At 28.9% G+C, this 72,089-nt stretch overlaps 2 protein-coding genes across 2 annotated transcripts; both read left to right on the plus strand.

The window, feature by feature from the left end:
- Positions 1 to 10,968: 10,968 nt before the first annotated feature.
- LOC124938934 (two-component response regulator ARR12-like) lies at positions 10,969 to 29,782 on the plus strand. Its single transcript, XM_047479455.1, has 9 exons — positions 10,969 to 11,080; positions 11,732 to 11,884; positions 11,964 to 12,242; positions 12,316 to 12,392; positions 12,464 to 12,938; positions 13,017 to 13,234; positions 22,787 to 22,855; positions 22,950 to 23,037; positions 29,643 to 29,782. Exons 1-9 carry the CDS (start codon positions 10,969 to 10,971, stop codon positions 29,780 to 29,782), a joined length of 1,611 nt encoding a protein of 536 aa, XP_047335411.1.
- An 11,389-nt stretch (positions 29,783 to 41,171) lies between these two features.
- On the plus strand, positions 41,172 to 43,527 carry LOC124938935 (two-component response regulator ARR12-like). The gene is made up of 7 exons (XM_047479456.1): positions 41,172 to 41,283; positions 41,910 to 42,062; positions 42,142 to 42,420; positions 42,494 to 42,570; positions 42,642 to 43,116; positions 43,195 to 43,412; positions 43,498 to 43,527. Exons 1-7 carry the CDS (start codon positions 41,172 to 41,174, stop codon positions 43,525 to 43,527), a joined length of 1,344 nt encoding a protein of 447 aa, XP_047335412.1.
- Positions 43,528 to 72,089: the final 28,562 nt, after the last annotated feature.

The following is a 72,089-nucleotide window of genomic DNA, read 5'->3' on the forward strand; positions in this document are numbered from 1 at the left end:
CTTCGCAAACTGTCACAGACTCTTGAACCGGGTTCAAGGGCGGAAATGTCTGTTTCAGTCTGAAGCAACGTATGCGACTTAGTTTTGATGAGATTAACAAGGAGTCGGTTAGATGAAGTATATAGACCGGTTTGATTAGGGATTATGTTTAGGTTGGTGATAGTTCGGTTTTTATAGTGAGTGAGCCGAAAAATAAAGGAAATGACACGAGACAAGATTTTTTATGGATGTTCGGAGCAAACCCTCCTACGTCACCCCTTCTTCTCAGGTTATGAGAAGGATCTCCACTAACTTTCAAAGTTACAACACTTATAATGCCGGTCGAGCCTAACTCGCTACTCGCCGGTTACACCAATTCACTCTTGATGTAATACACAACACAAATACAAATAAACAAAGCTTCCGGTAAATGACACAACAGTTTTGGATCGCGCGTAAGATTTCTTTATCTCTCTAAGATTTTTGTAACTTGTGTCGCCATTAATGAGGTCGCTTCGTCTTCCTTTTATAGTGAGGCTGATCCCGACGGTCACTTTCTTCTCTCACCGTGAGATTGGTTAATCCAGCGTCACGCCGATGCAGGGAGGTTGCTTGCACGTTTCACCTTTCTCAACACTTGGCAAGCATGCAGACACTCCTCAGGTAAAGATGACGTTGCCGGTTTACAGATTCGAACACGTGTCAGGCATGCACCTTCCGGCTGTCGAAGTCGGATCAGTAAATCATCATTGTTTTCCTCGCATGCTTCTGATCGAATCTTATCTTCGTTTATCTCTTCGAGACACGTCTACTTCGTCATATTATGTCATCTTCGTAGTTTTTAGTTTCCGGTTGATTCATAGTCCGGCTAGAATATAGACTTGTCTTTGCTAGCCGGTCTCTCTGAGAAAGTTTGAAACCGGTTCCTCTGATCTTGACTTGATCACTTGGAACTGGATTTCTTTGAAGTGTTCTTCAGCCGGTTTGTGAGGCTCCAACCGGTTTGTTCAATTCGATCTGTTCCTGCACATAGAAGTTAATAGTTGTTTAGTTTTTCTGGCCGGTTCCAAAAATTAACTTTACTTAATTTTTCTATCATATTTATTTTAATCCTCTTGATTTTTCTAAAATTAATTTGAGATAAAATAGATACAACATTAATCCCAAATTATTTTATTTATTTCATTTGGCCATTATCCTTAATTAATTTATGATTTAATTATTACAATAATTAATCTAATTAATTGTTTGATTGTGCTTTGGCCTTGGAATAATTATTTTGATTTTATTTATTCAAAAATAATCAAAATAATTATTTTAATTTTATAAATTGGGTATGTAGATTTTTAGATCTTACATAGTGTCCCTCTCGAATCAAGTTTGATTACAACAACCGGTTTTGAAAACGCAAATTCGAGCATTACAACTAATACTAAGTTTTTCTTATCCAATTTATATTATCGAGGGCGATGGAGTGATAGAACCTATAACAAGTTGTCGTTGGAGTGATCTAGTATTGTTGTATATAGCATTCATCGAGGTGCTTCCAAGCATTGATCAAGGGTCTCTCCTTGGTGATTATCCTGATAAGGATAATTCCTAGAATCTTGTTTCACATATCTTAACAAAGTATCCGTAAAATCCATTGGATAATGATATAGAGATAATCATAGGCATTTATTGAAATAACAATTTCTATTATACATGAATCAAGATAATATTCAAGATGGTCATTTATAAACGACTAAGGTTAATGTCACAACAGAGGACATGAAAGGTTTAGAAACTTTTCATGTAGGTTACTAACAAGTAACATCTTTGTGTGATCATATGTATATGATTGTGGGACAATTTATAAGTTTAAGTGAAAGCTAATGAGCATGTCATGGGGCTTACTAATAAATAATGTTTCGTGTGATCATATACAAATGATCATGGTACTCTCAACGGCTAGGTTTATCGTGGGAGTTAACAAATTTATCACAGAGAATACCAACAGGTAATGCTTGGGGCGATAATATATAAATAATCGTGGTACTATCAACATATAGGTTTTTATTTTTCTGAATTAGAAGGAGAACACCTATCAAGAAATAGGATTTTGATGGGGTACCTATCGAAAGATAGAGTTTGAGTATCTATCGAGAGATAGGGTTTTTGGTGGATCATGTACGTATGATCTCGATCATTGTCTATAAACAAGTTTTTGAATACCTATCAACAAATAGGAGCTTGATACCTATCGAGAGATAGGATTTGGATACCTATTGAGGGATAGGGTCTGAATGGATCATGCACGTATAATCGTGGTACTTGTCTATACACAAGGTTTTGAATACATATCAAGAGATATATTTTGGGTACCTATTGAGGGATGGAGTTTGAATGTATCATGCACGTATGATCGCGATACTTGTCTATAAATAATGTTTTAAATACCTATCAAGAGATGGGGTTTTTGGTACCTATCGAGGGATAGGGTTTGAATGGATCATGCACGTATGATCGTGGTACTTGTCTTTAGAAAAAGTTTTGAATACCTATTAAGAGATGGGATTTTGGGTACCTATTGAGGGATAGGGTTTGAATGGATCATGCGCGTATGATCGCGGTACTCGTCTATAGACAAGGTTTTTAAACCTATCGACATATAGGAGTTTCAAAAAAAGTTGTATGCAAATGATGTCTTTTACCTATCAATATATATGGTTTTAGGGGATCATATACGAATTATCTCGGGTACTTATCGACAGATTAAGTTTTTGAACCTATTAACAAATAGGAGTTTAGACAGAATCGTGTACGAACAATGTCTCATACCTATTAACATAGTGTTTTAGTTGATCATTACACATGATCTCGATATTTGTTGATATAAAAAAAAATACCTATCAACATACAGGAATTTGAACGGAATCGTGTATGACTGATGTCTCGTATCTATCGAAATATAAGGTTTTAGTCGATCATGTATAAATGATCTCGGGTACTTATCGACAAATAAGGTTTTTGAACCTAATAATAAATAGGAGTTCGGACGGAATCGTGTATGAACGATGACTCGTACTTATTAACAAATAGGGTTTTAGTGGATCATGTAAGAATGATCTCGGGTACTTATCAACTGATAAGATTTTTAAACATAGTAACAAATAGGAGTTCAGACAGAATTGTTTACGAATGATGTCTCGTACCTATCAACATATTAGGTTTTAGTGGATCATGTTCAAATGATCTCGATATTTGTCAATAGATAAAAAAATTGATATCTATAAAAAAAATAGGAGTTTGAATAGAATTGTATACGAACGATGTCTTGTACCCATCAATAGATAGAGTTTTAGTGGATCATGTACGAATGATCTCGGGTACTTATTAGCAGATAACGTTTTTGAACCTATTAACAAATAGGAGTTCGGACGGAATCATGTTTAAATGATGTCTCGTATCTATCAATAAATAGGGTTTTAGTGGATCATGTACAAATGATCTCGGGTACATATCGACAGATAAGGTTTTTGAACCTATAAACAAATAGAGTTTTTGAATCTATTAACAAATAGGAGTTAGAATGAAATCGTGTACGAACGATGTCTCGTAACTATCGACAGATAGAGTTTTAGTGGATCATGTACAAATGATCTCGATATTTGTCGACAGAAAAAATATTTTATACATATCAACATATAGGAGTTTGAACGAAATCGTGTACGAACGATATCTCATACCTATCGACAGATAGGGTTTTAGTGGATCATGTACAAATGATCTCAGATACTTATTGATAGATAAGTTTTTGAACCTATTAACAAATAGGGTTTTTAAACCTATTAACAAAAAAGAATTATAAAGGAATCATGTATAAACGATGTCTTGTACCTATTGACATGTAGGGTTTTATATGGACCATATATGAATGATCTCGGGAACTTGTCAATAACTAAAGTTTTATACATATCAATAGATAGGGTTTTTGAATGGAATTGTGGGAAAAAAATGTATCGCACCCATCGAAAAATAGGATTTTGAGTGGATCATATACAAATGAACTCGAAACTTGTCAACAAACAAGGATTGGGTACTTATAAACATATAAGGTTTTGGAGACTAAATTTGCTTATTTGCTTTTGTCGTATCGACCTTGGCTCTTTTGACATTTTAACAGAATCATTTTTCCATTTCTTTGTGAAAATGACCTTCGCAGCTAGTTAAAATATGTCATCGGCGGTTTCAAACTTTATGAACAGATGACTCATGTTTTTGGATAAAGTGACACATTTTTTTTTGTTCCCTCAGTTCCTATCCTTGCCTTTTTTAAATTGGAGTGAACATTGATCATTCAAAACGAATCATGATGTTTTCATATTCAGAACGTATTCAGGGATAGGCTTTGAACATCTCTTCCTATCCTTTATGATGATTTTTCTTTCATTTGGAATCAAATTTCTGTTTTCCCAATTTTCGAGATATCGATTATAAATTTGATCTCGTGTATAAATAATTATCCAAAATTATAACCCTCGAAGAAGATAATCAAAACTTTGATGGTTTGACAAGGGTGCAACTATTTTTGGTTGTTTGGCCTGGAACCACATTTCTTTAGAGAGGTTTATCAACTTTCTACTTTGGGCTTTCATTTGCCATTTTTCTATTTTTTTCTTTTGGTGACTTTGGGTATATTTGGTATAAACGGTACATTCTACTCTTACCGTAGCAATCAAGACTAGAGTTTGAGTGAACACGAATGGTAATTTTAATACCTTAATCTGTTTAACCTGTTTTTTAGTTTCCGGGGTGTATCTGGTAGAAGCAGTACAATATGATCTTGTCGTAGAAATCAAGACTAGAGTCTGAGTGAACACGAATGATGATTTCAATACCTCAACCTCTTTGAGCCGTTTTTCAGTTTTTGGGGAGTATCTAGTTGAAGCAGTACATTATGCTCTTGTCATAACAATCAAGACTAGAGTCTGAGTGAGCACGAATGGTGATTTCAATACCTCAACCAACACATAAAAATTTTTCTATTTGTTGTGAAATTTGCGAGGTTTATTATGTTTCTCTTTTTGGCATTTTTTATTTTTTTGATTTTTTTCTTCCCAAAGCATCGAGTTTCAAACCTCTATTTTCTTTAAAGAAAAATGAGGTGTCCTTTCTCAATTTGTGACTCTTGGCCTTGTTTTTTGGGGTTTATTATGGTTATTTTCTTTTTAAAAACCTTCTATGGAGGGTTACTCTTTAGATAATCGCTTAGAAACGAAAAAAAAAACTTATGACCAATATCCATTCAATCGGGATTATATTAAAATCCTTGGTTTTATTTATGAGAATATCACTCGATTGGAAGCAATGATTTTTTCTTTTCCACTACTTGCTTCTTTAAATCTATCACATCTATTTTAGGTTGGGATCAAAGTTTCTTTCTTTCTCAAAAGACTTTCCTTTTCATTTTGAGGAAGGGACTATGGGATTTTATTTATTTAAAACCGAGCCTACAAACATGCTAATTGCCTACGTATCTTCTCTCCTTTATTTTTTGCATGAAAAGAATCAGGTCTATCATAGTTCGGACTTGAGTCATTTGTCCATGGTGCAAGTTTTACTAAACTTGAGATTGAGTTATGCTGAAAAAAACTTCTTTCAAGGTCGAGCTTAAAATTATTCCGCGCATAGCTAGATATTATACAAAATATCTTTTAAAAACATCGAGATTGTTTGGTACACTAAACTCTTTGCCTTCTATAGTAGATAAGCAAACGACTCCTCCAAAGGGGATTTTATTGATTAGGAAGGGTCCTTCCTATTGGGACGATATTTTCCCCTAAGATCTAGGAGTTCCCGGGTTCGTTTAAGAACCAAATCACCTTTTTGAGGTTTCTAAGTTTCACCTTTCTATTAAAAGGTATTTGACATTCGTTTTTGGTAGGCTTCAGTTTTATATAAAGTGTTTAACCTATTGTCCTCCATTAACGTTAGTTGATCATATCGAGATTTGAGCTAGTCTTCTTGGATAACATGGCTGTAAAGAGTATTCTTAGATTTGGGATCTCAATTTCAATAGGTTTTACGACGTCCATGTCGTAAACTAGTGAGTAGAGAGTTTCGTCTATCGAAGTTCGAGCGCTTGTACGATATCCCCATATGGAATATTGCGGTTTCTCATGCCAGTCCTTATACATGTTGTTCCTCTTCTTGATGATCATAATCACATTTTTGTCCGTCGCTTCGACCGCACCTAGGGGTGTAAGAAAAACCGAAAAAACAAAAAAAACAAACTGCGTATAAAACCGACCGAAATAATTATAAACCGACTGAATCATGTTTTGATCGGTTTATAACTTCCTGTACCGACCATGGCCGATTCGGTTGACGGTTTAGATAATAAAAAACTGATGGAGAAACCGACCGACCATATATATACGTGTTTAGATATTTTTTAGTATATGTCTTTTTAGCTTAATGGTAAAGTTAAAGATCTTGTTTATTTTTGGTTAAAGGTTCCAATGATCCAATCTTGGCAGACACAACTTTATTATTTTATATATTTGATGTTATTTTTTTAACTCATTTTGATTCAATTAATATTTCAATATTTTTTTAAGTTAAATAATTGATTTGTTATTTAAATATTTATTCTAAGAATTTTTTAATAAATATTTATTCTTTTAGTTTATTATATTATAAATTTATTAATTTATTTATTTTCTACTTTAATATATTTAATATATATATATATTTATATATTTGTTATTTTTTCAACGATTAATCTGGTAAACCAACCAAACCGATTTTATAATCGACCAAACTGAACCGATATTTAACCATTAACCGACGGATGAAGATTTTTAAAAATCGATACCAACGGTTTGAATGATTTTTTGGTAAAAAAACCGACCGTACCGAACCGCTTACACCTCTAATTGCACCAATGGTTTGGGGTCTATATGACGATGACTTATGATGCTCTATCTTGAACTCGTCGAGCAACTGTAACACTTTTCCTTGGAAGTGTCGACCATTGTATGAAATCAGGGCGTAAGGGACTCCATATCTAACGATGATGCTAGTACGGATGAGCTTTGTCACTTGAAATGATTTCAAGACTTTGTAGTAGTCTTCTTCAACCCATTTGGTGAAGTAGTCTATGGCTACGATTATGAACTCGTGTCCATTTGAAACGTGGGGATAAATTTTCATGATGATATCAATGCCCCATGTAAAAAATAGCCAAAGTAATGTCATATTGTAGAGGAGCGAGGTCGGAGTATGCTTTAGATTAGCATAAATTTGGCATTAATGATAGTTCCTTACATAGCTCACACATTCTTGTTCGAGGTTTTACCAGTTATATTCTAAACGGAGTATTTTTTGGCTAAACCCCGAAAAATCCTTATCCTATAAAAGCTTGAGGTTCAAGAAATTTCAACATCGGTTTGCATGTCAAAAATATTTTTAAACTAAAATATTATTTTAAAAGATTTTAAACAAATCCTGGTAGCTTGAAATTAATCATAAAAATAATTAATTTGAGTTCAAGTTTAAATAATCTTTTAGATTTTGAAATAATCAAATTAAAATTTGATTTTCAAAAATCTGTTTTTAAATTAATTAAAAATAATTAATTTAAAAGATTATTTATTTACAGTTAATTTTTTTTAAATCAATAAAAATATATACGTGTACAAACGTATTTTTCACTAGAGTTTCATTTGGCTCGTAATTTTATAATACTCAGGAATGGGCTTTCATGATTCATCCTCCGTACCCGTTTAAAAACGGTTTCTACTTTTAAAAAATATTGACTTTTGAAAATTGATTGTAAAAATTTAATTTTAACCAATTATTCTTCCGGTCCTAGACATGCACATATTTTAGTGTAGTATAATGTTTTATTTAAAAACATATTTTATCCAATTTTAATTTGATTATTTCAAAATCTAAAAGATTATTTAAACTTAAACCCAAAATCTTTTAAAATAGTATTTTATTTTAAAATGATTCATGACACGCAAATTATTGTTGAAATTTTTCGAACCTCGAGCTTATTCGGGACAAGGGTTTTTTGCGGGTTATAATACCAAAATATGAACAATGGTTGTTCATTTATTTTGAAAATTTTGATTTTTTTTTTTTTTTGGAAAACAGCTTAGTGCCATTTTATTAAAAAAAAAAACTCAAAAGAGAGAAAAAAAATACAAAAGTTTAAGATCAGATCTAGACAATTTCTATATTTGACAATGAAACAATAATTGAATTACAGACAATAACAATAATCAATAACAATAACAATAACAATAATTGAAATTTTTGATTTTGATAAAACATGATTGGGATGGATCAAACATGATCCAAATAGGTGTCCAACATCATGAGAAGCGTGTTGGGAAGCTTGATGGGGTCATATTCTTAAGGATTAGCTCAAGAACAAAAAATGCGATTTTGGAATTTTTTTTTTCCAAATTCAAATTTGGGAGTTTCTATTTATATCGATTGATCGGTTTTAGCTTCAACAAAAAGATTGCAAATGATCTTATAATCGTTTTCCAATCACAAAATTCAACAATTAGATAATATACAAACTTATGAAAACTGAAATATAAAAATTTCAAATTCAAATTGGAAGATTGAATCAAGGGTGATTGGAAGTTTACAAAAGATTGGAAAATATTTCTTAGACCTTAAGCTTGAGCTTTTAGGATGTCTGAATCCGAGCTTTAAGGACTGGTGCAAAAATTCCAAAAATCCAAAAGATTGAGCTTCATTGGCGGATTTCTGTGATTTTTTTATTGAGGGTTTGAGAGTTGATCTATTGCCTTCGGATTCATCAAGGGAGGCTATTTATATCCTCTCAATGTCAGTTTAGGAAGCAAGTTGATTGAATTTAGTCAAAAGTCATCAATGGCATTTTAGTTGTTCTTAATCAAACTTGTCCGATAAGGCCATGATGAGGAATATGATCGTAGGCGAAATGATGACTATGGTAGGGTGATCATTTTAGCTTTCGAATCAGTCGATATTATGGACTATCGGCGAAGTTCCATCTTTGACAAATCAAAGATGGGATTCATCCTTATCATGTTTGTCGTCGCGAGGAAGTAGACAAACCATGTGTAAAATGGTGCCATTTTGGGCGTAATCTCGGACGCGGGACGCTTCGTTAGCGTTGCGTCCGCATTTTGTCCGTGTTTGGGCGTTCCCTCGCGTTTCAGCTAACGACGTTGGAATGCGCGTGAGCCGATCTTGTGTTTGTAGAGGTGCACTCCTTTCGTTGCAGCGCGCGACACGGGCTCCTGAGAGTGAGATGAGAATCCAGCGTTTATACAAAAGTCGTGGTTCTTGCAGCCATTATCTCTAATTTTGACTAAACCCGTTTAGAAATTTATTTAATTTTATTTTAAATTTTAAGGATTTTTTTTAAATTGATTTTTTTTTTCACACTTTAAAATTTATTTTTAAATCTTTTAAAATATAAATATTTAAAATAAGTGTCGTATTTATTTAATAAGTGTCGTATTTATTTTGTCCATTTAATTTATTTTTGTCTTTTTATATTTGGATTTAATAATTAATTTATTTGGGATAAAATGGATACAACGTTTATCTTAAATTATTTATTTTAATTTTTTTGATTTTCTAAATTAATTTAAGATAAAATAAGTATAATTTATCTCAAATTATTTTATTTATTTTCATTTATCATTATTTTTTATTAATTAAGATTTTAATTATTATAATTAATTCACTAAATTTTTTAGTATATAAATTTATAAAAATAACAAACTTTTGACCAATTATTAATAAACCCATTATTTTAGGACAAATTTCACATAACAAAATTAATATTTTGTTTATTTGTCCTTGTTGAAAAAGTCAACAACTCAATTTATAAATAAAAAATTGTACCAAAACTTTAAGCGATTCATAAATTAGTAAGAAAAATCTAAAATAAGTGCGGGAAAATATTTATTTTAGAATTTTTGTGAGAATATTTTACTCTTTCTTTCAGCTATTTTTGTTTTTATTTTTTTTTAATAATATAGAAAGCTAGCTATAGCAGTCCAAAAAAATTCATTATTTTCTTAAATTTATTTTTACAACAATAAATATGTTTTTTTTTTTAATATTTATGTCGTGAATTAGAATTATGTTTAAACAATTCTTACGACTTTTAATATATATGAACAATTTCTAAAAAAAAATTAAGATTTATTTTTGAGGAGTGATAGAGGGAGGGAATTTAGTGAGGGAATTTGGTGAGGGAATGACGTGGCATCACCTTCATTGGTTAGAAAATGTAAAAGTGAGAGGAAAGAGAGAAAAGAGAGAAATTATTTGATTTTTTCAGCGAATAAGATTATGCCACGTCATTCCCTCACCGAATTCCCTCACCAAATTCCCTCACCTAATCATTTCTCTTTATTTTTATAATTTTAAGTGACAAAACTAATGAAAATGAATGTAATATATATTAAGTAAATAAATTTAAAACATGAAAACTAATTTTGAAACATTTATAACCCGTATATTGTTTTAGCATGATTTACAAATTTGAAAAATAAAACAAATTAAAATGGTAAAAAAAGATTATCTAATTTTTTTAGTATGATCTACAAATTAAAAAATAAATATATAAAAATTCATCCACTTTTTAACTTCAAAAAGTTGCATCTATTTTAATAAATAAAAAATTATATTAATATAAGCATAATTATATATTTTTACTTTTCATTTTATCAATATTTAAAAAATTTATATAATAATGATAAAAATTGTTAGAAAATATCACTTTATAAAAAAATATTAATTAAATTGATTACTCTCAATACTTTTCAAAAATATTTCTTTTACTTTTCTAATTTAATTAATGTACTTCCTTAATTTGTGCTTTTATCTATTTTCATTAATTTGTCAACTTTAAATTATATATATATATATATATATATATAATCATCATTGTTTATACATTATTATTTATCAACACTTACAAGTATGTCGAAAATTGATGATCATTTTCCAAATGGTTTAAGAGTTTTATTAGTTGATAATAATATCCATGAGATGAAGATGCTCTCCAACAATCTCCAACAATGCAAATATGAAGGTATTATTTTTAATACAATAATTTCTCTTAATCAACATGTTTTATAAATCACACAATAAATGTTATATTTTAGACTCTTTCTTTTAAAATTATGATTTTAGTAGCACATATGTTGAACTTGTGACTAAACCCGCATATCTCTATCCAATAACTAAACATACTTGTTCTAGTTGACAATCATTGATCTTGGATAGACCCTTTCTTTTGAAATTTTTATTTTATAATTTTTAGAGAAATAATTAAGTAGAGAATTTGAGGAGGGAATAATAGAGTAATAACATGGAGTAATCTTATTGGTTGAAAAATAAAATAATTTTTCTCTTTTTTATTTGGACTAATATTTTTTTTTTCCAACGTAATAACATGTTATTCACTCACTCATTACCTCCCTAAAATTCCTCCAACTTTCACTCCTCTAGTTTTATTGATACTTACTAATACATGTATTTTGAATTAAATTTATGTTATTTTGTCATTTTTATTATTTATGATATAAATTTATTATATTTTTAATTAAATTTACAAAATATATAAATTAAAATAAAAAATAATAATAAAAAATAAATGTTTATAGCTTAAATTGTTAGTAATAGAGCAAAATTTAATAATATTACTATTGTTATTAATGTTATTTTTTATTTTGAATTTTAGTTACTGCAACCACAGAATCAACTAAAGCTCTCGAACTATTGAGGAAAAATAAAGATGATTATGACATTATGATTATTGAAGCCAAACTGCTAGATATGGATGCTTTTGAGTTCTTGAAGATTATAACCTTTGAAATTGACAAACCCGTTATAAGTGTGCTACTAAATTTTTATTTTACTTTTTCTCTTGAAATATGTTAGATTAGGTCTGATCTTTTATCTTTTGCATCCAGTGGTATCTAAAACTGACGAAAGAGAAATGGTGATGAAAAGTGTGAGAAATGGAGCTCAAGACTACCTTGTGAAGCCTATTCGTATGGAAGAGCTTAGAAACATTTGGCAACATGTTCTTAGAAAGAAATTGTTTGATCCTCCAAGATCGTTGACTCCCATGATAAGGGAAAGGGAAAACAAAACTGAAAAAGGACCGTGCGCTCCAAAGAAACCTAGGGTTACCTGGTCGAAACATTTACAAGACAAATTTTCTCATGTTATTGGTGTACTCGGTCCAGGTAATAAATTCTTAAATCACCTACACAATACAAATCAAATTAATTTCTAACCGCCAATTTTGGAAATGAATAGATGCAGTTCCGAAGAGAATAATGGAATTGTTGAGTGAACCACATTTGAGTCGCGATCAAATTGCTAGTCACTTACAGGTAATTAATTTTAAAAATCTTTAAAAGAAATCATATTTTTAACATATGGTTTGTTTTTTCATGATGAATAGAAGTACAGAAATGGATTGAAAAAAGGAAAAATGAATTCAGATCAAACAAATCAAAATAAGCATCTCCATTTACCTTTGGCTTCCAACAAAAGTCAATTTTTTATTCCAAGTCCTCCTCAAAACTCATTTATCCAACAAAATCAACAACATTTTGGAATGGTTCCAACCAATTACATGGCCATGCCTTCTCCCAGTTCTGCAAACTTTCATCAGCCAGTTATTTCTACATCTACTTCCGTTTCGACACCAAATCCTAGTACGTGGAATAGATTCAACACGACAAACATTCACTCCTTTCCGAACATGGATTCTGAATATGCAGTATTTCGTGGTCCGACCAATAATCATTTGATTGGACTTCAACCATATCCAACTTCTATGAATTCATTTGGTGATTCTAATCATGTTCCGTCTCAACCTCTTCTAACCAATTATCCAAATTCCCTTGTAAGGACGATTCCTATATCAAGCTCAGGTAGTTATTTATTTATTTATCCTTTATTATTGAAAATTGTACCAACAATCTAACTATAATTGCATTTCAAATTTTTAGGTCAAAATGAAGGAAATGTGACTAAATTCGACACCCCATACATGGAATTGGGAAAAACAGTTACAGAGAATCCATTCCATATGGGAAGTGGTATTCCTGATGAAAATGACAGGACCAAAAATGGTCATATGATGTACCAACAAGAAGAGATGGAAAGAAACATCAATGATAACTGCAATACTACATTTGAAGAGGATCTTATTCGTTTGATCAAAGAGGTAAGTATATATTTTTTTTCTTTTATACAAATGATTTAGATCGAAGAATATATAAAGTTGTGAATTTTATTTAAATTTTCAGTATAGTAACGACGACTCTTCAACTATGTGAGGAAGAAATTGTGATGCGATTGCTCGTGGACCTATAATGCAGATTTTCAAGTTTAAAGGATGATGAAAATGAAGGAATTTTTATGTATGAGTGTTATATTATTAAGTTTTGTTGTAATTTGGGTCTTTTAAAACTCTGAGAATAGTTTTTTTTTATGATAAACTGCTTTTTGGTAATTAAGAGTTGAGAATAATTAAGAGCTCTTTGATCTTGTTTGTTTTGGTTTTTAATTTCAAGTTTTTGTGAGTTTTCTTTTTGATTTATAAAAATTAATCTTTTTATCAAATCAATATCCTTCGAACTAAAAATAATTTATATCAATACTCTTATTTTATATTTATTAAATTTAATTTTAAATATAAAAGATATTTTAGTAATTTATTTTAAACAAATTTCAAAGAAATTACTTTTTTATCCAACAATAATTTTTGAATAAAATTTTTATAATATGTAATAAAACCCAATATCAAACAAGGTCTAAGTATAGTATTTTATTTTGAATATTATTCAAAAGTTTGTTGTTGTTTTTTCTTTTTAAGATCAAACACTAGTTAAGAATGTTAAATTATCCACTCACCTATTAGAAAACAAACACTTTAACAGCCGAGATACATTATATTGATATTTTTTAATTAGAATATCGGTATGGTTATAAACTAAAGCTTAAGAAAAATTAATATTTAGATTTATATCTACAATAACTGAAAATCAATTATATTAAATAGGTTGCTCTCAAACCTAAAACGACTATTCTGTATTGGTGTGATTGATTAGTTTAAATGAAATGTTATTCTATTTGAAGTGTTATAGCATATTCTAATATAAACCCAATTTAAAGCTTCTTCAAACTCTGGGATCCATTCCTCTAAAATTATAATACATAATTTTTGGTTGCCATCAGAATTGTCTTTTAAATTATAAAAATTAAGAGTGATTTTTGTATATATTTAAAAATAGAAAGGATACGAGAGAAAAATTGGTGGAGAAAATGAGAGAATGACGTGTAATCATATCATGAGTTTATGAAAATTGAAATATAAAAGTTTCAATTTCAAACTGAAAGTATGAATTAAATAATGATTGAAAGCTTACCAAGGATTGGATAACACTCCTTAGACCTTAGGATAGTTTTGGGATGCCTGGATCCAAGTTTTAACGCCTTATACAGAATTTTCGAAAAATCATAAGTTTTGAGCTTCAATGAAATATTTTCGAAATTCTTTGATTTAGGGTTTGAGATGTTATCTCTTGGCTTTGGATTTGTTCAGGAAAGTTATTTATAGCTTTCTAAAGTCGGTTGATCCATTCAAATGAATAGAATCAGCCAAAATCCAATTATGGTATTTTGATTGTTCTTCATCCTACTTGCTGGAATAGGGATGAATCGTCCATATTAATGTAGGAGAAAATTAGAAGTAATCATATTCAAATGCAACGAGTTGTATAGCGCCAATGGTTATGTTATATTTATTTAACATTTAAAAAAAATCATATTATGCGCAAGATTAAACAAATTCTAGGTTTATGATCCCTATGTATATTATACATACGTACATATTGTCACGGGCTTGGTCTTTCTATCAACGATCTGTGTGGCACTAGTTACGATATTCGCAAGAACGGTTAATTAGTCAGCCTTACACAAAACAACACTCGATATTTATTAGAAATGACACAAGAATTCTAGAGAGAGAATAAACTCTTACAAAGAATAATATTATATAACTTGAATATTTGGATATTTACAAAGTAATATCGTTGAGGTATTTATAGGACCCATTATGACTAACACATTAATAATGCACTAATTTAGAGCATCCCTTCTAATTACCGATTAGTGTGTCACTAATTTGGGGTATTCCTTTTAACTATCAGTTAGTGACGCACTAATCTAGAATATGCCTTTTTAATGTCAATAAATGATGCACTAATCTAGGTCATGCCTTGTAACTACCAATTAATGACATTAATCTAGCACATGCCTTCCAACTAGAATATTCTTTGGGTTGGGCCTACTTTGACGATTGGGCCTCCCTTTGGGCTAGGAATATTAGGGCACCGTGACATTCTCCCACAATCATTCTAGCAACATCCTTGTCGCGTCCTCCTTGTAGGTTTGGTTGATGTCTCCACATGCGATAGAAGTTTGGATGATGTCTTCAATCCGTTTTTTCTCTAAGAAAGGGTCTTCGTATTTCTTCACAAGCCCTTGTGAACTTTGGAAAATCGTCTTCCTTGATGGAGGAGAAGTTTTACTATCACTCGGTTTCCTCCGAACTCCAAGTGTCTTCTTTTCTTGTCCTCCCATTTCTTCATTCTTTTGGGGGCCTTGGCTATTTCGCACTTCTCTTTCTTGAAAATCAACTCATTTGGTTGCCTCTTCAATTCCTCTAATTTGGGAGGTTTCATGCGATAAAGAACCCCCGTTGATGGTTTAGTACATTTGACTAACTCTTCTATGTGATCTACATCTCTCTTATGGTGGTGTTTCTTTGATAATCCAGCGGGCATTGCATCATGACCTTTCTTTAGGACAATTGTAACTTTTGGAGGTATCTTATCTTTGGACGCATTTTTCTCATCTTCTTTCATAGTGACAAAAGATGATGGGTGGGTCTTCTTCGCACCTTTTGAGAGTTGCATGGCAGATAAGTGCCTAGTTTCTCTCTTGCCCTTTCTTGTTAAAGGTATTGTGCAAGTATTGTCTTGCTCTAGAATGTACATCGTATTGGCAGAAGGAGTAGAAAGACATTTGCCTTGTCTAGGAACTCTATGCCGAGAACCATTTTGTAGTCGTCCATGTCTATAATGGAGAAATCCAGAAGGCTAGTCCACTCCCCCAAGTTGATCTTTACATTACGAGCAACTCCATAAGTTACACTTGGTGCCGAGTTGACTGCTTGAAGCCACCATTGCTCCTTAGTGTACCTGATCCCCAGTATTCCCACCTCTTTTACCTCTAGAAAGTTGTTATTGGTTCCCGTATCCAACAAAGTTTTAACCATGTGGTTTCTTACTTTTGTTTCCACAAATAGTCGTCATTTCTTCACGGACTTTGGCTCGTCAAACTTTGCTGTAACGGCACTAAGTAGGTTTAATAACCCCAATCGAGCTTCATCGTGAAGGCGTTCTTGCTCCTCCATCATTGCTGATAGTTTATTCTTCATAGGGCTCTTGCTTTGTGCGACCCTTCACAAAAGAAACACTTTATCCGGGGTCTCTCTCCACGTTTCTCATCCCGATCTTTCTTTACCATTGGGTTTGGTAAACTTAACTTGGTCTTCATTGTTGTAGATATGGTCTCCACCATTTTCCCCTTTGTCATTCCTCTTATAGGTCGACTTTGGTTTCTCTTGTCTTCACATTTGGACAAGAGATTTAACCATGGCAATAGCGGTGTTTAGATCTGGGACACTATGTCGTTCCAACTCCAACTTAAATAAAAGTAATTTTTTTATAATTTGAGAATATATATGTAATCACCGGACCTGAGGACAGGTGCATCACTCTACTACCTCTTCTTTACGAGATTTTATTTATTATTATTTTTTTTTGTCATATATATATAAATAATTTATATATATATATATATATATATATATATAAATAAATAATTTGTGTGGACATCAATATACAAATTTGTCAATCTATTAAACATAACTAAATAAAAAAATATTTTATTTATGAGTCATGTTAGATAGGTTTAGATTTATCTTCTATTAGTCATTTAATTTCTTAATATATCAGATTAATTTGATTTAACATATATGGTTGAATAATTATTTAAATATTTGATCTATATACTTCTCCACTAATTTATATTAAACATTTTAAAATTAATTTTATAATTAACAATTAAGTATAAAATATGAATATATATTTGTCTGAAATCAAACTAAAGATAAAGAGAAAGGGTAGAGATGATGTAAAGGCAGGTAGAGGTAGTCACGGGTCGGGTGTACATAAATTGCTCACTCAATTGTCTCGTCAAATGAATTATTTGAAATTAATAATTACTCTTCAATTCCTTGTTTGAATATACCACTTTGGAGATAGAAGTAACTCAATTCAAAATTACAATTTTAACATTGATTAATGATATTAAATGAGTGTCTAAAAAAATTGTAATTTGATATTTAAATGTTAGTTACAATTAAAAGATAATAATTTGATATTTAAACGTTAATTACAAAAAAATAAAATTGATATTCTATAAACCAGCATTCTTTATTCCTTATGAAACACGAGGCTAACTCGTTGTCTCTTTCAATTTATTCAAAAATATATCTATGCAATATAATATAAAACATAGTCATTTAAACATTAATAAAGTGATCATAAAAAAACAAATACATTTATATTCAATTTATTTAAAACTAAACCATTCTATTATATAAAAATAAAAGATTATTTTTTAAAGTAGTTCAAACGATCATAATATCCCGCTGATAAATTAATACTCAAATATATGAAAAATTAAGATTGTATTTATATATTATTAGTATTTTATCATTTATTTATAATTTTATATAAATAATTAAGAATTTTAAAATATTAATTTTAAAAATAGTTAATGCTATGTTGATACTTTAAAATATTTTTTACATCTATTATTATTTAATTATCAATAATATTATTAAATCAAATATAAAATAAAAAAAAGATTATTTAATATATATAATTTTAAAAAATTAAAAATAAACATATTTGACATAACACTTTTTTTTTGTTTCATTATAATTTTATTTTCTTGCCTATTTTTTTAGCTTGTCACTTGTCAGATAATCTTTTAGAAAAGATTTGTATCTTTTTAGTTTTTTAAAAAGGCAAAGAAAAAAATTGTAATATGTATTAATTTTGCGTTTTATTTATTTATTTTTAAATCATTTTGTTTTTTTATTAATTAAATAACTGAGATTGTTGAGAAGAGATAAGAATGAGAAGGATTGTTTTTTAATTTAAAAAATGAACATTAAATTCATAAATTTGTTTTTATTTTTCATTTTAAATTGGGTCAAGATAAAAAAGAAATAATAATTTTTTTTAGTGGGGACATTGAAGAATCAATCCCAGCCAAACAAGGCACAACCGTTGTAACTTTTGTTGGTTAACATGGCCCCATCTTCTTCCACTTACAGATTATTTATTTATGGAGTCTCATCAAACTTTATATTTTATATTATAAAAATATAAAGTGAATATATATATATATATTGTTTTACGGTAGTAGCGTAGTTTAGATTTGAATTAAAATTATAACGGTATTATTTGAAAATAATAATTAGGAGTAATTTTGAGAAAATATAGAATATTTTTAGTATATTTAATGATTAAAAAAATTAAAAAAATTAATATTTTTTTTAATGAATTAAATAATGTAATAAAAGAAATAAATAATAAATAATATTTTTTAAATTTAAGTTATTTAAATAATTTAAAAAATTGAATAATGCCCTAAAATAAAATTGATTGGGTCAATAATCAAAATCAATCCTTTTTGTTAACAAAAAAATTCTTTGAATCTCACAATCTCCAAACCCTAATTGTCAATTGAAATTTTTAAATAATTAAATGATTATTGAAATAAGTAAATATCAATCCTTAGTGCAAATACAAATGTTACTGACTCATGTAGTTTCTTTATGATTAGTTTGAAGTAGAATCTGAATATTTTAGTAACAATTTTATTTGCACTATTCACCTATTGATAAAGGAAAGAAATAGTAAATAATATTTTTAAAATTTAGGTTATTTAAATAATTTATAAAATTGAACCCTGCCTCAAAATAAAATTGATTGGATCAATAATCAAAATTAATCATATTTTTTTTTTAAAAAACTCTCTTATTGAGATTTGAATAAGATTTTAAACTCTCGCCACCTTCAATCCTTAGTTGTCAATTAAAAATTTCAAGTAATTAAATAATTATTGAAATAAATGAAACGCAAAATTAATACATATCATAAATTTTCTCTGAAAAGCAAAAAGAAATAGGAATCTTTTCTAAAAATTCTCTCACAAACAAAATAGACAAAGGAAGAAAAAAAAAATATTATTATACTTAATTGAAATATCACTTAATGAAACAGTAAAAAGTAAAAGTGTCAAATCAAATACATTTATATTTAATTTTTTAAATTATATTTATCAAATAATTAATTTTATTTTTCAAATTTGGTTTAATAATATATATTTTTAATAATATTATTAATAATTAAAATAACAATATAAGTAAAAATTATTTTAAAGTATGTATTAACTATTTTTAAAATTAATATTTTAAAATTTTAATCATTTATATAAAAATATAAATAAATAATAAAATACTAATAATATATAAATACAATCTTAATTTTTCATATATTAATTTACAAACAGAACGTTACTACCGACAGTTTGAATTAATTTAAAAAATATTTTTTTATTTTTTATTATTTTTATATAATAGAATGATTTAGTTTATAGTTTTAAATAAATTTATACAAATGTATTTGTTTTTTTATGAATTATTTTATTATTGTGCTTACAGACTATGTTTTATATTATATATATATATATATATATATATTAAATAAAATTCATTGAACTATCTTAGTAGAGTTTTTGTAATAAATAAATTATTAATTTATCAACTAATCTTTTTTTTTATTTAAAATAAATTTTACATTTTTTTTTCATTTCAACTTCTTGTTTTTTCAGCATAAACAAATAGATATTTTTTTAGAAAAGAAATATATTAAAAAATAAAAACTAATTTTATTTTTTTAATTAGCACACTGCAATCCTAATCCTATTGTGATTAACATTTAAATATCAAATTATTATATATTAAAATTATAATTTAAATTGAGTTAATTGGTATATTAAATAAACAAGGCCTTAAAGATTTTATTATTAATTTGCAATAATTGATTTGACAAAACAATTGTGTAGGTCTTCTTTTTCATATCTCTACCTTATTTCTCTTTATATCTAGTTTGATTCCACACGAATATATATTAAAATTTATACTTAATTTTGTTAGTGGAGAGGTAATATGATCAAATATTTAAATAATTAATAATCGAATATATGATATTAAGAAATTAAATGAATAACCGAAGATAAATCTAAACATATCATACCTGACTTATATTTTATTTGTATAAAGTAGATAGTTATGTTTATTAGATTGACAAATTTGTATATTAATGTCCACGTAAAGCAGAGGTGAGGTGGTAGAGTGGCACACTTGCCTCAGGTTTAGTGATTACATATATATTCTCAAATTATAAAAAAAATAAAAAATTGATTTAAACTAATTTAATTCGCACAAAATACTCTTTAAATTTTTTTTTATAAAATTTTAAATTCTAATCATTTAAATCATCATAAAATAAACTAAAGTAACTATAAATTTTCAAAATCAATAATAAATAAAGAACCTTTTTTATTTTTTTTAAAAAAATTATGCGATCAAACAAGTTCTTGATCTTCATATGTTTTTTCAATTAAATCTATCAAGAAAACATGGTGAACTACCCTTCTAATGTATTTTATTTATTTTAAATTATTAGAAAAGGAGTTATTTTTTCCACCCCACACTGGAAGAAAAAAAAAAAACAAAAACATTTGATCTTTTTAATTAATTTATCTTTTTATTCCATTCCTTTTAATTATTTATTTATTTTATTTAATTATTAAGTTTTTTATCATTAAATATAATTAATTTATAATATATATTTTTTTATTTAATATTCTTTAGAATCTTTTAATATTAAGTATTTTGGTCATGTTTTAAAAAAAATAGTACAGGTAATAATAAAAAAAAATGCACCAAAGTAAATATAAATACAAATTCTAATAAATATTTCCTCCAAATTCTACACAGTTGTTAGGTCATGTACCCGTTATTTCGTACCACAAATTAACACGTGTTATATAACTAGTTGCCCATCCTTTAGCTTCGTCAGATTAATGATTACACCACCACATTGGAAATGGTGGTGGTGTATGGTATTGAGGGTGTAAAAAAACTTGAACGAAGTGTTGGCCCACATGGGCGATAACTATTTCCCGGCGCTCTTGGTCTGGAACGGGAGGAACCTTAATGTCAAGTGAATAAAACAACTCATATTATTCTCACCAAATGTATGCAGTACAAGATTGTACCTTGATGCAACGACAATTCCTAAAATCATAAAATTCATCCAATGGTTCTCTAGTGCCGGTTGCCCGAAATAATCTAATAAAAATAATAGATTATCTGACATTTTCTGATCTGGATAAAGATAATATTGACGCTTATTTTGTCGAATCTTCTCCATAAGATCGTACTTGAAACCAATCTTCTTCACCATACCCGATTAGTGCGGTTATCGCCCTAAATCCACAGTAACCGTCAAGTTCAACGTCAACGGTATGAGAAATATAACGTTGCATAACCATAGGCAATTTCTCAATGTAGGTATCACAGATGGGTGGAACGGGAGAGTGATCATGGATCGATAGAGTATTGCGAACCCCCAACCCCTCTCATGTCCTCTCCTTCGAGGCGTTGCATTCGTTTGAGTGGGCCTAGATCCTGAAGTTGATATTTCTGCAAAAGAAGGTATGCGACGTCTACTTTGCTCATCTTTTCATGTAGGTCGACCTCTATGTTCCGTATTGTACGAAGGGGCTCAAACTGTACTTTGAGATGGATCCGCCATATTAAAAAACGGATCTATCATTTGCTCTCGCATTTGTGGATCCATCCCATCTAACATCTCAACAACCTTAGATATCATGTTGACTCGTGCTCCGTCGTCATGCTACTCATGAACGTTCATAGACAACCTCCTCCAATAAGCGTTGATACTCTATCGGAATTGGAATGGAAAGGAACCGATAATGTGCAAGATCATGCTTGCAAGAAAATCCATATATTATTTTAATTGAACAGTTGCATGTGACGGCTAGTTGGTGACATGCTTCCTCAGTGCATTTCAGCTCATCATAAATAAACTCCATTGCTTGTAAGGTGTCGAATTTCATTACAGTCAATGAAGTTTATTTATGCTGAGCTAAAATGCGTCGAGGAAGCATGTCACCAACTAGCCGGCACATGCAACTGTTCAATTAAAATAATATACGGATTGTCTTGCAAGCATGATTTTGCACAATATCGGTTCCTTTCCATTCCAATTCTGATACATTAGAGAATCAACACTCATTGGAGGAGGTTGTATATGAACGTTCATGAGTACCATGACGACGGAGCACGAGCCAACATGGCATTTAAGGTTGTTGAGATATTAGATGGGATGGATCCACAAATGCGAGAGCAAATGATAGATCGGTTTTTAATATGACGATTTTATCTCAAAGTACAGTTTGAGCCCCTTCGTACAATACGGAACATAGAGGTCAACCTACATGAAAAATGAGCAAAGTAGACATCACATACCTTCTTTTGTAGATATATCCACTTCAGGATCTAGGGCCACTCAAACGAATGCAACGTATCAAAGGAGAGGACATGGGAGGGGTTGGGGGTTCGCAATACTCTATCGATTCATGATCACTCTCCCGTTCCACCCATCCGTGATACCAACATTGAGAAATTACCTACGGTTATGTAGCGTTATATTTCTCATACTATTGACGTTGAACTTGACGGTCAGTGTGGATTTAGGGCGATAGCCGCACTAATCGGGTATGGTGAAGAAGGTTGGTTTTAAGTACGATACGATCTTATGGAGGAGATTCGACAAAATAAGCGTCAATATGATCATCTTTTTCCAGATCGGAAAATGGCAGATAATCTATTATTTTTATTAGAATATTTCGAGCAACCGACAACAGAGAGGAATTGAATAGACTATGATTTTAGGAATTGTCATTTTGTACTGCATACATTTGGTGAGAATAAAAGGAGTTGTTTTACTCACTTACCATTAAATAGTTATTGCCCATGTTGGCCAAAACTTTGTGCAAGTTTTTTTACACCCTCGTTACCTTGTACCACCCTTTCCAATGTGGTGGTGTAATCATTCATCTGACGAAGCTAAAGGATAGGCAACTAGTTATATAACGCGTGTTAATTTGTGGTCAAAATATTAACGGTAGTGCAAAATTTAGAGAAGGAAATATTGATTAAAATTTGTAATTTTATTTATTTGGTATATCTTTTTTTTTATTATTATTAAAAAATATTTAAAAGAATATTAAATAAATAAAATAGAAAAAAATATATTAAAAATCAATTAATTATATTTAATGATAAAGAAAATTTAATAATAAAATAAAATAAAATAATTAATTAATTAATTAAAAGGAATGGAATAAAAAAAGTAAATTAAGATATTTTATCTTTTATGTGCATGTGGGAAAAGCACCGCAACTCCCTTTCATTAAACCAAATATTATGTCTATGATCCCTTCAAAATGAAATATAAGATAACCATTCCTCTGATATTATAATAAATATTATATTATATAAAAAAACATGAAACTAATTATTATTATTATTTATTTCAATAATTAATTTATATAAATATTATATATATAATAGACAAAATTTCATAAAATCGAATTTCAGTATCGAATTTCAGTTCGGGTAGGGAGATTTACCGTGAATGGACCCAAAAGTCAAGTCTGAGAAGAAGAATGGCAGATCTAACTTCTAAGATTATCCAAAATGCCTACTTCACCTTACCACTGCAAGGAGAGAACCCATTTGCCTAAATATATGTAATATAAACAAATTGAATGGATTCATAAATATGTAATATATATAAGCAAATGAATTCAGCCATTGATGCAGTACATCTGAAGAATATCTAAATATCTATTTGATTTGTAATTCGATAAACAATAAACGAAGATGAGAAATTACAGACCTTGTCCAACCGCTGCAACAATGGCGACTGTGGAGCTCAAAACTAGAAAGATAATTGATGAAGAAGAAGAGGTTTGACATAATTTTATGAATTTCTCGAAAAAATAAACTATATATATAGAGTAACTGGGAAACAAAATATTTGTAACGGAAAACGAAATTCTAGCGAATAAGTTGAAAAGAGATTAAATTGCTGACTAAATATAATATTTATTTTTCTTTTTATCTCTTTTTAATAATTATATTTTCTCATGAAATATTTAATATATATTTTTAATTATTATTATTAAAAAATACTTAATAATTTATTTCTTTAAATTTTTATTATTATTAATTTTTTTTTTAAATTATTGTAATATAAACGCATTTCAATTATTTTTCTCCCTCAATCTTTTTTTTATTTATTAAAAAATAAAATTTATTTTTAATATTAAACATAACTAAATTAAAATAAATAATAGTTAATTGTGTTATATTAAAAACTTGCACGAGTACCAATAAAATAAATTATTTTTAAAAAATTAAACAATATAATATAATTAATAAATTATTTCTCTTTTAATAATTTTTTTAATTTAATTAATTATTTCTCTTATCTATTAATTTAATTAAATATATAGTAAGTTAATAAAAAATAATATATTAATATAAAAATAAAATTATTAATTATTTTATCTAAAAAATAGTTTCTCTTCTAACCATGTATTTTCTCTCTTTAAAAGTCTTTTTCTTTTTAATCTCTAAAATTTTTTAGAAATTCAATCAACTATTTAAACTAAATCAACTAAAAAACTAAATCAACAAGTACACCAGGTTGATTATTCTCTTTTAATAGTTTTTTTTATCTATTAGTAATTGATAATTTGAGTTGTATTTATCTTGAATTTGAATATTAGATGTTATGATACACTTTTGGATAATATTTTTTTTTTGGTAAATTTATTTCATTGATAATTTTTAATTAGATTGTACAATTTATTAATATAACACAGTTAACTATTATTTATTTTAATTTATTCATTTTTAATATTGAAAATAAATTTTATTTTTTTTTAATAAATAAAAGAGAATAAATTATTAGGAAAAAGAAATAATTAAAATTAGTTTATAATGGTATGTACAATAATTTTATAAAAAAATATTTATAATAACAAAAATTTAAAGAGAGAAATTATTAAGTATTTTTTAATAATAATAATTGAATATATATATATATATATATTAAATTGGATATTGTTTAAGAGAGAGAAAATGTAAATATTGAGAGAGAAAATGTAATTATTGATAAGAGAGATAAAAAAGAAAAATAAAGGTTATAATTAGTCAATAATTAAATCACCGTTTTACTTCATTGCTACTCTTTTGCTACAAATATTTGGCTCCCTTTAAAATTACTTTTTTTATATATATATATATATATAATGAGCTTTAGATCTTGGCAATAGGAGCTTTCACTAAAAATTGGGGATGCAGTTATTTTGTGGGAAAAAAAAAAATATATATATATATATATATATATATATATATATATGGTTATTTGGAGTGTAATACCCAAATTTTTACTGCATCCGTACATCGTACATCGATTTTGCTTGATTTTACTTGTCAAAATTAGGTGAACGGCTAGATTCACCCGATTTAATTTGATATTATTTGTTTTAAGTTTAGTTTAGATATTATTCAATACACAAAAATCACAAAAAGATTACTCTGTTATCCAAAATAAATAAAGCATAAATACACACACAAAAAAAAAAGATTACTCGGTCACCAATATTCCTTGTAGAGATGCAATAGATCACCCAATATCATTTGATTTACTTGAAAATACATGGTAAAATGCAGAAGTTTACCCATCACTAGATTTTACTTGCAAATTTTGAGTGAACTTTTACATATCACCCGATTTTACTTGACAAAACATTAATTTTGAGAAATAGAATCATATAAAATAGAGTGAACCCAATTTTGACATTAATACAAATACATTAACCACCAGAATTAATTAGATTTAATTTGTCAAAATCGGATGAACTACAGGAATTCACCATATTAAACTTGATCATGCTTGACAAAATATGTTGAATTCAACCTATTTTAATTGATATTATTTGTCAAAATTGGGTTAACTAACCCAATTTTACTTGATTTTATTTGTCAAAATCAGGTAAAATGAAGAATTCACTCCGTTCACCTGATTTTACTTGTAAAAAATGTCTATAGGTAGTTTACTCTGTCCCCCAATTTTTTTTTACAACATCAGTTCACTCAATTTTACTTGGTATTTCTTGTCAAAATTGGGTGAACTACAATAATTCATCCGATTTTACTTGATATTATTTGTTAAGATCGGGTGAACGATAGAACTTTACCCGATTTTACTTGTTAAATCAGATGAATTATAGTAGTCACTCGATATTATTTGTCAAAATCAGACAGAAATATTAACAAAGTCTTTAACATGTCATGCATATGATAATAGTAGTTAGTCCACAACATCCCTAACAAAAACAAAAAAAAGTCGACATCATTCACCGAAATAAGTTAATGACAAAGTAAATTGTGTAGTTATTTACACTTTGTGAAAATCCCACATCGCTTGAATAACTTGAATAAAGGACATTTCTAAGCTACTTAACACATTGTTTCTTAAAAACTTTGCAAAAATCTCACATCGCTTAGATAATGGACATTTCTAAGCTATTTCTTACACAAGTTGTCCATAATTGTTCTGAATAATGTTTAGTATCTAGGAAAAAATAGTCCCTTATTGGAAAAAAAACAAATTAAAGAAAATAGTTAAGTCAATTTTTTTTTCAAATATGGTTAGAATTTTAGCTCAAATAACATACAATCCAAAATTAGCTAGGATAAAATGTCATTAAATATATTTAATGCATAATATATTATCTGAATAATGTTTAGTATCTAGGAAAAAAAATAGTTTCCTAGGAAAAAACGATAAATAACATTAAATAATTGTGACATTTATTTTAAAATTTTAAAATATATAAAATAATTGTGACATTTATTTTTTAATTAATTAATTTAATTTATTTTTGGATTTAATAAATAATTTATTTGGAATAATATGTATCCAACATTTATTTTAAATTATTTTTTTTTGTCGTTATTCTTAACTAATTTAAGATTAAATTATTATAATAATTAATCCACTTAATTGTTTTTACTAGACTATGACTATATAAATTTATAAAAACAACCAATTTTGACAAATTATTAATAAACCCATTATTTTAGATAAATCTAGTTTTGAAAATTTTAACGTAACAAAATCAACTATAGTTATGGTAGAAAAGGTCAACAACTCAATTTATAAAACTAAATTTGTACCCAAACTTTAAGCGATTCATAAATTAGCACGGAAAATCTAAAATATTTATTTTAGAATTTTTGTGAGATTTTTTATTCTTTCTTTCAGTTATTTTTGTTTCTATTTTTTATAATAATATATATAGAAAGCTAGCTATTACAGTCCAAAAAAATCAGTATTCTTTTAAGTTTATTTTTACAACCATAAATATAATTTTTTTGAAATTTATGCACCATGATTTAGAATTATGTTTAAACAACTCTTATAATTTTTTAATATATATAAACAATTTCAAAAACAAATTAAGATTTATTTTTTAAAGTTTTAAGCGACAAAACTAATAAAAATGAATGTAATATAATAGGTAAATAAATTTAAAAAATGAAAACTAATTTTGAAAATTTCATAACCTGTACATTATTTTAGCATGATCTACAAATTTGAAAAAATAACAAATTAAAATGGTAAAAAAAATATATCTATTTTTTTAGCATGATCTAAAACTTAAAAAAAGAGAAATTTTCATCAACTTTTTAACTTAAAAAATTTGAGTCTCTTTTAATAAAAAAATATTAATATAAGCATAATTATATATTTTTACTTTTCATTTTATCAATGTTTAAAAAGTTTATGTAATAATGATAAAAAAATTGCTACAAAATATCACTTTATAAAAAAAAATTAATTAAATTGATTACTCTCATTATTTTTCAAAAAATAATTCTTTAACTTTTCTAATATAATTAATATACTTCCTTAATTTGTGTTTTTATCTATTTATTATTATATATATATATATATATATGAGGGGTGATAGGGAGAGGGAATTTAAGGGAGAGAATGAGAGAGAATGAGAGATAAAATGACTTGGCATCACCTCATTCGTTGAAAAAAGGGAAAAGTGGAAAGAAAGAGAGAAGATAGAGAAATTATTTGATTTTTTCAACCAATCATATTGTGACAAATAATTCTCTCTCTTATTCTCTCACTCAAATTTCCTTTCCCAATCATTTCTCGTATATATTATATATCATTATTTATCCACTTAAAAGTATGTCGAAAATTGATGATCATTTTCCGAATGGTTTAGGAATTTTATTAGTTGATGACAATATCCATATCATATGGAGATGCTCTCCAACGATCTTCAAAAATACAAATATAAATGTATTATTTTTAATACAATAATTTCTCTTAATTAACATATTTTATATATCACACAATAATTGTTATATTTTAGAACCATTCTTTTAAAATTATGATTTTAACATCAAGCTGCACATATATTGAACTTGTGATTAAACCCGCAATCCGCGGCCGATAACCAAACATAATTGTCAAATCCTAGTTGACAATCATTGATCTTGGATAGACCCAAACCATTTTATCAAAATTTTATTTTATTGTTTTTAGGGAAATAATTAGGTAGAGAATTTGAGTAGGAAATAATTAGGTAGAGAATTTGAGTAGGGAATAATAGAGAAAGACATGTCGCAATTTTATTGGTTGAAAAAATAAAAAAATAAATTCTTTTTTCTTTTAACTCATTTTTTTTCCTTTTCCGACCAATGAGATAATGACATGTTATTCACTCTCTTACCTCTCCAAAATTCCTCCAACTATCCATCCTCTTGTTTTTATTGTTATTGACTAATAAATTTATTTTGAATTAAATTTCTGTTATTGTGTAATTTTTATTATTTATTATATAAAATTATTATATTTTTAATTAAACTTACAAAATATATAAAATAAAATAAAAAATAATAACATATAAATATTTATAGCTTAAATTATTAGTAATAGAGCAAAATTTAATACTATTACTATTGTTATTAATGCTATTTTTTATTTTGAGTTGTAGTTATGCAACAACCAAATCAACTAAATCTTGAAACTATTGAGAGAAAATAAAGATGATTAACACATTTTGATTATTGAAGCCAAACTTCTATATATGGATGTTTTGAGTTCTTGAAGATTATAATCTTTGAAATTGACAAACCCTTTTTCTAAGTGTGCTACTAAATTTGTATTCTACTTTTTTTCATGAAATATGCTAGATTAAGTCAAAATTGATCTTTTATCTTTTGCATGCAGTTGTATCTAAAAGTTACGAAAAAGAAATGGTGATGAAAAGTGTGAGAAATGGAGCTCAAGAATACCTTGTAAAGATTATTCGCATGAATGAGCTTAAAAACGACAACATGTTCTTAGAAAGAAATGGTTTGATCCTCTGAGATTGTTGTCTCCCATGATAAAGGAAAGGGAAAACAAAACTGAAAATGGACCGTGCGCTCCAAAGAAACCTAAGGTTATATGGTCAAAATCTTTACAAGACAAATTTGTCGAAGTTGTTAGTATACTCAGTCGTAATAAATTCTTCAATCATCTACACAATACAAATCAAATTAATTACTAACCGCCAATTTTGGAAATGAATAGATGCGGTTTCGAAGAAAATAATGGAATTGTTGGAATCAAATTGCTAGTTACTTACATGTAATTAATTTTAAAAAATCTTTAAAACAAAACATATTTTTAACATATAGTTTATTTTTTCATGATGAATAGAAGTACAAAAATGGATTGAAGAAAGGAAAAATGAATTCAACTCAAACAAATCAAAATAAACATCTCCATTTACCCTTGCTTCCAAAAAAAGTCAAATTTTATTCCAAGGCCTTCTCAAAACTCATTTATCCAACAAAATCAACAACCTTTTGGAATGGTTCCAACCAATTACATGTCCATGGCTTCTCCCAATTCTGCAAAGTTTCATCACCCAGTTATTTCTACATCTACTTCCGTTTCGACACCAAATCCTAGTATGTGGAATAGATTCAACACGATAAACATTCACTCCTTTCCAAACATGGATTCTAAATATGCAGTATTTCGTGGTCCGACCAATAATCATTTGATTGGACTTCAACCATATCCAACTTCTATGAATTCATTTTGTGTTGCTCCAACCAATTATCCAAATTTCATTGAAAGGGCGATTCCAATATCAAGTTCAGGTAGTTATTTATTTATTTATCCTTTATTATTGAAAATTGTACCAACAATCTAACTATGATTGCATTTCAAATTTATAGGTAAAAATGAAGGAAATGTGACTAAATTCTACACCCAATACATGGAATTGGGGAAAACAGTTATAGAGAATCCATTCCTTATGGGAAGTGGTATTCGTGATGAAAATGAATGGACCAAAAATGATCATATGGTGTACCAAGAAGAACAAATGGAACGAAACATCAATGATAACTGCAATACTACATTTGATGAGGATCTTATGCATTTCATCAAAGAGGTAAGTATATATTTTTCTTTTACGTAAATGATTTAGATAGAAGAATATATAAAGTTGTGAATTTTATTTAAATTTTCAGTATTGCAATGATGACCCTTCGACGATGTGAGGAAGAAATTGTGATGCGATCAGAACCTATAATGCAGATTTTCAAGTTTAATAGACGATGTAAATGAAGGAATTTTTATGTATGAGTGTTATATTAAGTTTTGTTGTTATTTGGGTTTTGAAAAACTAGGAGAATAGTTTTTTTTTTTTTTATGGTAAACTGCTTTTTGGTAATCATGAGTTGAGAATAATTAAGAGCTCTTTGATTTTGTTTGTTTTGGTTTATAATTTCAACTTAAATATGTTGTTTCATCATTTTCTAGTCTAGCGACAACCTTCTTACCATGACATTTAGGAGGCCTGGATCACAACTTTAAGACCTTGGATAAAATTACAAAAATCCAAAAGTTTAGAGCTTCATGTTGCATTTCTATCATTTTTTTAAGGGATTGAGAGTGGTTCTTTTTCCTTCAGATTCATTAAGTGTGATTATTTATAGCATCTTCAGGATTCAGGAAACAAGTTGTTTGAATTTAGTCAAAAGTCATATGACGTTTTGGCAGTTCTTGATCCAACTTGTCTGATCAGGCCATGATGAGGCCTATGATCGTAGGCGAAATGATTAATGTGGTAGGAGGGACGGACTTAGAAAATAGAGTTGGGATGGCTTAAAAAAAATTTGGGGTGGACTTAAAAATATAACGAAAAAAAATCCGAATAAAACTAATGGATAAAAGTAAATTTTACAATTTTTTTAATAATTAGATAAACAAACATTGAAATATATTTAAAATTTTAAAGAAATTAGAGGGTATAGTCAAATATAGAACCGTAAAAAAAATTCGGGGTGGGCTTCAACCCACCCGAGCCCCTACATAGATCCGTTTCTAGGTGGGATGATCATTTCAACTTTCGAATCAGCCGATATGGCGGACTTTTGGCGAAGTTTCATCTTCGACAAATCAAAGATGGTAATCGTCCTTATCATGTTTGTCGTCGCGAGGAAGAAGACAAACCATTTTTGAAACGACGTCATTTTGGGTGTAATCTCGAACGTGAAACGCTCCGTTAGCGGTCCATCCGCGTTCCGTCGTGTTTCAGCTAACGGCGTTGAAGCGCGCGTTAGTTAATCATGTACTTCGTAGAGGCGCGCTCCTTTCGTTGCACACTACAACAAAACCTACTTTCAACCACCCTTATATGTCTCCCTTATATGCCAACGCATATTAAGCGTGGGTAAAAATTAAGAAAAAAATAATTTTGCTTCCTTTAATTTTTTTATATATAAACTTTTTTAAAACCTTATAATTTAACTATTCTAATTTTAATATTTTTTATATTTTATTTTTAAACTTTATAAATATTTTATTTCACTATTTTAATTTTATAAATTAAATTTGACCTAAAATTTTATTAACATTAAAATTTAATTATTATTTTTTATATAACATAATTTTTAAACTTTTTATATCATTATTAAATTTTTTATTAATATCTGTCTTTTAATTAATTATTATTTAAATTAAATTAATTAAAAGTAAAAAATAATATAAACTAAAAATAAATAAATTAAACATTATATTATATTTAAAAACAAAGATTGAACTTATATATTTTTTTAAATTAGAAATCTTCTTTTCTCTATAGGTAGAACAACCCAAGTCCAAACCTAATTAATTTTTTGAGAACAGATCCATTCATTTTCTAACCTAATCACCGACTCTCCCCAATCCCTTTCTAAGTATGTTGTAGCCATTTTCTTCCTCCTATCTCTAGAGCAGATCTTCATCATCATGATATATTCATGAAACCATATTAATTTCTGCTATGTCTTCCTCGTGGAGCTATTTCAAATTCCTCCATCTATCTAACTATGTAATCACTTACGACTCATCATTCTCCTGGACGTTGCAATCAACGCACAGGACGACAATAACAATTGAGAGAACGTTTCGTCGAAGTTTGGACACAATAATATTCCACCGATAAGTAATCATCACTTTTGTTTATCTTCTTCTATTTCTTTGAGTATACACGTTCGGAGAAAATCGATTCGAAGAAATTTCGTTAGTATGTATCGATTTTCCTCTTTTTTGTCAGCAATTACTACTTAAAACGAAATTCGAGTTTCTTTTTATCTGATGAATTTATTGAATCAATGAATGAATGAATCCTACTATATTTTCCGATTAATTAGGTTTATATTAGCTAGGAGAGCATAAATAGAAAATAGATCCGAGCTATATATATAAAAAAAAAAACTGGACGGTGGTTTCAACCTTTGGTAGTAGGTAGTTAAAGAAATCAATTATCTTCTTCTATTGTTTCATGATCAACGTTTGATTTATAGTGATTTCTTCTAATTGTATTTGTTTTATGAAATCCATAGCTGCTCGATTGTCCTACATGGGTCATTGCTTATATAATTCTGTTTGAAGCTTCGTGTTTGAAGCAAAATTTTGAATATCTTGATTGTTTCTGTCCAGGGGGAGGCTTTTTGCACAAAATTGTAAGAGAAGGGTAAGAGGGTAGGTGATAACTCTTGCTCTCTTTATCTTGAAAACTCAAGTTTTTATATATATTTATGTTCAAAAGAAAAACATAGAGCAGACCAAGTCATTTATGGCTGGCTCAGAAACTGAGAATCTATAGTTCTTAAACTAATACTCTGTAAACACACATTTATTCAGTTCGACCCATTTCATCAACATGTGTTTTTTGCTGCAGAGTGTTCTTTGCGTAGACACTAAAGATGTAAGATTAGTTAAAAGGAAGAAAAGTGATACATTTGGAATGAGTTATCTATCATGGTCGAAGAATGAAGTGTCCCACCACCCCCAACATAGAAATTTATAGTCATTATTGATTGATTTTTTCATCATCATTTCTACGGGGAAAGGTATCACTTATAAAACTATAAGTGGACTTCATTAGTTGCACTTACTCATATTCTTCTTGGCACCGTATCATGTTATTATACAGTGTAGTTACACAGTTGGAGTTGCAAAACTCAAGGTATTTTAACTATAAACACAAACTAACCAAATTTGTATTATATTACAAAAGGAATGAACTTATATAAATTGTTTTTTATCTTCAAGATCTGTAGTTGAAAAAATTGGGAATCGAAGACTACATCCCTTGACTTTGAATTTTCCACCGGTAGGATTATTATTATTATTATAGGAATTTTGATTAAACGTTTGAAATTAAAAAAAAATTCTCATTGCGGGTATGTGCAAATCCTTCAAGATTCAGGCTTACCCACGAGACATCATTTGTTTGAGCTCACACTAATTTCTGTGGTCGGAGTCCATTCTTCTTCTATATTGTAAGACATATTTATTATATCTCTTATTGGTTTTGCTGGTCCATTGATAACAATATGTTGCAGGGATGCTTCTTTCAATAAATTTTCAAATCAGTGACTAAGTCTGACTATTTAACGTTATGAAATAGTTTCATAAGTGTAAGAGTTTCTTCTTTAGAATGAAATTCATTGAGAGAGGATGATGATCTTCATTTGTTCTACTGGTGCATGTTCATATGGGTCCAGGAAGTAATACTTTCAAAACTATATCCAAACGTCATTGGAGGATGATTTCAAAACAGTTGTAGGAGTAAGGTTATTATTATCTAAACAAATATGATTTTTTTAGATTAAAAAAATACTTATTTTGCTGAAAATTGTAGTGTTTTTAATATTAACAGTCCTGTCTTGTGAGCGTCATTTGTGATCTTCTTGCTCCTGAATATTAATGGTGAGACATTGTTCCTCTGGGAATAGCTGTGGTTTTTCTTTCCAACATGAATTATGAACTCATAAAAATCTTCTTTCTAGATGGCATATATTGTTTTGGAGATCATTGATTCTTGTAGTGGTAAGGATTAAGGAATCTCTTTTTATGAACTTGTCTTGTTTATGAATTTAGATGTAATTTGTGAACTATATTGTAATTTTCAGATAATTTTGGTTTTGGAACAGAGATTCAAGTTATTATGATAAAAATGACTATGGAAATCAACCAACGACATTGCAGACGGCAAATGAGAATTTTGAGTTAGCCCTAGAGGTTCACAATTCAAATACACAAGCTAGATACTTTTTTTTATTTGATCAAAGTTACATTTTAAATATCATACACATGGGGCATGTATAGCTGTGTAAGTGACAACAAGCTCTAAACCTTTTTTCCTTTGTTTGTTTCATCAGCTTACTTCTTCCTTGATGTTTTTTATATTTTAAGGGATAACAATTGCATTCCACTTTTTAGTTGATTATTAACTCCATTTTTTCTTTTGACATTGTTATATCAAATAACTGGATAGTTTGTCTACTTTATACAGAGGGGCTGCTTTATTGGTTGAAGCTGAAGCATAGAGGGGCTGCTTTATTGGTTGAAGCTGCAACATGGGTGATTCAGATGCACAATATGAACTAGGTTGTAAGCTTAGAGTTGATATAATTTTTTTATTCCTTGTTATTTTTAATTGTTCTAAAGATCATAAATATGTCCTTATCAAAGTTTTCTTTGTGTTGGAACATAATAAATATGTTCAGTCGGGTCATCAAGCATTCTATTTGGAGAAGGCTGTTGATATGGTGCATTTTTTTTTGCCGCAAAGGTACGGGTTTATTATTTTGTTTCTCGAAAGCATACAAAATTTTTCATAGAAAGTTTTTTGTAGAGTCAATATGACAAGGAATATCTTATATGTTTATTATTTTCAATAATATCTACAATAATATCTTATATGTTTATTATTTTATTTGTTTTTTATACTAAGACCAAGGTATGACAATTTTATACTTTTATGTTTGAGCTATAATACTATAAAAGGAAAATTAAACCTCTGTTTTGGTTTTTTCTTTTGACAGTATTGATGACGGACTGTAGTATTGTTGTTGAAATTTATTCTAAGTTCTATTTTTGGATTTAATCCATTCCAGGTTTGTCTTGTCTATCTTTGTTTGATTGTTGATTGATTGAATGTTTCTATATAACATATATGATATCTGCTAGAGATAATTGTTTATAGAAATATTTGTTAGTGATAGATATATGCACCAAACATCCTTATTAATCGTGATTATCAAAGAAATTCAACAATTATAATTGTCGATCTTTATATTATTAATAATATTATATATTAATGACTTAAGTAGATTCACTAAGGTATTCTACTTTAAATAGTTTATACCCTATGTCTCATGATATTTGTTATTTCAAGTCTTTATTTTGCATATTATTGTCTCATAGAATTTGAAAACATCTTTAAACTAGATATTTGTATTTCCAATGCTATTATTTTGCCAATTCTACATTGGAAATACTCTTTTTTTGTGTCTAAATTTATATAGATAAGCTATTAATGACACTTTTTCGGATTGAAATTATAAAAAGTTGGGTTATTTGGTGAACAAACTTAACATTTATTAGTATTTTGGTTGATAAATTAATTGATGAGAGAATAGGTAGAAGTTTTTAGATTATTTGAAGATTATTTAAATAACCCAAATCGATTAGTCATTGTTAAACTGAAAAACTTAGTTATGTTTCTGTCTTAATCTAGATACAAAACTAGATATAAAATGTATTTTTAAATTGGGTTATAGAGAATTCTAGGTCATGCATATCATATACTCATTTAGGGCATGTGAAACATAATCCAATGTAGATTCATATTTGGTTGAAATGGTATTTTCAAATCGGTATATTGACCTTCAAGAATTCTCAAAGTTTATTCTTGTAATGAAAAATCTTAATATCTAGATTTCAATAATTAAAGATCAATTCATTTCCATTTTAGCGGTTTAATTGTGAAGAATGAATGATTCAGGTGTTATATGCTCGTCTTCATCCTTGAGTTGTCAATTGCATGAAGAAGCAACCATGTCTTGTTTTTCAAAATTTGTGTCGATTTAATTTACATCAATATATCATTTTTCTTTCTTATTTTAAAAATAACCTCTTTCACATAACTGCAGCTTTGGTCCAAGAAGAAGCTGATGTCCAAGAAGAAGATTAAGTGGATGAAACCCATTCATTTCTAATTCTCTATTGCTGTTTTGTTCAAAAATTATTTTTTGTTTGAAATATATTTGATGTTGTGAGAATTTATGTTAATTTTGTTATTATTAAAAATATCACTAATGAGTATGCAATTATTTTTAAATGTCTTTTTCAATGAATATTTAATTTCAAAAATGAAAATTCGAATAAAATTGTTAAAATAAATTGAAAATCGTTTTTAAAAATTATAGCCTTTTGGCGACACTTAAATTGATGTTATCGACGCTTAAATAAGCGTCGTTAAAACAAGCGCCACTCTGCTTATGGCGACGCATGAATAAGTGTCAGTAATATTTTTGGCGAAGCTTTTAAGGGTTGGCAGAAGTCTTTTTATGCGTCGCCGTAGGTCTGTTTTGTTGTAGTGGCAGCGTGCGACGCAGACTCTGCTCTATGGAGTCCTGGTTCATGTTGCAGCCATTCTCCCGAATTTTAGCTACACCTGATTATAAATTTATTTTTTATTTTAAATCTTATGGGTTTATTTGAAAATGATTTATTTTTACCTTTGATTTTGATTTTAAATATTTTAAAAAATAAAAATATTTAAAATAAATGTGATATTTATTTTGTCAATTTATTTATAATTTTTTTTTTTTAGTTTAATAAATAATTTATTTGAGATAAAATGAATATAAAATTTATTTTAAATTATTTTATTTATTTCTTTTAATTATTATTCTTAATTAATTTAAGATTTAATTATTATAATAATTAATCCACTTAATTAATTTTTGACTATATAAATTTATAAAAATAACAAACTTTTGACAAATTATTAATAAATCGAATGTTTTTGATAAATCTAATTTTGAAAAATTTAACGTAACAAAATCAACATTTTATTTTACTATAATCATGATTGAAAAGGTCAACAACTCAATTTATAAAATTATATTTGTGCCCAAACTTTAAGTGATTCATAAATTAGCAATGAAAATCTAAAATAAGTGCGGGTAAATATTTATTTTATAATTTTTGTGAGATTTTTTATTCTTTCTTTCAGCTATTTTTGTTTCTATTTTTTATAATAATATAAAAAGCTAGCTATTACAGTCCCAAAAAAATCAGTATTTTCTTAAGTTTATTTTTACAACAATAAATATGATTTTTTTTTTAAATATTTATGCCATGATTTAGAATTATGTTTAAACAATTCTTACAACTTTTAATATATATGAACAATTTCTAAAAAAAATTAAGATTTATTTTTTATAATTTTAATTAAGTGACAAAACTAATGAAAATGAATGTAATATATTAAGCAAATAAATTTAAAACATGAAAACTAATTTTGAAACATTTATAACCCGTATTTTAGCACGATCTACAAATTTGAAAAATAAAACAAATTAAAATGGTAAAAAAATGATTTTCTATTTTTTTAGCATGATCTACAAATTAAAAAAAAATCATCAACATTTTAACTTCAAAAAGTTGCATCTATTTTAATAAATAAAAAAATTATATTTCAAAAGAAATCATATTTTTAACATATGGTTTGTTTTTTCATGATAAATAGAAGTACAAAATGTTGAAGAAAGGAAAAAATGAATTCAGCTCAAACAAATCAAAATAAACATCTACATTTACATTTGGCTTCCAACAAAAGTCAAATTTTTATTCCAAGGCCTCCTCAAAACTCATTTATCCAACAAAATCAACAATCTGTTGGAATGGTTCCAACCAATTACATGGCCATGTCTTCTCCCAGTTCTACAAACTTTCATCAACCGGTTATTTCTACATCTGCTTCCGTTTCGACACCAAATCCTAGTATGTGGAATAGATTCAACTCGATAAACATTCACTCCTTTCCAAACATGGATTCTAAATATGCAGTATTTCGTGGTGGTCCGACCAATAATCATTTGATTGGACTTCAACCCTATCCAACTTATATGAATTCATTTGGTGATGCTAATCATTTGGTTTATAATTTCAACTTAAATATGTTATTTTATCATCTCTTCTAGTCTAGCGACAACAATGAGTGAATATCCCAACTTCCTTAGGGAAACTTATAGGATGCCTGGATCACAACTTTAAGGCCGGGTGCAAAAATTCCAAAAATTCAAAACTTTTGAGCTTCATGTTGCAGTTCTGTGATTTTTTTATTAAGGGCTTCAAAGTTGATTTTTTTACTTCGGATTCATTAAGAGAGAGCTATTTATAGCCTCTCAAGGTCGGTTTAGGAAGCAAGTTAATTGGATTTAGTCAAAAGTCATCAATGACGTTTTGGCAGTTCTTGATCCAACTTGTCTGATCAGACCATGATGAGGCCTATGATCGTAGAAAAAATGATCAATGTGGTAGGATTAGGGACGGGCCCAGAAAATAGGGCTGGAGGAAGGCTTAAAAAAATAACGAAAAAATTCCGATTAAAACTAATGAAAAAGGTAAGTTTTATCATTTTTTTAATAATTAGATACACAAACATTGAAATATATTGAATTTTTTTAATAAATTAGCGGTTATAGTCAATTTTGAACCGTAAAAAAAAATCGAGGTGGGCCGAGCCCCTACATAGATTTGTCCCTGAGTATGATGATCATTTACTTTCGTAGCCGATATGGTGGACTTTTGGCGAAGTTCCATCTTTGATAAATTAAAGATGGGATTCGTCCTTATCATGTTTGTCGTCGCGAGGAAAAAGACAAAACGTCTGTGAAACGATGCCATTTTGGGCGTAATCTCGAACGTGGAACGCTCCGTTAGCGTTTCATCCGCGTTCTGTCGCGTTTTAGCTAACGGCATTGAAGCGCGCGTTAGCTAATCATGTTCTTCGTAGAGGCGCGCTCCTTTCGTTGCAGCGGGCGACGCAGACGACTCTATGGAGACGTCTATGGAGACGTGGTTCATGTTGCAGTCATTCTCCCGAATTTTAGTTAAATATAAATTTATTTATTTTTTATTTTAAACCTTATGAGTTTATTTGAAAATGATTTTTTTTACTTTTGACTTTGTTTTAAATATTTAAAAACATAAAAATATTTAAAATAAATGTGATATTTATTTTATCAATTTATTTATTATTATTATTTTTATATTTTTAAGTTAAATAAATAATTTATTTGGGATAAAATAGATACGACAATTATTTCAAATTATTTTATTTTATTTATTGGATTCATTATTCTTAATTAATTTACTATTTAATTATTATAATAATTTATAAAAATAACAAACCTTTGACAAATTATGAATAAACCCAATATTTTAGATAAATCTAGTTTTGAAAATTTTAACTTAACAAAATCAACATATTGTTTTACTATAGTCATGGTAGAAAAAGTCTAACAACTCAATTTATAAAACTATATTTGTACCCAAACCTTAAGTGATTTATAAATTAGCACAGAAAATCTAAAATAAGTGCCGACAAATATTTATTTTATAATTTTTGTGAGAATTTTTAATTCTTTCTTTCAGCTATTTTTGTTTCTATTTTTCATAATAATATAAAAGCTAGTTATTACAGTCCAAAAAAAAATCAGTATTATCTTAAGTTTATTTTTACAACAATAAATAAGATTTGTTTTTAAAAATTTATGCCATGATTTAGAATTATATTCAAACAATTCTTGTAATTTTTAATATATATGAACAATTTCAAAAAAGAAAATTAAGATTTATTTATTATAGTTTTAAGTGACAAAACTAATGAAAATGAATGTAATATAATAAGTAAATAAATTTAAAAAATGAAAACTAATTTTGAAACATTTATAACCCGTACATTGTTTTAACACGACCTACAAATTTGAAAAAAAAACAAATTAAAATGGTAAAAAAAATATTATCTAATTTTTTTAGCATGATCTACAAATCTTTTTTAAAAAAATTCATCAACATTTTAGAATAAAAAAGTTGCATCTATTTTAATAAATAAATAAATTATATTAATATAAGAATAATTATAAATTTTACTTTTCATTTTATCAATTTTTAAAAAGTTTATGTAATAATGATAAAAATTGTTACAAAAATCACTTTATAAAAAAATATTAATTAAATTTATTACTCTTCATTACTTTTCAAAAATAATTCTTTAACTTTTCTAATATAATTAGTGTACTTCATTAATTTGTGTTTTTATCTATTTCCATTAATTTGTCAATTTTAAAATATATATATATATATTATATATATTCATTATTTATACATCATTATTTATCCACACTTGCAAGTATGTCGAAAATTGATGATCATTTTCCGAATGGTTTAAGAGTTTTATTAGTTGATGACAATATCAATGATATGAAGATGCTCTACAACAATCTTCAACAATGCAAATATAAAGGTATTTTCTCTTAATCAACATATTTTATATATCACACAATAATGGTTATATTTTAAATCTGTTGTTTTTTAAATTATGATTTTAGCATCGATCAAGCCGTACATATGTTGAATTTGTCACTAAAACCGCATATCTCTATCCCATAACCAAACATACTTGTCAAATCCTAGTTGAACATCATTGATTTTGGATAGACCTAAACTTTTTTCTTTTCAAATTTTTCTTTTATTGTTTTTTAGAGAAATAATTAGGGAGGGTATATGGCGTAATTTTATTAGTTGAAAAATAAAATAATTTTATATTTTTTTTAACTCATATTTTTTTCTTTTTCAGAAACAATGATATGGTATTCACTCTCTCATTACCTCCCAAAATTCTTCCAACAATAACTCTTGTTTTTATTGTTATTGACTAATATATGTATTTTGAATTAAATTTATGTTATTGTGTAATTTTTATTATTTATTTTATAAAATTATTAAATTTTTAATTAAACTTACAAAATATGTAAATTAAAATAAAAAATAATAATATATAAATGTTTATAGATTAAATTGTTAGTAATTAGAGCAAAATTTAATATTATTACTATTGTTATTAATGCCATTTTTTATTTTGAGTTGTAGTTACTGCAACAACCGAATCAACTAAAGCTCTGGAGTTATTGAGGAAAAATAAAGATGATTATGACATTCTGATTATTGAAGCCAAACTGCTAGATATGGATGCTTTTGAGTTCTTGAAGATTATAACCTTTGAAATTGACAAACCCGTTATAAGTGTGCTACTAAATTTTTATTTTACTTTTTTTCTTGAAATATGTTAGATTAGGTCTGATCTTTTATCTTTTGCATCCAGTGGTATCTAAAACTGACGAAAGAGAAATGGTGATGAAAAGTGTGAGAAATGGAGCTCAAGACTACCTTGTGAAGCCTATTCGCATGGAAGAGCTTAGAAACATTTGGCAACATGTTCTTAGAAAGAAATTGTTTGATCTTCCAAGATCGTTGACTCCCATGATAAGGGAAAGGGAAAACAAAACTGAAAAAGGACCGTGCGCTCCAAAGAAACCTAGGGTTACCTGGTCGAAACATTTACAAGACAAATTTTCCGATGTTGTTGGTGTACTCGGTCCAGGTAATAAATTCTTAAATCACATACACAATACAAATCATATTAATTTCTAACCGCCAATTTTGGAAATGAATAGATGCTGTTCCGATGAAAATAAAAGAATTGTTGAATGAACCACATTTGAGTCGTGATCAAATTGCTAGTCACTTACAGGTAATTAATTTAAAAAATCTTTAAAAGAAATCATATTTTTAACATATGGTTTATTCTTTTATGATGAATAGAAGTACAGAAATGCATTGGCAAAAGGAAAAATGAATTCGGCTCAAACAAATCAAAATAAACATCTTCATTTACCTTTGGTTTCCAACAAAAGTCAATTTTTTATTCCAAGTCCTCCTCAAAACTCATTTATCCAACAAAATCAACAACATTTTGGAATGGTTCCAACCAATTACATGGCCATGCCTTCTCCCAGTTCTGCAAACTTTCATCAACCAGCTATTTCTACATCTACTTCCGTTTCGACACCAAATCCTAGTACGTGGAATAGATTCAACACGACAAACATTCACTCCTTTCCGAACATGGATTCTGAATATGCAGTATTTCGTGGTCCGACCAATAATCATTTGATTGGACTTCAACCATATCCAACTTCTATGAATTCATTTGGTGATGCTAATCATGTTCTGTCTCAACCTCCTCCAACCAATTATCCAAATTCCCTTGAAAGGGCGATTCCTATATCAAGTTCAGGTAGTTATTTATTTATTTATCCTTAATTATTGAAAATTGTACCAACAATCTAACTATAATTGCATTTCAAAATTGTAGGTCAAAATGAAGGAAATGTGACTAAATTCGACACCCCATCCATGGAATTGGGAAAAACAGTTATAGAGAATCCAATCCATATGGGAAGTGGTATTTTTGATGAAAATGAATGGACCAAAAATGGTCATATGGTGTACCAACAAGAACAGATGGAAAGAAACAACAATGATAACTGCAATATTACATTTGATGAGGATCTTATGCGTTCGATCAAAGAGGTAAGTATATATTTTGTTTTTTATATCGCGAAAATGATTTAGATTCAAGCATATATAAAGTCGTGAATTTTATTTAAATTTTCAGTATTGCAATGATGACCCTTCGACAATGTGAGGATGAAATTGTGACGCTATTGATCGTGAACCTATAATGCAGATTTTCAAGTTAATTTAAAGGAGGAATTTCTATGTTTGAGTGTTATATTACAATTTTTGTTGTTATTTGGGTCTTTTAAGACTGGAGAATAGTTTTTTTTTTAAAACTGCTTTTTGGCAATCATGAGTTGAGAATAATCGAGAGCCCTTTGACCTGATCTGGTTTGTTTTGGTTTTATCAAAAAAAATTAGTTTTTTTATTAGTTCTTTTAACATTTATATTATTATGAAATCAATAATATTCTAACTAAAAACAATTTAAATTATCAATTAAAATATCAAAATACTTTTATTTTACATTTAATAAATTTAATTTTAAATATAAAAAGATATTTTAGTAATTTATTTTAAACAAATTTAAAAAAAATTATTATTTTATCCAACAATATTTTAAGAAATATTTATTATCCGAAAAGAGGAAAACGATTCACTCTCGGTGGAAGATCCTGAATTTGAAATCATATATTTGAAAACGGCTTCATAACGGTTTGGTGAATTCATTTCTTTTTATAAATTATAAGAAAAAATAGTTTTTTTTATCTGATAATTTTAGGCCCAATTTGATTTGAGTATTTTTGATTATTTTTTATATCAATCTTGATCCAAGTTAAAATATTGATTGTCCATTTCCATCTAATGTTGAATAGATGACCTATATATATTTAAATGTTTTTTTTATTATTTTTGGAAAATATTTTTATAAAATTTAATAAAACCCAAGATCAAACAAGATCTTAGTATAGTATTTTATTTTGAATATTATTCAAAAAAAATTGTTTTTTTTAGATAAACACTTCTTAAGAATGAGAAATCATTCGCTCAACGATTAGAAAACAAACACTTTAACAACCGAGTTACATTATATTGATATTTTTGAATTAGAATACCGGTATGGATATAAATCAAAGTTTAAGAAAAAATAACATTTAGATTTATATCTACAATAACTAGTTTAAATGAAATGTTATTCTATTTGAAGTGTTATAACATATTCTAATTAATAAACCCAATTTAAAGCGTCTTTCAAACTCTGGGATTCATTCCTCTAAAATTATAATACAGAATATTTGGTTGCCATATGAATTGTCTTTTAAATTATAAAGATAAAAAATTAAGAGTGGCTTTTTATATATATATATATATATTTAAAAAGAAGAGGGATCCACATTAGAAAAAAATTAGGGAGAAGAATGATGTAACAGATTAAAAAGAAAAGTATAAAAAATAAAATAGATATAAATAAATTTATTATTTTTTCAACCAATAAATTAATCCACTTCATTTTGTAATTAATTTTTCTCCCCCAAAATCTTTTTACTATCCTTCCTTTTTTTTTAATATATATACAAAAATCACTTTTTAAAAAATAGCAAGAATTAAATTTATATTTTCATGTAAATACTAACATAAACCTAGTTCCACGTGCATCATAGGCCAGCTCATTGTTTGTTTAACCAAAGAATAATACTCCTAATAACAAGCTGGCATTTTGGGTAATGAAAATTTTAAAATAATTTTAACCCAATTAAATATTATTTTCTTTGTCCTCTTCGGTTAATTATATAACATAGTTTATCAATAAAATATTATTAAAATACTTTTTAATTTTTTTTTTTAATTTATTCTATCACTATATATTATTATCTTCTAAATCTTTTTACAAAATAAAATCATTTTTTAAAAATGTATACCAAATATTATTGAAATAATTCACTTATTATTCTAATAAATAAGGCATTGATTAAGTTTCAAGCTTCATAGGTTATATAATTATATTTAAAAACTGAATATTTTTTTTATTAATCAATCCATTAAAAAACAAAAAATAATATATTATATATTAATAAATTTTAAGATATTTAAAAAAACCCACTTTGTAAAAATTAACACCAATCAATTATTTTTAAATAATTCAGAATTTATTCAACTAAACTTATAATAAATAACAATGTTCTGACATTTCTCTTGTAAACTTGAGACACTCACTGACAAGTTTGCTTTTTTTGAAATCCCATTTTCTCTCTACTTTCTTGGCTTCTAAAACAGACGACATGGCATCGTGTCCCTGTTCCTTCTTCATACCTAATTTCCATCAATTTAGTAACCAAGGACAAGAAGATTCTCTATGTTCACATATAAATATATATATTATGTGACTTCAAAGAATTAAAAATAAATAAATATTGGTGAAACTGGTTCACTTTATTCCCAAAAAATCCTAATTCATTCTCAAGTTATAAGCTTATGGGTCATGTTAGAACAACAACATTTAACCTTCTATTTTATCAATTTGTAGTGTTTTCAATAAAAAAAAAAGAAATGTAGAGCTATAGCTATTAAGTCTATAATATAAACTTAACCTAACTTAATAATAGGTTATATAATATAAACTTAACCTAACTTAATAATAGGTATAGCTAGTTTTATGTAGTGGGTATATGGGACTAGACAATAATGGTTGATTCTTTGCTTTGTTTGGTTTATAATTGAATTTCTAATAGGCAACCTGGCTAGGTATATAGGGAGAGACACAATGATTGGTCTAAAGCAATCATACATTAATGATCAAATTAACTCACTCACTCCATCATAACCAGAGAAATTAATGGTGCAAGTATTTGTTTATCTTTTCTAAACAATTTTTGATAATTAGAAATAACTACAGATTTGACAATTTCATTCCATTTCATTAAAAATATGATAGGCACATACTCAACAAAAAAAAAATCAATCATTAGAACAATCGACATATTTGATCAGCAAAGTTCCACCAAATTGTTTTTCTAAATTGTGCGCAGCAAAAATTGTGATAATTCAAGCTACATACATCACGACTCAAAATTTGAGTCTTAACTAAAATAATCGAGCCTACAATAACACTCTTAACATTTATAATATAAAGAAATAAGTTAGTTGTGGGAAACAGAGCATTGTTTAAATATAATCCAACATTAATAATGATCCTAAAACACATGACTACACATAATTAAACACAGATCTTGTCCCCCTAAAATAGTTCCCACGAGCGTCTTCTAGAGAAGACAGCTCTAAATAATAAATTAACAGTCCCAACACTACTCAGAAGTTTCATTCCACCTCCATAACCAACGACAACTCATCTTCACAAGCAACTATTATACATATATATATATATCTCTCTGAAAGCCCTTCATAAATATCATTCCCTATTAAATCCCATTTCAAAACAGAGCTAGAAGAAGAACACAACAACAATGTCTAGATTTCTTCTTTCTCTCCTGCTTATTTCTGAAGCATTCATGTTTCTATCAGCTTCTTCTGAAATAACAACTCATAGTGTAAGTGATTCAAGGGTCATATCATTCCCAAACACTCCACCAGCAGTGATCAATGAAGAAAACAGAGGAAAAGAGGCTGAGCCACCTTCTTCTATTAGGAAACTAGGGAAACATGATTTTGCTTCCCCATCTCAGAGCCCTGCTGAAGCTTTTGGACCGTCGACTAGTCAGGGAGACGACGGTTCTAGTTATGGCGCCATCCAATTGAGGATGAGGCGCCATCGTCCGGTTGATAAGTCGATTGCGGCAGGGGGTGTGATATTGGGGGGATTGGCTACAACTTTCTTGGTGGCTATCTTTTGTTACATTAGAGCTACTAGAAGGAAAACAGGGGAGCCTATTCATGTCTAAAACTATTGGACAATATAATTAGTTTAAGAATATATGTAAATATATTTATTATGGAAATAAAATTATAATTTTTGCACCATGTTGGTTTGGCATACTACAATAGGAACTATGTTGAAAAGCTTCATTTGCCATTTCTATTTGATTTTTCATCACCAATGAAGAAATTATATATGAAAATTGAATAAACTTGATTGATGTAGGTTATTGAAAATCAAAGTTATTTAGGTATTTTGAATGATAATTAGAATGATTTGTTAAGGAGTGAATCGTTGATGTTAATTAAAATTTATCTCAAATAATCCGTAATATATAAACAAGGCCTTAGATTCAGATATTAATTGGTTGTTTCTATTTAAGAGTCTCCAAATCATTGTCACAATATTATCTAATTGTATTATAATAATATATTTGTGTTAATCTTATTTCATTGAATCAATATTATACACCAAAAAAAATTTTTTTTTTTATTTAATTATCTCTCACAAAGATTGTGTACATGAACAAATTAAGGAATTGTTTTTATTATGTAGTCATTGAGCTACCTTGGGGTGGTTCTGTCGTGAGCTTGCAAGGCTCTTCCCGGGCCGGCTCTACGTGTGCTCCTACTATACTTTGACAACACTAGTGTTATCTTTCAGTTAACTCTTTTTTTAATGCACGTATTAAATATATTAAGATTGATTTTTACTATGTACGTGAACAATTTCCTCGAAAAATACTGGTTATTATGTAGGGATAACTACCAAAAGTCTCTCTTTCAACCAATTTGCTTTTCTTCGTGACAAGTTTAAGTTGTGTGTTATCATGTTTTGCTTGTGAGAGAGAATTTTAAGCAAAAAAACAACTCTGTTTCCCCTAAAATATGAACACCAATAGACCTAATTAATTATTTGTTCAGTTTACACATGTTATTTTTTTCATGTCTATAAATTGTTATACTAATGAACATATATCATCGTAAAGATCAAAACAACACAACTATTTGCCAATTTTATCTTTCAATCCTAATTTTGTCAAAATATTTAATCTAACTCTCCCCACTTTTGCTGCTCTAGTCATTTCACTTGGAGTATATGAAATGGCATATTCTTGTGAATTAACAATTTTTTGTGACTTTCTGATAGTAACCGGACTAAAGTGTCGGTTTGTTGTTTTAAGGATGCGTGGAAACAGTAGGACTGTTGAATGGGGAAACCATTTGATTTGATGATTGTTGATTAATCATTCTGTTTTTCTTTTTCTTTTCAAACCTTGAACCTTTTTGTTTTGTCAAAATGAATTGATAGTTTGTTTGGTCATGTGACAGGCCATTGTAACAAACTGAGTGGGAATCTACTGATGGAATATATCCACAGTTGAATTCACACAATTTTTTTTTATGTTGAATGTATTGAGCACTACTCGTTTATCTTATACATGAATGTATTGAGAAATAGGATAAGAACAACATGTAAAAAACCAAGTTATTCATGATTATGTTAAATGATGCAGAAGAGTATGAGAACATGATACTTGAAATTACTGAAACATATGGCCCAACCAGTCCATTACCCAAGTCTGTTAATGAGAAGCCCAATATCTCTATGCATGATTTGGCTGGTTCAAAGCATTATCAAACTCTCAGAATTCGGGGTAAGATTGGCCTTCTCCCAATCAACATTCTTATTGATACAAACAGTACCCACAATTTTATCAATAACCGAATTTTGAAAAACATTAACTACCTGGCGGTAACTACCAAAGCCCTCTCGGTTAAGGTAGCTGATGGGTATTAGTGGAAGTTGTTGTAAGGGACTAAGATGGACAATGAATGTGGAAGAGTACCAAGTTGATATAAGGGTACTTACCATGTCTAGTTATGATGTGGTATTTGGCATTGAATGACTAATCATGCTAGGACCTTCGTCAAGGGAGTTCGAATTGCTCACATTAACTTATGAATGTGGAGGCATGACCAAATCATTGACCGGTATAAACCCAACAAAAATTAATATTTTAGAAGGGGACAAACTACAAAAATTTTACTCAAAGGTAATAACAAGGCTGCACTAGTTCAGTTGAAGGAAATTCAAGAAAATGCAGGACAATTTTTTGCTATTTCTGTCTTAAACTCTTAGGAGACATAAAGGGATTGGAGGATATCCTGGCAAAATTTGAGTATCTATTACAGAAGCCAACTGCATTACCTCCAGCTTGGGAGCATGATCACCAGATTTCTCTAAAAGTAGGAACATAATCAATCTGTTTGAGATTTTACCGATATCCTGCATTACAAAAAACGGAGATTGAAATCATGATGGATGATATGTTAGAAAAGAGGATTATTCAACCAAGCAACAACGCGTTTGCCATACATGTTGTTGTGTTGGTAAGAAAGAAATATCTTACATGCCGTGTATGAATATATTATAGACAGTTAAATGATGCAACGGTGAAAGACAAATTCCCTATTTCGATCATTGAGGAACTATTGGAGGAGTTACAACTTACATGGATCAAAATTCTTTTCCAAATTTGACCTTTGATCAGGCTATCATCATATATGAATGGTGTCTACTGACTTCCATAAAACAACATTTAGAACTCATAAGGAACTGTATGAGTTCTTGGTGATGCCCTTTCGGTTGACAAATTCCCCCTCTATCTTCCAAGGCTTCAATTTCGTGTTAAAACCTTTTCTAAGAAAATTTGTGTTAATTTTCTTTGATGACATATTGGTATATAGTTTAAACTAGGAAGAACACCTGCATCATATAAAAATAATTCTGGAAACATTAAGAAATGACTTTGGGTGTACTCAAATCGCTTACTTATGACACATAATCAAACATATAAGGGGTGTCAGCTGATCTTGATAAGTTACTAGCAATGGAAACATGACCTATACCAACATTGATTAAGCAATTGAGGGGGTTCTTGGGCCTCACAGGTTACTATAGACGCTTTATTTAGAAGTATGGTCTAATTGCAAAGCCTCTAACGAAGCTATTGTAAAAGGGAATTTCTACTAGAACAATGAAGCCAAAACTACTCTTAACAAATTAAGACAATATATGTTAGTAGGTAATAATTTAAAAGTGCAATTCAAATGTGGTAAAGATAATGTGGTGGTAGATGCTCTGTCTAGAAGAGGAGTAAAAGTATCATTGTGCTGGGTTATCTGTTTATCATTCACCAATGATTAGCAGGATAAATGAGTCATAAACCTTAAATCCGAACATAGATGAAATAATCGGAGAAATCAAGGAAGATTAAGAAAGTCATCCAAAATCCACCTTCATTAATGGAACATTGAGGAAAGGATGCAAGATGGTACGTAGTGGACTTTGATCCTGAATTGCGTAACATACTCATAACATCAATGCATTCAAGTCTTACAGGGGCATTCGGGTACTCTCGTGACTCTAAAAAAACTGCAGTTCGTATATTACCGGGCAAAGATGGCTAGAGAAGTCAGTGAGTTCATTCGAATTTGCGACGTCTGTCAGCAAAAACAAAAGAAAAACAAGTGCTCAAAAAGGACTCCTCCAACCACCCTTGGATGTTTCTCATAAATCATGGGAGTCTCTTTCCATGGATTTTATAAAAAAAAAAAAAAAAAAAAACTTACCCAAGACAGGAAAAGAAAGTAATCTTTGTGGTTCGTTTATAAAAAAATGGCTCATTTTATTGGTTTCCAGCACCCTCTACAACTAAGAAGAAGATTGCACGAAGTTTTTATAGTTAATACCTTCAAGCTTAATGGAATGAAAAATAAAAATAAAAAAATGGATGCAACTCAAAGGAAAATCGGAAATCAAAACACGCAACACAGAAAAAAATATGCCCAAACGATGGCCTTAAATAGTAGAGTCTAAGGGGGCGGTTTTAAAACCGCCACTTAACTCACCTTGAGACCGGTTCCAAATGAACTCATGAGCCTCGTTTGGTATCATGTGGAGCCCGTGATGGTTGATTGAATCCAAGTTTTCCAAGTTAATTTTCGGTTGAATCATTTGAAAAAGGCTGAGAATGTGAATTGCATGCATGGACCCCTTCTGATGAATAGTAGCTGTCCCAGGCTTTTCACGATGTTCTGGGTTCGAATTCATCAGGCGACAAGTTCTGCGTCTAGTTAAATGGTTAGGTGTGTTTGCGGGATATGTGTTTAACACGCGGGCAGGGGCGGAGCCACCCATGGGCTAGGGTGGGCTCCAGCCCCACCTAAATTAAAATGCTAAAAGAATTTTTTTATATATTTGTTTGACATATGAGGCTTAACCCAGTTAGTTACCTTATTGAAATGTGAATATGAGGTCAGAGGATCAAAACCTGGCCTCATCTTTAACTTATTTTATTTATATATAAAATTTTGTAAATCATATAATAATATTATTTATTTTAAAATTATATTTATATAATAATTATACATTATTTTTTATTTATTTCAATATAATTAATAATACAAATTATTTATAAGGGTAAAATATAAAAATTAAAATAATAATAATAGTGTTTTATATTTTTTAATTTTAAACTATTTCAAAAAATTTTAAGAAAAATATAAATTAATATTAATACACAAGTTAAAATAAAGAATTTGATATCCACGTATTCTGATATGGAAATATCATTTTAATCAAAGGGTTGAAATTAGACGAGCTTATATCAAGATGAGGTCATATCAACCTATTAAGGATGAGTACCCGCCGACCAAATTTGGAAATCAAAATCGACGGTTCCAAAGTCATTGGTTTAAGAAATTTACTTGGTTAGAATACTCTCCTTTGAAAGATGCTACTTTTTGTTTCCCATGTTTCTTGTTTTAACATAAGCAACCCCAAAAACCTACATTTACAATAGATGGATTCAAATATTGAAAACGAGTTAATGATGAGGATAAATGTTATTTTGTTATGCATATAGGATATAATATTTCACCACATAATAGGGCAGTTGAATATCTTGATAATCTAATGAATATCCTTGTCATATTGACAAAGTACTAAATGCACAGTCTTCACATGAAAAACAAAATAACAGATTACGGCTTACAACAATTATTGAAAGCACTCGATGGCTCACTTTGCAAACGTGTGCATTGAGAGGGCATGACGAGTTTCCATCTTCTAATAATCGTAAAAATTTTATTGAAAAAAAAACGGAACATAGAAAGTTAAATCTGAGATACAAGTTGGAGTCAGCCCCAGGTAATTTTTCATCCTGGCTCCGCCCCTGCACGCGGGGATTAGTCGCACTTCATAGGAGTAGCGGAACCCAACGTTCTAAAAAAAAAAAAATATCCGCAACCTTGGGTTTTCTTGTCTTGTTTGGTTGCATAATTAGGGCGTCCAATGTTTGGATGACTAGCCTTGTTTGGATATTTTTATCTGCAAAATTAAAACATACACAATTAATACACAATATATATTTTTTTTATTATTATTATAATCATTAGTATTATTATTATATATTTTTTGTTTTAGTTTTATTTACCATATTTAAGTTCAATATTTTATTAATTTTGGAATTGATGAATACTAATTTTCTTCCAAAATTAATTGTTTTATTTTATCGGTGAAATTAGCTTATAAATAAAATTTGTAGGCTCCGAAATATTCTTAAAAATTATAAAGTGGTGGGTAAAAAAATATTGGTAAAAAATGTGTTTAATATATAATATTAGTTGGTTATATAATTAGGTTTCACTTTTATTTGATATAAAAGTTTGATTAGTGTGGTAGAGAAATGAAATCTAATAACAAATAGGCTACGGTATTTTAGGTATTTTAAAGTTTTTTTTTTAATTATTTTTATCAAATCATCATTATTTATAACAATTAAATTACTTAATTTATTAATTAAAATGTTAAAATAATTTTATTAAATTTAAATTATAAATATATAAAGATATTTTACTAATCTATCTTAAATAAATCTCAAATAACCTCTCCATTTTATCAAATAAGTTTTTTTTTTTTAAAAAAACTATATAAATCCTAAAACAATTAAAGATGATACAAGCTAATGTAAGTTTGGAATGAATGTGATCAAACAAATATTAAATTCAATAAGTATTTGGTTTCTCACCTTTGTAAGTTCGATCACCATTTTCAACAAAGTACTGAAATCTGAATATTTGACCCCAAACAAATGTGAATCAAATAAAAAAAAAAAGAGAGAAATGTGGATGCCATGAAAAACTGAAGTTTCATACAGCTGAATTTAAAGCCTGAGTCTACTCATCCCGCATAGAACGTAAGAGAAATTACAAGTTTTTTTTGTCTGTGGTAAATTCATTACTTAATTAAAACATTTTTTTAAGTCCTTTCAATTATTAAATGTATAATGAAAGAGTATTATTAAAAATAATAAGCTTTAACTACCCAGGAACTAAATAGAACATAACTAAAATGATCGGATTGATTTGCTGTCCCCAAAGCAAGATTCACTCGGAAATTTTTTTTAACGAGGGTAAAAACACCCGACGAAACCTAATTGCCCTCAGTTATAGTTTTCACCGATAACGATTAATGCTCTCGAAAGATGTCGATAATTCGACTGCCCCAAGGCTGTCAAAATCGAGAGTTTGCGTAAAATCGTTAGTCAGTTGTAAACTCGTAAACTCTAGAGTTTACGTGAAATCGTAAGAGTTTAATTTCAAAAAATAATAGTTATATATTATTATTTATAAATATAATTAAATATTTTGTAGTTAACTAATTTTAAAAAATTATATATTTTAATATAAAACTAATTAAAATATAATAATAAGTAAATATAACTAAAAAATTATATTTATAAAATTAATTATATTAATTAATTAATTAAAATAAATAATAACTTTATTTTTTAATTTAATTAATATAAATTTATTTTTTTAAAAGTAAAATCGTATAGAATCGTAAAATCGAAATTATATATATCAACTCGTAAAATCTTACTATCGTAAATTTAAAACCGTAAGAATTTACTTAAAATCAGACTCGTTAACCATACGTGAAATCGTGGAATCGTAAAATCGTAAAATTTTAATAGTTAACTCGAGATTTTAACAGCCTTGCGACTGCCGATGAAAGAAAATTTAGTATCACCAAAAGCATTTGTAGCTCTCGGAGATAATATTATTACCAAAAGCCGAAAAACGTTCTTTAGCTCTCGGTGATACTACATACTGAAGATCATTTGTTTTCTATATCAAGTAAGAATTGAAATGATTAAACAAATATATTAATTAATGATATGATAATTCATCATAATAGTTTAAGTGATAAAAATCATAATTAAAAGACTCACGGTTAACTCTTATCTAAAAGTTTTTTAAGTTAACTATATTTTTTTTACATATATCAACTTGTAAGAGTTAACTTTGTATTATTTTCAAGTGATTGTTAAATATTATAATTGTTAACCAATTTAATTGCTTTTATTCAATTACAACTTTATTTATTTTTAGTTATTGTTCATTTATTTAGTTATGGTAAGCTCCAATGTGTGAAATTAAGTTCAGTATCTCAATCTTTAATTATTATTTGGACTTAATTGTTTCGATCTTGTTTAATAAAAAAAAATTATTATTATGTTGGTATTTTTGTATTTGATTTTTTTAATTTAGTCTACAAATACATTGAATATGAATGATTGAAGGTAAAAAGTTAGATATTAAAAAAAATTATTAATTAAACCAATCCAAGATATGATAGATACAATTTGTCTATAAGAAATCTGTATAATATAATCAAATTTAAATTTATCTTAACTCAATTTAATATATTTATATCTTCAACGATTCATGCCATCAACAATTTCAATGATAAATATGTCCTACTTAAATGAAATTCTGAGCAGATACACCACAAATAAAAGCAGAAATAAAAACAACACAATAACACACCATTTTTTTACGTAGAAAACCTTCTCAAATTAATAAGTAAAGATCACGAAACTGCACATCCAATATCAAACTCTACTATCATCAAATGTTCAGCTTACAAAGTGGTTTAATAACCTTCAATAACACATAAAAGAACAGACATAACGAAAAAGAGTATACATTTTTTTTTGTCTTATAATCAAAGATAATAAAACTGAAACGAAAAACAACTTCACCTCACCAAAAAAATAAGCTTATAGACATTTAAACCTTATTCCAGCCATTAAAAACATAGAGGAATGAGTTTCTAACCTCCCGGAGAAATTTCAACCCAAACGGACATCGTTTGACCCAGGGATGGACCCAAGATTTTGAACTGGGGTGGACTTGAAAAAAATTTAGGGTGAGCTTAAAATAATAACGAGAAAATTTTGAAAAAAACAAGTATATAAAAGTAAAGTTTTACCCATTTTTTTAATAATTAGATAAAAAATAATGAATTATATTATTTAAAAAAAAAATTAAGGGTAATGTCATATTTCTACCGTAAATTTTTTTTTCTTTTCGGGATGGGCTTCAGCCTACCGGAGCCCCTACATAGATTCGTCCCTGGTTTGACCTTTAATAGTAAGTTTGATGAAGGTTGCACCAAATGGACGAAAATCAGTTTTACCTCGTACTTTCTTCTTCTCAATGTGTTATTGCTAATTTTCTATATCTGAATCATACACCCAAAATCAATTTTCTTGAAAAACAATATTAAGAGAACCAAAAACTATTTCCCAATTTGATCTAAAAATGGTTTTTATTTTTCAAGTAACTTGATACAATTTGGGTCTTTTATTTTCTCATAATTGGGAACCTAATAAAAAAATCCCAACATAACAACAACTAGTTTCGTTTTAAAAAAAATTTCAAGTTAGGTAAGATAAGCTTTCCGAATGTTTTTTTTCCCTGTGTACAAATAAACTTTTATTTAAGATCAAAATAAAATTACTAGTCATCACAAAACTATTATTTTCTACACTACAGTAATGATCTCATCTTTTTTAAATTAATTATAAAGTCTATTGAAATGATCTCATATTTTTTTAATTTAATTATAAAGTCTACAAACATGATCTCATCCTTTTTTAAATAATTTTAAATAGATGTTCTAGAAGCCCCCAAATTGTGCGCCAGCATACCTTCTAGATAAACCTTCACCGGCAAACTAAAGTTGTTTGCCTCTCAAAGTCTAATATATTAGTTTTTTCTCATAGTCAAAGGTTAATTACCTGTTTGACTAATTAATCAATTATATCAATATGTATATAATTAGAACAATCAGCCTTGTTCAAGGGGAGCAGATACGAGAAGATGGGCTTCTTCTTCATTTGCAAGCCTAGTATATTTCTCCTCTTTATGTTCATCATCATTGCTCAAAAACCAACAATGCTAGAGGCCAGATCCATTTCTTTCATTCCTCAACAAAGTTAGTACACATTATTATCTCTATTATTAGTTATATATATATATGTTAGCTAGCTAGTAATTGCATGCATGCTAATCATGATGCAAATTATAGGATTGTTGGAATCATTGGGAATGGTTTGCAAATGTTGCGATTATCCCGACAAAGGAGAGTGCTCGGAAACGTGGACGCCCCCTTGTATTAATATTCGATGTGTTCCTTGGAAACAACAACAACATTAGATCTTCTATATATGTCTTTTTTATCCCTCTGCACCTCAATGGAGAGGGATATAGTATGCACTACATTGTACAACAAAATACAACTATTTTAATTCATATAAATAAGGATTGATGGTCATTTGTCATTGAAAGTTTGAAGGGATTAAAAATATATTTTGCGAATAAGTTTGGTAACAAAATACTAGTTTAAGGACTAAATTGAAAATTGAATAAAATTTTGACACCTTGTTTGTGAGTTTTATTAGAAAGTTTGTAGAATTATTTGAAAAGTATATATTTTATAAAGTATTAAAAAAACTAGTTTTTTTTTAAGTGTATAATCAGATTTCCGTTCGACAAAATAAACTAATGAAATAAACAAATATTGCATGCCATATAAAAAAAAAGATTAACGCGCACAATTTTTTTAAGAAGGACTAATCTCCCAAATCCAAGAACTTTTCAGAACGAAACTCATATAACGTTATAATAATGACGTTATGGATTATACGTTTCGATCGAATACAATCACGGAGTATAACAATTCTTTTTAAGAAAATAGTTTACCAAAAAATAATAATGATAGATTGGAATTTAACAATTCATGTTCGTCATATATTTCGCCTTGATCTAAACCTTCCAACAACTAAAGGGAGACTCAAAAATATAGAGAAGGGCTTCTTTCCCAGCAGCTAGAGGTGGGAAGGCCTACTTCCGTCTTTCCTGGTCTTGAAGTGATAGTTTGATTCCTTTGTTCACTGAAAGCTTTCACTCTTGAAAGTTTGATTTCCGTCCTCAGATTTCGACCTATCAAAAATAAGACAGAAAATAACAAACATATATAAGCACAATCTCGCTTCCCTGACGCGATCTGGATATCCCCGGATTATTCCAAAATGGCTATTAGATTATAGTCATGCTCCAAAAGAGATTCCAAATACTTATCTCAAACAATTATACATAAGAATATGAATTGTTGCTCCTATTAATCACAATTTTAGTTGATTTATTTGTATAAATCAGAGAGTGTATATAATTTGGTATTCAAATTTTTTGTAGTTAGGAAAATCTCACACACAAAGGATATATATCCCATATCAAATTGCTGGCTATTTGTCCACCCCCACTCCGACTTGGAGATCAACTAAGAGGAAAGCATACACAAGATGTTGTTAAGGTCGTCATTGAAGATGCACTTGTTGATAAGTTATGGAAGAGGAAACCGTCATTGAAAATGCACTTGTTGATAAGTTATGGAAGAGGATGATGGGAGGGTGTTGACACCGAAATGAGAATGATGCTTGGTTAGATGAGGTTGAAATCCTACCACGCTCGGAAGGTCTGCTCGAAGGTCTTTTTTATCAATATATATATATATATATATATATATTAAGTGTTAAAATTCTTTTGTTTCAATTATTGAGTTAGTCTTGCATTTTTAAATGGGGATGTTTGGAACAACTCGAAGTATAAAGAAATTGAATTTGAATAAATAAATGTTAATAAATTTGTAAATATATATAATTATAAAAAATTTCAAAATATTCTTTTATCTAAAGTAATACCACGAGATATTAAAAATAATTAAAGTAGATTAAAAATATATTTACACAAACCCACCTCCACTTCCAAACAGGGCCTGTGGAGAACTTATAAGGAAAATGCTTGTTGGGCTTTCTAACTATATAGGAATTTCTTTAGATGGGTACGGTACGTCTGTTAATGTTTTGAGTATACTGTAGAATATACTCACATGTAGACCATTTAATTTTGTTGGGTTTCTCCTATTCCTATTATTTAGAAATTCTTTTACGTGGGAAATATTGTTGGGCCCTTAAGGTGGGCATCTATTTAAGACTCAAACTCATAATTACAAAAGACATAAATTATCTTAATATTCTCTAATTGTTTGAAGCCTTCTCTAGATTGCGAGTTAATCTTTGACTTTCGAGTATCTTAGGCTTCAAGGTGGGATTATTTTTGTCTACTTATCTTGGTATGCCTTTAGGTGCTAAGGTCCGTTTCAAAGCTTCTTGAGATCCAGTCATCGTCAAAATGGAAAGAAAGTTATCAATCTGAAAGAGCATGATGATTTCAAAAGATGGGCATGTTCTCATCAAAAGTGCTTTAGAATCTATGCCAACTCAAATGATATCTCTATTTCTTATACCTAAAAGTGTAGCGGTGAAGATGGAAAAAATTATTTGTAAGTTTCTTTGGAGGTCCTCTAAGTCATCATCCCATCATTTGATAAGTTGGGATAAAATGAAGAAATTTAAAGATCAAGGAGACTTGAGTATACGAGATTTGACTTCTTTAACAAAGCTCTTTTATCGAAATAGTATAACAGATATTATTCGAAGCCTACCTCTTTGTGGGCTACTATGATCAAATACAAGTATGTGCAGGATTGGTCTGACTGGTTCACTAAACCTACTAACCGGGCAGTAGGATGAAGTATTTGGAGTGACATCTCATTAATGTGGAAACTTTTCGTGGACAATGCAGATTTTCGGTTAACGATGACTCTTTGATTAGTTTTGGGGATGACGTATGGTGTAGTGTCAGAAGTCTTTCATCATCATACTTGTCCCTTACCTCGATTGCTACAGTGAAAGACATGTTTGACGCGAGTTCTAATGGTTTGCAATAAGAACCAGGTATATGAGAAGACTAAATGTTGAAGAGTTAACTTTACGTGATTGAGTGTTGAACTTAGTAGGCGTAAAGAGGTGAATCCTTCTTTATGTGATATTTTGTATTAGCAAGATATTGATTATTTTAAGGTTAGTCACTGTTACTCTTTAATTGCGAAGAATGCTCCTTATGATCTCGTATGGGAGAAGTTGTGGGACTTTATGTTCCCATCGAAGATCTCATTATTTGGATAAAGTGTCATGCATGGAGGGATTTTGACATATGATAAATGCATGAAAAAATCGTGTATTATGACAAGTCGTTGTAGAATATGTCATAAAGAGGTGGAGGTGACGCCTCACTTGCTCTTACACTATGATGGAGTGATTTCAATTTGGAGCTTATTATGGAACATAACTGGTATTCAGTAGGTTACGTCGGAATCCATCGTTAGTTGTTAGGAAGTATGGATAAAAATGGTGAGTTCGGTTAGTCTGAGTCGTTGGGCTCTATCCCGCTTATCTTCTGGTGGACCATTTGGCTTGAAAAAGCCCGTAGAATGTTTAGTGATCGTTATCGACCGATGCATTTAATTCATAATTTTAATATTATGACAATCATGGAGGTTTCATTGGGTAAGCCAGTTGAGACAGTTTGGAAAATTATTGCTCTTTTTGTAGATCTTCGTGCTATTTAAAATTTGTTATTTTTGTTTGATGATTGTTGAATTATTTTGTGCTGTGTTTTTTTTTAGAAATGTTTTTCTTTTAATTTTGTAATGGTTTTTTTCGTTGAGTTTAAACGAGTCTAATTTATATCATTTTGTATGAACTATATAAAAAAATATTAAAAATATTGTGTTATACATTGTGTTATAAATCTTCATAATTAAAGCATAAGATTTATGATGAGTTATCTCTTTTTAGCTGCATTTGTTTCTTGTTTATATATTTCATTCATGACATATCGTGTCATGATTGTATCAAATGTTCCACTCTAGTTTTTATTTTTCATGCATTAATTAAATTGTTTTATCATTTCAAAAATAATATGTAACTTTACCTTGTTTGAGATAACAACTTTGCATTTTGTTATTGACAAATTAATATAAATTTTTTAGTCATTATCCTTGATCATCAACATTGTTTAATTATGAGGTTTTGCTCAATCAATGTTGATGTTACAATATATATATATATATATATATATATATATATATATATATATATATATATATATATATATATATATATATATATATGATGTTGATTTTGTTGATTATATTCTAACAAATATATTACATATGATTATGAACCAAAAAAATCAACAATTATTTTTTAGAGAGAAGGGTGTGTTATTTAAAATATGGATTGTTCTAAATAAAAAAATGTATATGTTTATTTTTCTATTAGAAACAGAAACACCTATCATGTAAATAAATAAATAAATAAATAGATAATTGATCATTTTCAAATATGCCTTAAATGTTTATTTTTTGTTTTTGTTTTCGTTTTCCTGTATTCCAGTACTTGGAAGACTGTATACCATGCATTATCTATTTAAGCACTTAAAAACCTTATCCCTTTTGAGTCAGCATAATCATCCATATTATTTGTATTGATAAAAGGAACACCACTTTATGGCAATATATTAATTTCTGAACCGATCTCTATTAATTTATTGTATCTTTTCAATGTAGAGTCGAATAAATAGGTGAAATAAAACACTTGCAAACCATTCAATTTAATACGAATATCCTAATTCTGATTTGATGTCACTAATTCTCAATTGCACGCCTTCCATAGTGCCCTTTATTTCAGTTCTAAAGTACCAAAAAGGCATATGCTATATTTGCTGATTTGCAACACTAACAATATTGAGTCTCGATTCTTCTCTACAAGAATCACAAATAGCCGCACCATTCGCATAGTAAAGGAAATAGGTAATACCATGACACCTTCTATGCATGGGCTACCGACCAAGACGATCATTTCGAGTATTTAGAAGGGTGGAATCGGTTTATGTCATTGAATCCAGTTGACCAGTCCACGGGCTCCCTTCACCATGAACTTCTCAACATTATTCCATGTCAATGAATCCTTAATCTTTCGACCAAAAAATTCATCAAAAAGTTGTTAGTGAGTAAATTGTCCAGAATATTGTTGAGCATAATCAGCTCGATAGTTATTGATGAATCTTTTCCGGAATCGTATGCCCCGTTGATTTTACTTGTCTCTAATAAATCTCGTAAGTTGAGTTTGTTTTCCAAATTGCGATATAACTGACTCTCTGGATATATATATTTCTTAATAAATCATGCAAATTAAATAAATTTCGTTTGAGCATACAACGACAAAATATAACATGAAAAAAGCACAAAATAATACAAGTTATATAATTGGCTTTGGATCATCTACCTCCGTGAGGCTATTCTTCCCGCACAATGTATTCTTTCAAAAATTAACAATTGTCTCCCACTTTGAACTCAACTCGTTCTCTAAAGAAGTTCAAAATTCTATAGATTCATTTTCAAACCTCATAACCATTCAGAATAGTCATCGCCATCCTTGGTAGATTGTGCTTTGACCACGTGCTCTCTTTCTCAAAAGAAAACCTTAAAGCACTGATTAAAAATGAGGACATTGTTAAAAGACGAGATGCCACGGGTTCTGTGTTTGAGTCCTTCATACGACAAATTCCGCTTAACTAGTTAAATTGATTGAGTATGTTTCATCACCATTCTTGGTACATTGTGTTTAGAAATGAGTGCATGATTAATGTCAGAATATAGAAGAAATTGTATTGAAATATTATTTTTTAGAGTTACGTAAGTTATGTCTAATATATAGATATTATATTGAATTTATAAAAAAAAACTAATATGATGATATAATATAATAATTATATTATCAAAATTTATCATATTGTGATAATATCTTATATATATTATATTTATATTATAACATTCATCCTCAAACTTAAGATGAAAATAATTTGAACAACTTGAGGTTGAAGACGTGATATTAAAATATTGACGATGTATTTTTCAAGTTTTAAAAACTCGTGAGTTTCATCTAGTTACATGATGGCAATGAATTGACTGATAAACCAGCGAAGTGGTAGAATCTCATGGACACTAAATGTTGGATGAAACAACAACCGAATGAACTCTGAAGTTACTCGTGAGTCTCAAGATCCATCCAACGATGGGATGGTAGTGTGTTGCATAAAAGAAAACCAACAAAGAAGGTAGAATCTCATGGGCATAGAATGATATGGTGAAACAACACTTGAAAAAACACATCCTAACGAAAGAATGACAGTGTGCTGATTAAATAACCAGTAAAGAATCACAAATATGATTAGATTAAAACCGATAGAAATATGAGCAATGATTACTGGAATAAAAAAACAACTGAAAATAAAACTTAGAGAATATAATTACTGAAGAAAATAAGAACATTAACAAAATTAGTTGAAAGAAAAATATATTATTAAAAAATATAATAATAATTAATAGAACTTTATTAGAGTCCTCCATCAATAGCTAAAGTAACTATTGTTGGTTGTAGGCAACGGAAGACTAGATTTTGTAGCTTAAGAACAAAACTTTGACTCTGATACCATATTAGAATATATAGAAATTGTACTGGATGTTATATTTCGAGTTAAATAGGTTATGTCTAATATATAGACATTAGATTAGACTTATAAGAAAATTAATATAATAATATAATATAAAAGTGATATTATCACAATTTATTATATTTTGATAATATCTTACAAATATATTATCTTTTTATTATAACAGTTAAAAGACGAGATTTCTTAGATTCTGGGTTCGAGTCCGTCAGACAATAAATTCCGTTTGTCTGGATCAATTGGTTGAGCATGTTTGCAGGTCATGTGCTTAATCTGCGAGAATTAATTGCACTCTAAAAGAGAAGCGGAACCGGCCAACGTTCTAAAACCAAAAACAATAAAATAAAATAAACAAATAAAATGACTAGATGTCTCTATTGCCATGGCCTTCATGCTTAAAGTTTTTCTTCACCTTCTAAACAAGATATGAGATTCTAACGTTTCGAACAAAAAGTTTCACAAAAAACATTACATATTAGAAGCCGCGATCTTCAAAATTTTGAATTAGGATAACATATTTAGTTTGAAATTGTCCAAGGAAGGGGGAGGATAATAGAGGAAATGAATCTACTTGCAAGGCACATTGTGTTGGGTTTTGTCCTCCTAGTTAGAGAGACTCAACTTTATATTAGCTTTATTTACGCTCATAGTATATAATGTGAAGGAACATTATTTTTCATTTATGTTAATTGAGTTTTGAGAACAATAAGAGAGAGATCAGAGTAAAAACAGATTCAAGTGTTTAAGGTAGCAACTAAAGAAGATTTATGTTTACTGGAGTTTGCACCGTTTGATCGAATTAAAACGTTAACAGCTTGTTGGTTATTTCTGGGGCTACATTCTAAATGGTGAAGATCCATCTATTTTATGGGTCTTCTAAGTCAGTTGAAGTGAAACCAAAATTGTAGAATTGATAAGGTTGGTTGATTTTTCTCTTTTTGCTCTTTGTTGTTATGTGCCAAGATTGTTGTGTGATTTTTATGCAATTGATTAATGATTCTAGTTTATATCTAGAGTGAACCTCTTTTTATAACCTTGTTGATGATAATGGATTATTAAGTGGCCTGACTTTTCGTGTGGTTTTTACTCTCAATTTGAATAGAGATTTTCCACGCATAAACTTGTCTTATATTGTCGTTTTGATTTCATTATGTTTTGTTCATCTCTTATACTCAGTTAATTGGGAAAACGTTCTGTTTTGAAGAATACATTTTCCCATCAAAGTTGTATCAAAGCTTAGTTTTATTTGAGTATAAGGATGAAGACTAACACATCCAGAATGATGAGCAATGATTCCAATTATAATATCTAGAAGGCTAAAATAAAAGATTTATTGTATGTAAAAAATTTCATTTGCCAATGTTCTCTTCGGCTAAGCCTGTAGAAAAAAGTGTGGATGATTTGAAATTTTTGCATAGACAAGTTTGTGGTGATATTCGTCAATGGGTTGATGATAATGTTTTGAACCATGTGATTTTTATTACTGATGCTCGTACTCTTTGGACTAAACTTAAAGAATTGTATGAGAGAAAAACAGGTAATAACAAACTATATTTGATAAAGCAATTGATGTCCTTAAGGTGTCAAGTTGGTTCTTCGATGACTGATCATTTGAATACTTTTGTGGGAATTATTAATCAATTGGAGGCGATGAAACTCAATTTTGATGACGAGATACATTGCTTATGTTAACGTGGTACTTTACCAAATTTATGGGAACTTTTAGAACAATTATGTCTAATTCTGCCCCAGATGGTGTTCTCTCAATCAATTTAGTAAAAAGCGTGTTGAATGAAGAGATGAGACGAAAGACACACGAATGTTATTTAGAATTAAAGGTATTGGTTACAGAAATCATGGGGAGAATTAAATGGTGAGAAAATAACCGTAGAAAATATCTTGGGGATTTTAATAAGTGGGCAAATATTGAGTGTCATCATTGTGGCCTGAAGGGCCATATTAAGAAAAATTGCTTTAAATTAAGTAGGAGAACAAGAAGAAATCTCATAACACACCCACTACTTCCAACCACAAAGAAGGTAAAAATTATGATGATATTGTTAATGTTGATGTTTTCTTTACTGTTTCTTATAGTGATGTTGAGAATGTTATTGTGTCTTATGATGAAATGCATTAGATTGTGGATAGTGGTGTTTCTACTCATGCTATGCCGAAATTTTTTCTCAACATATCAGGCTGGTGATTTTGGTATTGCTCGTATGGGAAATATTGGTCAAGATCAAGTGATTGCAATTGGTAATGTTTGTGTTGAGATGGACAAAGACACTACTATTGTTTTAAAACAGGTTGACCATATTCTTGATATCCGCTTCAATCTTTTATCGGTTGGAAGATTTGATGATGAAAGCTTTTGTAATTCTTTTTCTGGTGGTAAATGGAAGATTAAAAAGGGATCAATGGTTGTTTTTAAAGGTAATAAACTTTTTAATATGTATCGCTTTGGAATATTTAAAATATTACATCAACACTTGTGAAATTGATTCTTCTTCTGAGTTGTGGCATAAATGTTTGGCTCATATTAGTGAGAAAGTCTTAGCTATGTTGGCTAAGAAAAATACGTTATGTGGAGTTTCAAATGTGAACTTGAAGAGATGTTTAGATTATTTAGCTGGAAAACAGAAACTAATGTCATTTAGATCATCTGAATCGAAAAGAAAGTCAGAATTATTAGACTTGGTGCATTCTCATGTATGTGGGCCAATGAAGTCAAAATCACTTGATGGTGCATACTACTTTGTAATCTTCGTTAATGACTATTCCCGAAAGGTTTAGGCATATACATTGAAGACGAAAGATCAAGTTCTAGACACATTCAAAGTGTTTCAAGTCTCAGTTGAGAGGGAAATCGGAAAAGGTGAAATGTATTCGAATAGATAACGAGGGAGAGTACATTGGACCTTTTGATGAGTATTGTCGATAGCAAGATATTTGTCACCAAAAATCGCCTCCGAAAATACCACAGTTAAATGAGTTGGTTAAAAGAATGAATAGGACATTGGTGGAAATGGTGAGATGTTTGCTTTCACAAGCAAAGTTTCCAAAATACTTTTGGGATGAAGCATTGAGTATAGTGGCATTGTGTTAAATATCACACCATGTGTTACTTTGAACTTTGATGTGCCAAACCATATTTGGAGTGGTAAAAATGTCTCTTATGATCATCTTAAAGTATTTGGGTGTATGTCTTATGTGCATGTTCTCAAAGATGAGAGGTCAAAGTTGGAAGACAAGACCAAAAAGTGTGTGTTTATCAGCTATGGACTAGATGAGTTTGGATATCGGTTTTTTGATCTGGTTAATAAGAACCTTATTTGTAGTCGTGATGTTGTATTTATATAGGATTATACTATTGAAGATATCGACAAAGTAGACGATGTTGTTCCCACTCAAATAAATGTGGAGATGGTTGAAATGAATTCAATTCCAGTTGCTCATAACTTGATAAGCACCAGCAACGATCAAACTGAAAATTAAGGTATGGGTTTACATAATGGTAATCATTTAAATACAAAAGATTTTATTAATGTTGACTATAGTATTGAATCTAATGTTGAAATAAAATGAGCTAGGGAATGAAAATGTTGAGGACTTCATACCTTCTAACAAACCAAGAAGTTCTACTCGGTGGAGATGTCCTTCAGTTAGATACTTAGCAAATGAGTATGTATTTTTCCGAGTTTTCAAGAAACATTAGAAAGTGAAAATAAAAAGGAATGGATGGATGCCAAGGAGGATGAGATGCAATCTCTTCGTGTAAATAATATTTTTGAGCTAACAAAGTTGTCTAAAGGCAAGAATGTTTTGAAAAATCGATGGCTTTATCGGTTGAAGTAGGTTGATCATACTTCACAACCTATATATAATGCTCGGTTGGTTGTAAAATGTTTCTCACAAAGAAAATGTATTGACTTTGGAAAGATCTTTATTCGTGTGGTGAAAATGCAATCTATTCGTGTGGTTCTTAGTTAAGTCGCTAGCCTTAGTCTAGAGGTTGAACAAATGGATATGAAAACGGTCTTTCTTCATAGAGTTTTAGAAGAAGAGATATATATATATATATGGAGCAACTAGAGGGTTTTCAAGATAAACTAAAAATAGGCTATGTTTGCAAGTTAGTGAAGAGTCTTTATGGTTTAAAACAAACAACACGTCAATGGTATTGAAAGATTAGTTTAGTTATGATTGAACATGGATACAAAATGAAAAAAATCGATCATTGCATTTTTGTGCAAAAATTCTCTACTAATGATTTTATTATTTTTCTACTTTATGTAGATGATATATTGATTATTGGAAGAAATATTTCTAAAATTAGTGAGCTAAAAGAGACTTTGAGTAAGTCGTTTTCCATGAAAGATTTGGGACCAGTACGTCAAATACTTGGGATTCGAATTATCCATGATCGGGATAACAGAAAGTTGCATTTGTCACAAGAGATGTACATTGAGAAAGTTCTTCGACGCTTCAATATGAACAAAGCTAAAGTAAACATTCAATATTCTTCAGCAGTTGGTAGCCTTATGTACGCTATGGTTTGTACTAGACTTGATATAGCGCACGCTGTTGGTTTGGTGAGTAGATATTTATCAAATCCGGAAAGACATCACTAGGAAGCCGTGAAGTGGATTATGAGATATCTCCGGGGAATGACGAATCTTCAATTAACTTTGGAATGTGAGAAACTTATGGTAATTGGATATACTGATTCAGATATAGTCGGAAACTTGGATAATCGAAAATCTACTTTAGGATATATGGTGATTTTTTCCGCGGGAGTCGTGGCTTGGCAATTTAAATTGCTAAAGCTTGTTTCCCTTTCTACTACCGAAGTCGAGCTTATAGTTGCTGTGGAGACAACAAAAGTGTTATTATGGTTGAAAAAATTCATAATGGAACTTGAGTTGAAACAAGAAAGGTACGTCTGGTTTTGTGATAATCAAAGTGCAATTCATCTTTATAAGAATTCTTCATTTCATTCGAAGTCAAAACAAATTGAAGTTCGTTATCACTGGATTCATGATGATTTGGATGATAAAAGGTTAGAACTTGAAAAGATTCATACAAATGATAATGGATTAGATATGATGACAAATGTGTTGTCATAAAACAAGTTTGAGTTGTGTCGCTCGGTTGTCGGGATTGATATTACCCTTCAACTAGTCAGTCAGGGGAATTTGTTGGGTTTTGTCCTCCTAGTTGGAGAGACCCAACTTTACGTGGGCTTTATTTAGGCCCATAATATATAATGTGAAGGGACGTTATTTTTCATTTAAGTTAAATATGTTTTGAGAACAACAAGAGAGAGATCAGAGCAGAAACAGATTCAAGAGTTTGAGGTAATAATTGAAGAAGATTTCCATTTGCTGGAGTTTGCACCGTTTGATCGGCTTGAAACGTTGACAACTTGTTGGTTATTTTGGGGCTACATTCTAAACGGTGAAGATCTGTTTTCTGGGTCTTCTAAGTCAGTTGAAGTGAAACTAGAATTTTAGAATTTATAAGGTTGGTTGATCATACTCTTTCTACTGTTTATTGTTATTTATCAAGATTATTATGTGATCTTGATGCAATTGTTTAGTGACTCTAGTTTATATATAAAGTGAACTCATGTTTGTAACCTTGTTGATGATAGTGGATTGTTAAATGCCCTGACTGGTCCCGTAGTTTTTACTCTCAATTTGAAGAGAGGTTTTTCACGTTAAAACTTGTCTTGCATTATCGTCTTGATTTCATTCTGTTTTGCTCATCTCTTATACTCATATAATTGGGAAAATGTTTTGTTTTTAAGAATACAATTTCCCTTCAAAATATGCAACTAGGAAGAAGTTTGCGAGTTTGCGGGGCATGAAAATGGATGTTCATTGTTTTATTGTTCAACAAATCATGGATGAAGAATTCATGAACGAGCAAGTGGATACATCCTTTACAAGTTCGATAAAAAGAACATGATAAATACAGAATGGATCAAGAGAAGCATTACGAATGGATTGGACTCTCCAATGAAGATAATTACGTTGTGTGGACCTCGGGTCCTTGAGGCCTTGATAACTATGTGAACCGTGGTTTATTTATTTTATTCTTAAAATGTACATGCATATAATAAAAATTAGGTCATTTATGTTTAGCCACAAAAATATAAGTTCCACCGAGCAATGCAATAAAGTCTTCCACTAAGTCACTCAGCAGTCCAATACAAACTTCAATTAGATATGAAAATAACATTATGAATTATATAAGTAGGTCTCATATTATTATTGAATTGTGTAACTATTTTTTTTGATGATCCACTAGAATACCATGAGAGTGATATGTGATATTGTTTTGTCAATAAACACAGCAGCCCCGATTCCATGCGTCCCAACAACCCTCAATCGTACTTGGCATGACTCAATAATTCTCTATATAACTTCACAACAAGTTTCAAATGTTGACAGTCTCGTTACAATGCAAAATAAGATGATTAGTCGTCTCCCGTCTTTAAATTAAATACGGCACATGCTCGATGAAACACAACCATTTTTCATACACTTGTCATCCAACAAAATTTTTCCTTGAATCGCATTCCACCTAAAGGGATATTTTGGATGACTTTCATATCCGATAACTTACTCTAGGAGCACTCAAAATCCACATGATTCACGGTAGCTGAATAACTCAATAGTAGTCATTATCCCTTCGTCTAAGAATATCACGAGATTGCGGATTGTCCCACTTTCCTTCCAAAATGGACACCAACCTGAAATGTGACAAAAATTTAATGTTAGAAATCTTCTAATGTATCTAATAACTAATCATCCCGACTCTATGATCAATCCGTAGGTGTCACCTACCAAAGCCTCCTTACAAATTGAAACAGAAGCCCATCACAAAACTCTTGCCCTAGAATGAACTCCCCACATATATCTTCCCGATTCACTTGTTTATTTCATTTTATTGAGTTTTTGCATTGAATGTAATTTATAGCTATTCTTGTCATGACTTGTAGGGAAACATTTTATTTAATTGTGTAACCACAAATTGAACCCTATTATTTTAACTAACCACAAATTGAATTGAAGTCTAGCAAGTTGTTATAGAATTTTATAGTTTCAAATTTTCGTTTCTCGCAGAAGACTTTGTCTGCTATTATTATTATTTTGTAATAATCATATTGTGATGATAATCTTATTAAATGGCATTTTTTTAGTGGAGAAACACTGATCATAACCCTATTGATGATTGTGATGAATCCATGAGATAAGGTTTTAAGTGCTTAAATAGATAATGGCATGACTTGTTGTTGTTACTGTTAATACATATAGATTTTAAGAAGTCGGAATATTCGTTTTAAGGAAAGAGAAAGAAAACCAACATCTCATGTCAATTAATTAATTCCTCAAAAGACTTGAAAATGTGTGGTTAATGGCGCATTGTATAAGTTTGGGTGAGGAAGAAAGACACTTTATGCGGTCTAGTTTAACTGGATATATATTTAATGGAAAAGTAATCACAAAATTAAATTCTATGGAAGAACTCAAAACAGAACACTATTATTTATTAGGTTTGGATCAACAAATCATTTAGGTATGGAGTGAATCTTTTATGACATTGTCGACGGTAGAGAATAAATTTGTTTTCTAAAAAAATTGATACACAACATCGCATGGTGTAATTGGACTCTATACAGGACATTAAAGAATGATAATTACAACAAACCATCGGTGTCAATGACGAGTAAGTGTAAATTCTCGACGAAAGTTAAAAAAATATTTAGATCATATATATGCTTTAATCTTTTGGTATCTCACATGCTGAGTTTCTATTCTTACTTTTATTTTGTAACGGACGTTCAAATGTTCATATATTAGAAAAAAAAATTATTCTTTTTTACTAAAATAGAAAATTAGATAACTCACTTAATCAATTTTTGTTTCAACGATCTTGAACCGTATCTTTGACGGAATGACAATTTATTGTGTGAATAATGAGATAAAGAGCCTTAAGAAAAAATAACAACTAAAATAGAACTTGGAAACTATAATAATATCTAAAAATTAACAAAAACATATTATAAGAAACCCAAGATAATATGACGATTTCTCGAAAGTTCGATAACCGATAAAACGATCCATCACTATTGAGACATGGTAAGAGGCGTGAACAATGAATAGGACCGTAGATTGACTATGAAAAGTGGGCTACAAAGATAAATAAGGAAATCTTGTGAAGCATATGTATTGGAGGTGATGTAAGCATGACTAAGCTTCATTTTTGTTAACATAGGCGATAATGAAATGCTTATGTTTTTCTTTTATGAATAAATAGAGATATAAAACAACTTGAAAAACACAACAAGAATATTAGATTATTTAAGTCCTCTAACCATGGTGGAAGCATCCAAATATTGTGAAATTGTATCTTCAAAAACAAAATATCCGTTATTATAATATGTTAAAATTTAAAGTAAATTGAAAAAATCACAACATTAATTATTATATTTTTTCCAACTTGACTGATGAGTATCCACTAAACAATAACATATATCACAATATATTTTATTAATAATCATATTGTTTTGGTGGCAGAAAATAACCAACAAATCATAATCTTAATTTGATCAACATAGTACAATTTCTAAGAAGTTGAAACTCATTAGGATAAATTATAACTTAAAAATTCTACATTAAAGCTAGGAAAACTATAAATGTGACCTGCATATTATTTTTTTAAATGATTTATATATAATAAAAATGATAAAAATTGATTAAGCATAACGACAAATCATGACATGAAAAAAAAAACGTTACTTAATAGGTAATCGAACTTGAGAAATTTGGCATAGAGTTTTGAGACTCAATTTGGTGTGCCTCAATGTTAGATACAATAAAGGAAGAAAGATATGCGCAATTATTTGTTGGATTCAAAAAAGACAAAAAAAAATCACATAATGGAAAAGATGTCAATCAAATTGTATTAAGATGGAAATGTCAACTAAATCGTCACGAGATCATATTATGGTGGAGATGCCAAAAATATAACATGATCATT

Source organism: Impatiens glandulifera, chromosome 5 (genome assembly GCF_907164915.1).
Source record: "Impatiens glandulifera chromosome 5, dImpGla2.1, whole genome shotgun sequence".
Lineage (NCBI taxonomy): Eukaryota > Viridiplantae > Streptophyta > Magnoliopsida > Ericales > Balsaminaceae > Impatiens > Impatiens glandulifera.

Bases quoted from the DNA above. Each gene is read 5' to 3' on its own strand.
- LOC124938935 (XM_047479456.1), top strand. From the start codon at position 41,172: ATGTCGAAAATTGATGATCATTTTCCGAATGGTTTAAGAGTTTTATTA. The intron at 42,063-42,141 runs GTGTGCTACTAA...TTTTGCATCCAG, and splicing joins AATTGACAAACCCGTTATAA to TGGTATCTAAAACTGACGAA. The intron at 42,571-42,641 runs GTAATTAATTTA...TATGATGAATAG, and splicing joins AAATTGCTAGTCACTTACAG to AAGTACAGAAATGCATTGGC.
- LOC124938934 (XM_047479455.1), top strand. From the start codon at position 10,969: ATGTCGAAAATTGATGATCATTTTCCAAATGGTTTAAGAGTTTTATTA. The intron at 12,939-13,016 runs GTAGTTATTTAT...TCAAATTTTTAG, and splicing joins GATTCCTATATCAAGCTCAG to GTCAAAATGAAGGAAATGTG. The intron at 23,038-29,642 runs GTTGGTTTTAAG...TTTTGCATGCAG, and splicing joins AATCGGGTATGGTGAAGAAG to TTGTATCTAAAAGTTACGAA.